Source organism: Arabidopsis lyrata, assembly GCF_000004255.2.
Source record: "Arabidopsis lyrata subsp. lyrata unplaced genomic scaffold ARALYscaffold_8, whole genome shotgun sequence".
NCBI lineage: Eukaryota > Viridiplantae > Streptophyta > Magnoliopsida > Brassicales > Brassicaceae > Arabidopsis > Arabidopsis lyrata.
Window position 1 is genome coordinate 14,154,735 of NW_003302548.1, and position 67,624 is coordinate 14,222,358.

Genomic DNA, 67,624 nt, shown 5'->3' on the forward strand with positions numbered 1-67,624 from the left:
TATGAGGAGACTTATTCTCCGGTGGTGGATGCAACTACTTTTCGATTCCTCATAAGTCTGGCCATAAGAGAAAATCTAGATTTGCGGTTAATGGATGTTGTCACCGCATATCTCTATGGGCCCCTCGACAATGAAATATACATGAGATTACCAGATGGCATAGAGCTTAAAGATAAGCATGCATCTCGAGATCAATACTGCATCAGGCTGAACAAATCCTTGTATGGACTGAAACAAAGTGGACGTATGTGGTATAACCGGTTAAGCGAATATCTCATCAGAGAAGGCTACAAAAACGATCCCATCAGTCCATGCATTTTCATCAAGAAATACTCAAACAAAGAATTTGTAATCATAGCAGTTTACGTGGATGATCTAAACATCCTCGGAACATCTGGTGAAATCTCCCAAACAGTCGACTGCTTGAAAGCAGAATTCGAAATGAAAGACCTAGGTAAAACTAAATTCTGTTTGGGTTTACAACTTGAGTACGTTAAAGGAGGAATCCTTGTGCATCAAGCGGCTTACATTGAAAAAGTACTCAAGCAATTCAATATGGACCAGGCCCACCCATTGAACAGCCCAATGGTTGTCCGGAGCCTAGGATTGGACAGTGATCCATTTGGTCCCAAGAAGGACGATGAAGAAATTCTCGGTCCAGAAAAGCCATACCTCAGTGCTGTAGGAGCGTTAATGTACTTGGCTAGTCACACTAGACCAGACATCTGTTTTGCCGTGAACCTCCTAGCTCGCTTCAGCTCATGTCCAACTCAGAGGCACTGGAATGGTATCAAACACCTCCTAAGATACCCTCAAGGTACTAAAGACTTAGGACTGTTTTACACTAACCACAACAAGGATGGACTAGTTGGTTTTGCTGATGCAGGTTATCAATCAGATCCGCACAATGCCAAGTCTCAAACTGGTTATGTGTTCACGCATGGAGGAACAGCTATCTCTTGGAGATCGATAAAGCAGACAATCACTACCACTTCATCAAACCATGCAGAACTTTTGGCCATTCACGAAGCCAGCAGAGAATGTGTTTGGCTACGATCCATGACTCAGCACATCCGATCAGATTGTGGTATGAAAGAAGATAAGGAGCCCACGGTTATGTTTGAAGACAACGCGGCTTGCATTGCTCAACTCAAGGAAGGTTATATCAAAGGAGATCGGACGAAGCACATCCTACCGAAATTCTTCTCAACCTCGGATTGGCAGAAGGATGGTACGATTAGCGTTCAACAGGTCCGATCATGCGATAACTCCGCCGACCTTTTCACCAAATCATTGCCCGCTTCAACACTCCGGAAGCTCATCCAACAAATAGGAATGCGTAGACTTAGAGATCTACGGTGATGCTCTAATCAGGGGGAGTAATGCGTGTTGTACTCTTTTTCCTTCACCATGGTTTTTCCCACTGGGTTTTCCTGGTAAGGTTTTAATGAGGCAACATTCCCCAGCGTATTATCGAGATCCCGATTGACCATCAGGTCCGGTTACTCCGTCCAAGGGGGAGTGTTATAATACATCATATTGGACTTATAACCGGGCCCAATAAGCCCATCAGGGTTATTCATTATGTACCCTAAAACCCTAGGTTTATATGCCTATATATATGTATCATTATCTTGGAATGAAATGAGAAAACAATAAGTTCACAACAATTTTCTATATATTTAAAAATAGTCGCGATGTCATCGAAATGTTTTTCGAAAAACTGTTGGTCAGAAAACAGAAAAACGATCGAAAATAGAAATTTTTTAAGTGATCATGTTATTATATCGATTGACATGCTACTTGTTATTACAAGCAAAATAACACACCAGTTAGTTACGATATTCTGCCACCATATTTTTGTTATTGTAATATTTCTAACACATTTGGTTATCTAGCCAATAACCTATTGACAATGAGTTCAAGTTTTAACTCCAAAACTGAGATTGGGAACGAACAAATCTTAATCAAAATCTTAATTCTACAAGCACCAAAATACAATGACATTTGAAAAATCTATAGTTTGATCAATTTGTTAAGACAGAGGAGTATGTCTAGTGATAAAATTATTGCTGATGTTTGTTATATAAATAAATAAGAAAGAAAATACTTGAATTTTTTTTGGCATATTTTTTTTTGGGAGACTCACAAAAATACCCCTTTTTCAATACCCCTTTTCAAAAACGCCCCATTTGACTGTCCATTTTTAAAAATACCCCTTTTTATGTACAAAATGACTAAATTACCCTTCTTTTAATAAAAGATATTACAAATATATAAGGAAATATAACAAAACTAGGTTCACAAAATACAAAATATTTTTGGCGGGAAAAGTGATCCCACAATTTTTCCCGCCAAAACACTTGTAAAAACTTGTAAAACCTTTAAAATACCTTGTAAAATTTTCCCGTAAAATTTTTTCCCGCCAAAAAAATTTTTTTGCGGGAAAAGTGATTCCGCAATTTTTTTGGCGGGAAAAATTTACAAGGTATTTTAAAGGTTTTTTACAGTGTATTTATAATGTTTTACAATGTATTTTAAAAGGTTTTACAACGTATTTATAAGGTATTTATAAGATATTATAAGATTTTACAACTATTTTATAAGGTTTTACAAGTTATAAGATTTTACAAGTTTTTTTATAAGGTTTTACAAGTTATAAATACCTTATAAAACCTTATAAGTACCTTGTAAACCTTTTAAAATACATTGTAAAACCTTACAAAACACTTGTAAATACTCTGTAAAACCTTTAAAATACCTTGTAAATGTTTCCCGCCAAAAATTTTCCCGCCAAAAAAATTGCGGAATAACTTTTCCCGCAAAAAAAATTTTTGGCGGGAAAAATTTTTACGGAAAAATTTTACAAGGTATTTTAAAGATTTTTTACAAGTGTTTTGGCGGGAAAATTGGAGGATCACTTTTCCCGCCAAAAAATATTTTGTATTTTGTGGACCTAATTTTGTTTCAAATAAGGGTAAAATGGTCATTAAAAATTAAAAGAGGGCAAACTTAAAAATGGACTCTCAAAGAGGACATTTTTTAAAAGGAGTATTGAGAAATGGGCATTTTTAACAATTTCTCTTTCTTTTTTGGATAAATCAATGATTTCAATTTTGGTTCAATATTTTCAGTCATTTACTAATATCTGCATATCGACTTTGTCAATTACCCTAAAGGTTGTTGTCACATCGTCTTTTTCTTGTGAATTATAAATCGTGAAATGTAGTAAAGAGGTTATCACATCAGTTGAGAGAACAACACGTTTACAAAGTTTTAAACATTTCATCCCGATCATCATAGCATACGGTGAAGCAAAATAATCAAAGTCTCTTGCATATTTTTAACACTTTGAAATGAGAAGATGAAACTTCGTGACACTTTAAGTTAGGCCACCTTCTTTTCATGTCCTTCAATATACAGACCGAGACCAATTTTATTATTTTGACCTTCTACTGAAAAAACTATGGAAACTATTATTAATAAGTTTTCTTAAACCAAAATTGGGGATACTTTAAAAATCTTTTAGTATTAGGAAACGTATCGTTGTTCCAAGTAGGTAGGCAATAAAATAAACATCTCACTTGAAAACTTAGTTTTGAATGACTACATATGAAGAAACTCAAATTGATCACAAGAGTTCCAACGTCAATCAGTGAGTTTCTTGGGTACGTGTGAATATGAAATAGAATGAGTGTAAAATTGATGTTGATGAGTCATCGCTTGCTTTTACTGTCGTTTACCATTTCAAGACAGTCTCTTGGTAAGTGCAGATTAAAACATCACATGACTCTATCTACTCATATAGACACAGCCCGATTGTGTTGTGCCCTATGTTCCCATGCCACTTGTCACCATGTACCGACGTTCAACTTTCTCTAGTTTTTGTTTGTATCATTCTAATTTACTTAGTAGTCTTTTGCTTGCTCCTTGAGCATTTGTGTCCTTTATTATCAATTTTTGTCATCCCATGAATAAAATGTGGACGCAATTTTGTTCGAATAGATATCTTAGTGACTTAGTGTTAGTGTAGATTGATCCCAACAAAAAAAAAGAATAAGAAAAGAATTTTTTTTTTTTTATAAAGTATAAATAAGTTAAAGATGATGATATATTTTTTTGGGTAGGAAGTTAAAGATGGTGATTGGTGAGTGCTAGAGATAGTTCGATGTAAATGATATATCACAATATTATTAAGGAATCTTATTTTTGCAACCATGCGTAGCAAAGAGAATATGCCGCTAAAACCGTAGAAAGTTTTTACTAGCAGAAATGTAATTATGTAAGATCATAAGATTTTTAATGTAAAAGAAATCGCAACCATCCAATGGTAAACATAATTATGACATGTTGAAGCATATGCATTGTAAATATCCAACTTTTTAAGAAAGTTTCTTTTGATCAAAATTAACGGTCGTTTTGTAACCCCCAAAACTTTGGAATGCTGGCTTGTTTGAGTGGTGTGCATGTAATCTTCAATCTTCTTATTTTTTTGTGCAAATGCATTTTTTTTTTTTAAATCATATAATCTTCATTCATGAGTTATTATTTTTCATGTATTACCCGATCTCACACGAGAAGTTTAATACATATGAGATTATATATTCACCATAAATTTATTCAATTTTAATTATTCTTTTCTTAAATGAGAAGTTTTTTATAAGATATTTTTTTGGTGCCCTATCTTATTTCAAGAATATATAGTATTTTACAAGAGAACAGTAGTATACTAAAAAAGTACATGCATAGCTTTTTCATGTTTTTTTGTTAAATATACATATAAATAGGCCATATAGGTTTTTATAATTCATCTAGACCATAAGATAATATTTTGAGACGTAAAGAACGTGTCAATAAAATGAACCATTGGACGACAACAAACTGTAAATTAAACGTATAATTACAAAATATGTAGTTTGTTTTATCTTTAACAAAAACATGGTGAATGGAATCAATTTTTTTTTTTTTTGTGCAAATCGGTGAATAGAATCAAATTAAGTGTTAAAATATGAACTAAAAATGTTTTAGAAATTTAGCAAAAACTTTTGAATTTGTGGAGCAATGTCAATGAAGTATGTCGCAGCACTGAGATATTTTTGGAGTCTTCAGAAATCAAAAGCATTTAATAAATAAAGTGAGTCGCAACAAAACTATATAAATAAATAAAGCAAAAGCTGAAAGCTCCCTTCGTAAGTAAATACATGAAGAGGGTACGATATAAGGAACGATCACGAACACCTGTTCTTACTTTCCCGTCGAATATTGTTATAGTTATAAGTATTTCTAATGTATATGTGTTTTTTAATTGTTTACTTTTACATCGTGCATTTTTGTAGAATACTTTTTTTTGGATTTAATCATTGTGTCCTCTAGACTAGTACATTTAGCTTTTCGGAAGTTCATCATATAATTAATCAAAATCTTGAAGGGTCCCAATCTCAATAAAGATTATACTAAATTCTTAAAAATTTTACAGTTTTTTTTTTTTTATGAAAGTAAAATTGTATCAGTTTTTACAAACTAGCAAATAAGTTCATAAGATACTGATTTCAAAGAAATATAATAACATCTAACCAATCGAAAGAGACAGAATCGTCAAGTTGAAATATAAAGTGAGTGAAAATGACTTTAAAAATAAAAACAAAACAAAGTGAGATCTCTGAAACCAATTTGCATTTGTTGTTGTTTTTCTTCTTTTTATGTAGGGTAAACCATTTGCATCTCCTTGAGTATTCCGTCTTTTGGTTGGCTCTCAATAAATAAATTGAATAATCAGAATTAAACGGGCTAATAATTAATCGCGATTTGAAAGCTAGTTAATCATTGATTTAATTGACTATTTTTCTATAGTCTTGTGGTACTTGTAAAGTCAAAAAGGAATGTTTTGCCTCCAACCAAGGTAATGCCTTATTCGACGGTCAAAATTCCTTCCCATACATCCAACCAAGCAAATGCCTTTTAGCAGAATCTGCGAGAACAACATAAAGTGGAATGATTTTTCATTTGCCATGACTATTCAATTTTTCACTAGCCATGCCTTAATTATGTAGTATGTCTTAATTATGCCTCATGTTAACGTAACTAACGTATTAATATACATATTAACATTTTAATGATTATCTTAATAAACTAGATATACATATTTACACAATTATCTTAATAAAGTAGTGATGTGTATATATGTCTTCTAAATTTTACGTCTTAGATAGGCGATTAATGATACTAATTTGGTTACACTTTTATGTATAGAAGTTCAAAGTATTGGTAAAAAATAAAGAAAACCCAAAAAGACACAAATGATGAAAAGAAAGAAACTGAAGAAGAATTTAATGTTGGTTTTGTTTAGTGTATCATACTAACAAATTCCCTTTAATTCATTGTCCGTTGAAAGTGCTTCACTGTTCTGGTGAATCTCTAAGCTTTAAGTCTTTGTCTTTTCAATTTCTCAGATTGTTTTGATGGTTGAGCTTAAGTTTTTGACTCACTTCACTTCAAAGGCTCACACTTACATTTCAAGAATATTTCAAAGTTTCACATCAATTATTAAATTTGTCATGTACTAGGAGGAGAGAAAGTCTGGCCTCTATGCCTTTTATATTCTCAACTATTAGAGAGAGCTTTTTGTTCCACTAAAAATATTTCTCTGGTTCACAACATCTTGAAAGTATCGTGTGATCAACACTTGTACAAGAAAACTTTGTTAAATCCTACTAAACTTTTTACGAATTTTGGTAGGATTGATTTCCTACAAGTTTTTTACGAAATCAATATTTCGTAGGAAACTGGAAGGAAGTTTCCGACGAAAAGTTGTAGAATTTTTTTTTACGAAAAATCTTGGAAAGTATTTGTTGTAGGAAAATTCTTTGAAATTTTATAGGAAAAGATGCGGTGGAAATTTGGTGAGAAATATTCCTTCTAATTTTCTGCGAAAACTATACCAAAAGAATTTCGTAGGAATATTTTATACCAGTTTCTTACGAAAGATATTTTGTAAGTTAGTCGTAGAAAAATCGAAGGTCTTAATTTAAGATGCAACAAACAAATATTTCCAACGAAATAATTATGATGCCCGAACAAAAAATATTCCTCCTTTTAGAGGGTCGAACATGCGATCTTAACCTCTAAGCATCTCACATTTACAAGCAGATCTAACTAATATTTTATAACAAATGCGGCCGATTTAATAAATATATCTTGGAGCAGCTTTGTGTAAAACCTAGATCTGTCAATATAACTCTAAAACGATGTCATTTACATATAGGGTTCAGACAAGTCTTCTCGAGTTTCTTCTCCTCCTGCCGATGAATATTGGTGGTGGTCTCAGACATATATCTGAAACTCGAGTTCGATCTTGTCCTCTCCACAAATCTTTGTGGTGGCATGGTGGGTTTTTCGTCTTGTCAAGTAACTGAACTATCAGAGTTATGTGAGATATATGGTAGTTTTTCTCGGTTAGTTTTTGTTTAGTCCGAATACTTCAAAAATTTTTTTAGGTATTTCAAGTAATTTATATCCAAATCAAAGAATATCCAAAAAATTTTGGTTCTAAATCGATCATTCAATCTATTACCCAAACCAAATCGAAATTTAATCAGTTCCTATATAGATCCTAAACTTTTTATCCGAACTGCCAAAAAACTTGAAAGAACCGAACCGAATACCTAACGCCCACGACTTAATTATCTCCTTAAACCCTTAACAAACAAAATAGTTACATACTTTATATATTAGCGTGACATTTGTTATACCTCCTACTTTGATAAATGTCGTACTCATCAATTAGTTCAATCCATCTAACTGTAATTTTTGTTATCCTTTTTCACTTTCCGCATTTAGGAATCAACAATTGCGTGGTCAAATCCAAAAGAAACTCTTTACGTGTCTGCATATTTAGAACCATATTACGAAACGGATTTAGTATTTTAATACATAGTTTGACCCATCTTTCTCAGTAATTTATTTAATATTTTACTGTAATCGCATAGCAAAGATTCAAGACATTTTAATGTAGTATTCAGTGTACGATTCTTATCCCATTTTCTTTTATTTGTTAAGAAAAGAATAAACTTCATTTGTAACAACTTTGAAGTTATAATAGGAAGCATTATCTTTAAATGAAATACATTTTACAATAAAGATATTTGCAATTCTAATTTACATTAAATGATATACATCGCTCTCACAACAGAGTAATGGAAAATTAGCTGAAGCTCTACAGGAATGGTTTGCAAATAGGCGCTTATAGGACTGCATATTTGAAACTCTTTTGATTTTCTGATTACAGTTTTGGTTTAGTTCAAAGTCAAATTTCAGATTTTCTTATCAAAGATGCATATAATGTAACAAATGTTTTTTGTTGAATAAAATTTTACATTCATGCAAAAAAAAAAAAAAAAAAAAATCTAATTTACATTTTTACAAATGGCAAGACAATCCTTTTGACCGCGATAATTATCCCTAGCTCCACCATTAACAACTTGATAATCGTCACTCATTTCATGAAAATTGTAGTGTGCTTGTTGTTAGCCTAGTAGAAACTACATGAGGTACGAGATATGTTAAGTTTGAGAAACTTTCCTAAGTTTTTCACTCATTTACGAAAATTTATTGACGTTAATAAAACAAACATAAGTGAAAAACATATCAAAATTACTTCATGTAATAGCTACACATATCGGATCTATATAGTTTATAGTAAACCGGCAAGAAAATGAGCTTGAACGATGTTGTGTGTGGCAGGAAAATATGATGGTCGTGTTTTAACATTTTAATTTTAAATTTCAGTTTTTCAAGAAAAGAATAAAGATGAAACAAAATAACGTTTGTACCTTTCATTAAAAGAAGATCTAAAAATAAAAAATCAGTAAATGAAGACTAATGAGCATCAGACTCGACACATTTAAGTCAAAAGCCATGCCTACCATCTAACCAAAGAAAATTGCTAGCTACTTTTGATTATATCATTTACACACGAGTACTCTATCCGAAAATCCTTTAAAATTAATAAGCTTGTCCAAGGAGTTTTAAAAGGACTGAGCTCGATCAAATCCGATTCAAGAATCAATTAATCTCTTAGTCGATTATTATGTCCAAAATTAAACTTTATCCAACTCGATTCGAAATTCATTCTCTTATGTTGAAAAAACAAAATACTGTTTGTGTCATGTGTCTTTTTTTTCTCTAACCAAAATGACGTATTTCAAGTTTCTTCTATTGCTGTTAAATTTTTTTAGATACATATATATTGGTCTTGAATGGTATGCGACTTTTTCACGCTTTGGAAACGTAATTCCACCGTGTACATACCATTTACAAAAACTTGTGTTTAATAAAAAACGTGAAAATAACAAATGTATTTTTTCAATTTATAGTGCAGATTTTAAAATTATAACTGAAATTACGAAACTTCGTTCATCTACTAAGCTTTTTGGCGTTTTAAAACAAAATCATTTATGTTAAGTTTTAAAAAGTTGGTGTTCTATCGATTCTTCAATTTCATAATTCAAGTATTCCGCTATTCAACTATTTATTTGACATTTTCTATTTGTTGAATGTTTTTTTTGGCATTTTCTTGGCGTGGAGGAAATTGTTTCCGATAGTAATATTATTAAGTAGTTACATTGTGTAAACCTTCACAAGCAAGGTTCTATGGTGTAGTGGTTAGCACTCTGGACTTTGAATCCAGCGACCTGGGTTCGACTCCCGGTAGGACCTTTATTTTTGCATCCTATTTATTTTCTCGTAGGCTAGGCCCATCTTGCCCATAATAATAATATATGGCCCATTTTCCATCCAATTTATTTATTATCCGCAGTTGCATTTAAACATAATCATTACAGAGACAAAATTTGGAATGTATTAAAATCTAATTACTGAATTTAACTAAGTAGCGAAAGAAACATTCGATTTAATCAACAAGCACTCTCTTTTCCTCTCTTTTAGTTTCTTAATTTCATCATTGCTACTAAGAATATAAATAATTACTGTTTTATCTCATCTAAGAGATGTAACTTCCTACTCTGTTATTGACTTTATTAGTTGGTTCCACTTTGGTTATTTGCGAATACAGTGAATCAGTGATAAAACACACGAATCCAAATGCCTTTTGGTTCATGCGTTTATTGGCCAACTATTATGTGACTCACGATAGCTTATTCCACAAATGTTTCATACTCTATTAATAGCCATCAATCACATAAGAATAAGGAGTCCTAAAAACACTTATCCGAGAATACTCTTGCAAGATCACTAGAGTAATAAAAAGGTTTTTAACACTTGCCAAGAGAAACACAAAAAGGATAAATTCAAATTCCAACAAGTATGATAACAAATCAACTTCATCAATCTTACTGCGACTGAAAGCGTTTCATGAGGATCATACTCATATCCATGTAGCGTTGCGCGCAATGAGTGAGGCAAGAACTCTCGCTCGAGCTGAACTTACTTCCCGGTGCGCTTGTGATGCATTTGTCCCAACACACACTTGTCATCTTCGCCACCATTTCATTCACCATTGCTCTTTCTTTCTCTTGCTGCCACACAAACACACACACACACACATATTTTATCACAACTCACCAAAACATAAACCCAAGACAAAAAAATGGTTACTTTGCATAAACCCTAGAAAACCCAATTCTTGTAAACACATATTTAGTACACTAAATCTAAATTCAACTTGATTCTAAACCACACATGAAAAAAAATCAGATCTTTAAAGTTTAAAGCATCCAAATTTACAACCTTCCGAATCTAATTTGACCCAGCAACGAAGATTCAAAATAAATGGTTTGTATAACTCCAGACAGGACCTTAAACACATCTTGTACTTATAATTTCGCTGTCTAAAAGCTCAAGTTGCCATGTGAATCGACTTAAAAGCTTTAAATTGAAAGAACAAAAACAAATCGGAGACTTACGGCGAGGAATTGAAGCAATTCTGGGTTGTTTGCCATGTTAGGATCCATGTTGGTTGAGTAGAGAGCGTCTCTGCTTGAAGAAGAAGAAGAAAATTGTTCTCAGCGACTGAAACCCTAAAAAACTCAAAAACCCCAAAAGGATACAATTAAGTTAAAGAGACGCCGCTTACTTATTATTGGGCTAAAAGCCCATTAAAAGCCCAAATGTTAAATATTTGGATCATGTTCAGATCAAATATGTAAATTTTGTTTAGATATCTTGGCCGAGTATACGGATATAGAGTAGGCCTGGACAAATAAACCGAACCGAATGTACCGAACCGAAACTGAAGTAAAAAGAGTCGAATCGAACCGAACCAAAAATTTAAAAATAACCGAATAGATACTAAATTTAATAACCTAAATAACCGTAACCGAATCGGTACCGAACCGAAATATTTTGGATAACCAAAATACCCGAAATACAATTATATTTTCAAAATAATTAGTTATTTATAGACCAAATAATCAAAAATACTTGAAAAATATATAAAAATAGTTAACATACTCGAAAATAACCGAAATATATCCAAAACTATCCGAAAATGCTCAAAAATAACCAAAATATCCAAAAATATCCTAAACAAAAACACTAAATGGATTCTAAATTTTAAAACCGAAAGAAGCGGAACCGAACCGAAACCGAACCAAAATTTCAAAATATCCGAATGGATACTAAATTTTGAATACGAAAAAACCGAAACCGAATGGACCCAACCGATAACCGAACGGATAACCGAAAACCTAGGCCTAATATAGAGGGTGGGTAGACTCAATGATTTTCAACCCGGACCAGACCGGTTTAACTGCGAACCGGTAGTTATTCCTGTCTGGACTAGTCTTGAAACCGAATTCTTAAAAACTCGGATAACACCGGGAAACTTTGGCTAAAACCCGCCAACTAGCGGTTGAACCAGCTATTTGTTGAGTAGTTAATTTTATATTTTTTTTGGCAGTGTCAAATAGTATTTTCTAAGATGATCAAAATGTTACAATCTCCTATAAGTGATTAACTTTATCTAAACTTACTTGACCAATTCAATATGCTTTAGGGTAAATTCCCGCATTGTTTAACCTGTTCAATTATAACTATTTTTTTCTACATTAGACAACCAATCAATCAATTACGTTATAAGTAAAATGTATGTAAAGTTAAGAAAAACAATTAATTACGAAGATGATACATGAACCATATCAATATCAACCATCAAATTGACAACATTAAGTTATAAAGAAATGAAACTTTTCGTCGATGTAGGTCGTTGCTTAAGCAATGTCGCTAAAATCATCAAAATTTAAACTTTAAAGTAAAAAGAAGATTGAAAACAAACAAATAAAGAAAATGGAAAGCCAACATCTTCGAGGTGAAGAAAAGTACCAAATCCAAAATTCTGCGTGGGAGGAGTAAAACATATGATTCTAAATTGACAAATTTTAAGCTTTTCTATATATCCTTTATGAATATAAAACAAATAAAGCTTTTCTATTCAAAAAAAAATATAAAACAAATAAAGCTTTGCCTAGTTCAAAGTTTAAACACATGAAAATTGTATATAGAATTTTCGGTCTAGAATTAAAGCTAGTTGTTAATAATTTAAAATATTATCAAATATATAGCTAGTGTTGCATTCGAATTCAGGTTCAGCAAAAGAAAGCTGATGAATACTCTCTTCCAAGTTAAACTAATCTCAATTCCTTAACAATGAAACAATCATCTTTTATTCATCTCATTTTCTTTTCTTAGTTTTTGATAGACAAATTATGTACCTTTATTTCTAGTGTATAAAAGATAACATTATACAAAAAGGAGTACTAAACCTAAAATGCTATTTGTAAAATTCAAAGGCTGATGCTGGAAAGTTGAAGCAAAAAATTAGAACAACTTTGGTTTGGTGGGCTTTGGGAGCTTTATTGATCCAAGGAAAAAAAGGAAGGATAAAAGGCAAAACCACCAGTCCAAAGAAAAATATATATACAATAATTTATCTAAAATAATTGAAATTAAAGAAGTGCATGAGAGTAGAAAATTGAGTCAGACCAACAATCTCATAACTTACTCGTTAAGTCAGCTTCTCAAATCTTTAAGTTGGGATCGACTTGGACTCTCTTTCAAATTCACTTTTGTTTTCTGAATATACTTTCTCTTATTTTTCTTATTTTTCTTATTTCTTAATCATTGCTTATGCATATTTACTTAGATTTCTTGTTTTAAAATTTGTATCGTACCCGACATTATTATTTCACATGCGAAATGATAAAGACAAAGAAATTTCTGCTTCCACGATGATATCCGTTTTCTTTTCCCACGTATAAATTTATACGAAGAAATGATTTTATCTACCAAGTTTTAGGTTGAACGTCCAAAACTTTTCGTTTACCAATATCTTTTATGTACATTCACTTCTTTAATACGTACTACAAAAGAACTATATGTTTTTCGATGGACAAAAATGTAGGAACCTTGCACATGTTTAGGGAACTAATATATAGGTTTGTTTTCTTTTTCTTGTATATAGTATATGCATAAAAGATTTTCATATGTTAAAATTAGTTCGGGATAAATTGTTAGAAATGTGCTTTAGTTATTGACAATGTTATTATATGGTAATGAAATAGCGTGGATCTAGGCTTTTGGAACTTAAATCTTGTTTGTTTTGGTTGAGAAAATAATAATTACCTTTGCCCGGCCAAAAGAAACGAAAGAGAGATTAATTACCTTTACCAAAAATTAAAGATATACTTAATAACGTTAACTGCATGGGTACATGCACCACAATTTATTTTGATGATCCTCGCATTTAAATAAACAAAAATAAACCAATCTAACTCCATCTCTGAATTTGCACTTATCAAATTTGTATCTATTTATCTCTTGAAATTAATAGTACTACGTAAAAAGTATCTAAAGGAAAAGTAGAATCCGCTTTTGCCAAACTAAAGGTGACACACTCTTATAACTTATAAGTATATAAACAACCTAAACCAACACACAAAGGATACTGATAAGCAAGCAATGGACATTTCTGCGCAGAGATTTGCTATGAACGGAAGAAGCATGAGACTCCCTCCCGGGTTTCGGTTTGATCCCGATGATGAAGATCTTGTGTTCGAGTATCTCGCCAAGAAGGTCCTCCACCGTCCAATGGACTTCGATCTCCCTGAGCTCCGTTCTTGCAATGTTGATCCTTGGGACTTGCTAGGTTTCCTACGAACTCTTCTCTCTTATTACTATACCATATCACATGAATATATATTGAACAATGTGGTCTATTGAATGTCTTACGTACACTTAGGAGAGAAGAACAAGGAAGTGTATTACTTCGTGAAGAAGGAAGAGCGAGAGAGGAAGGGAAGAGAGACGTTATCGGGTTATTGGGAAGAGTGTGAAGAAGAAGAAGTAATGGAGGCTGGTGATCGTGATTGTATTCATTTAGAAGGAAGGAGAAAGACATTTGCTTTCTATATTGGAAAAAAACCTCGCGGAACAATAACTCCATGGATCATGTACGAATTCCGACTTCTTTCCTCTAGAGCTACAAGGTGGTCATCGTCCCCTCTACCTCGGGTGAGCCACTCATTGGACTTTTATCTTTTTCTAAACCATATACGTTTGTTGTAAGTAATAGTATAGAGCTAACTATATCAAATTTTTGGGGTTTAAAGGGTGAGGTAGGGAAATGGAGGGCGGTGAAAGTGGTGGTTAAGGAAGAGAATGAGGAAGAGATGGTGGAGGATGAGCACGAGTCTGACGAGTCTGATGGCGAGGAAGTTATTCAAAGCCGGTGACCACCGAGGTTGATGCCATATATATATGTACTTGGTTTTGTGGTGAATCATTTGGATTTAGTTAGTAACTAAGTATTGTTAGCATATTAGGGAACATCTAAATGAAATATATATGCTTGATTTGTCTTAATTATTGTCTTCCAAGCCCTTTGGAATGGAATGTAATTGAGGATGTGGTGAAAGATGCCACAAGTTGCTTTCACTCTCCGGTCTTATTTTGTTCATGTCCAATTATATATAAAGAAATTTTCATTATTAATTAGTATTTTGTTTTGAATTCGAGATTTCTAAATATAGGATTCCTAAAGTCTATACATGGTAAACTCGTGTGGTGGTTATTGACTTGATTTGAAAAACAAGAGAGAATAGTTGTGGTCGCATTTGATTAATTTAGGTTGCAGAAACATTTTCTCAAACTTATTTAGAATTTTAGATTGTAGATTCAAATTTTTCTTTCGATAACTCGCTGCACTAGTTGTAAAAACGTTATTTTTCTTTGAATATAATTTAACATTACATTAAAAAAAATAATAATAATTTAGGCTGCAGATGAGCAATATGTATGTAATACTTTGCATATACTTTTGGTGATGTATATTGAATTATTGATAGTTTATAAGCGAAGATGATAGCTATCAAGATTAAACTCACCATAAATTCAATATAGTTTAACAATATGCTTGGACGCATACTTAATTGGATTTAATTATTACTAAGACATTTTCAGTTTGCAACCAACCAATTTCATGTTGAACAAGAAGTCTTTAGATTATCTTTAACCCTCACAAAAGACAGTCCGTTTTTTGGGGTTTTTTTTTGACTAAACAAATAATCTTGCAGATGTTGATGTTACGAGTCTTATGACCAATACAGTTACATAGACATCAAAGCTATTTGCAAATTCAAGAGAGACAAACTGTTAGTCAAACATGACAATAAGAATGAAGATGTCACTTAGATAAGAACCAACTCATGTATTTGCCTAAATAAATCACTATTTACCAAATTTAGCAAATAAATTGTAACTAACCAATCACCCATCACACAATCTCAACCCTTTAATAATCTCACATTCTCTCCCTTCTTCTTCTCGTATTCCTAATTATTATCATTCATTCATCATCCTCCCAATTAATTGGCTCTCTTCTCTCCTCTCCTTTGCCTATTTTTTACAATCTTCTCAGGCCACCCACCCGCCGCCGTATGATCTTTTTGGTGGCGGCGATTACACCATCAATTTGTTAGTTTCTTTTATTAATATGGGTTGCGGTGGCTCGAGACTTGGGGGTGTGGCGGCAACTAGGGCGGAAGAAGCCGGTGTTGTGCCACTTCCAGCTGGAATACGTCCGCTTCTCCGGCGAAGGTTAGAGGAGATGAAGAAACGGAGCCATGCAGGCGTCTTGAAAGGGAGCCAGACGTTGTCTAAGAAAGAGCTTCTTCGGCATAACTCTTCCGAGGACGGAGAAGACACGGAGGAGAACGAAGGTAGCTTGAAGTCGTCGGCTAAGGTGGCTCCGGCTCCTGATCATCACGTGGAAGAGAAGAAAGAGGTTATTTATGAAAAGATTCCATCCAAAGATGATTTTAAAGAGGTGAAGGAAGAAGTGGTTGTGAAGAAACAAGAAGAGGAAAATCATCATCAAGATGTTGTGAAGAAACAAGATGAGGAAAATAAAGAGGTTGTGGAGAAACAAGATGAGGAAAATCAACATGATGATGTGGCCATCAATGTTAAGAAAGAAGAAGATGTTGTTAAGAATCATGATGATAATGAAGGGAGTATGAACAACTTTGATGAGAGAATGATAGGTCCTGGATCTCCAAGCTTTAGGGTTTATTGCGTCGATGTTCCTTCTGATGATGATGATGAAGGTAAATCATACGTTCTTTAACAAATACACGCACACATATTTATATGGATGCATGCACGTATGTATATGTTTGTTAGAGACATATTTCTATGTGAAATGCTAGTTATATATATTATGTGCATGGTTACGTTATTGAAACAATATATCCATTCACTATTGTAGAAAAAGATGGAGAAGACACGAGAAAGTCGATGGAAACCGAAAGCGTCATGACAGAGATAAAAGAGGTGATCAATCACATTAATTCACATTATTGATTTGATCTATACTATGGAGCTCTCTAACAATGATATGTTTGTATTTCTATAGGACGAAAGCATCGTCAAAAAGGATAAAAGGGAAAGAAGAGGAAGGAGGTTCGGAATGGGATTGCCGAGGAAGTATTTAGCCAATGTGACTGCGCCATGCTATGCCGGTGGAGGATGCATGGGGAACACTCATTCTCGTTTGGTGCAAGAGAAATCGAACCAGTGATATGTTTGCCATCTTTGCATGGACTGATTTGTTGAAGTAAGAATGGTGTGGTGTACGTACGGGAATGATGATGATTGATCAAAACCACCACACCATGGAAACGATTTTAGACCTTTGATTTGTTTTAAGAGACGCTTGTTTCAGAATTTGTACAACCTCTTCTTCACCTTTGCTTTCTTTGATCAGGATAATTAAGTTAGTGTTTGACGAATTTACTTTTTTCCACGTGGAAAGATGTAAGTAATTTGAACTTGTGCAATAAAAAAAAAAAAGTGTTGTCTAACTCTGATCGATTGTTCAACCAAAATGTTTATATACATTATCCGATGGAAATAAAAATTAGAGCAACATATAGGAAACTGGAACTTATCACTAGAATTTAGAGTTTGTGATTGCCTCTATACAATATGAACGGCAATAATCTTGCGTGAGGAGAAAATTAGTGTATAAGATTGAATAGCAGTATCAAAACAGACTAACTTGTTTTAGTAGGCTAATTAATTTCCTGAGTTTTGGTATATCAACCTATTTTAAAATGTGGTTTTTTTTTTGTCATCTAAAATTTGATAAATTTGTTATGAATTACCAAAATAGGATACAACTCCTAAAAAGCGAAGCTAAACCGGCAGACGACATAAATATCTCCGAAGTTATAGCCAAAAGAAAACGTGATTTTTTCCAATATCTAGCCCATATATATGAAAAGAAAACTAATGACACTAAAAACACAACAAAGATTTTTAAGCTAAAACGAAAGAAGATTAACCCATCAACTAAAAGCAGATTAAACGCTTTTCTTTTAATAAATCTAATGTTAAATTATATTTAAAGAAAAAACCAACGTGTATACAAATTAGTGCAAACTGTTTTTAAAGACAAAATTAAAAGAAATACACTAGTTTTGAAAAGCAACAAAACTTTTTTTTTAAGAAACATCTATAGATGAGATTTACCAAAAATACGAACGGCCAACCCAAAAATATCATCTAACTGTGGTTTTAAAAACATCATTCTAACTTGCTCTGCTGTAAATTGTGGTACTGGAAACATCAACCCTAATCATCCATACTTTATAACCGGTGATTTTGTTTTTTTTTTAAATAACTTTTTTGTTTGTTTAGTTTTATAAAAAAGAAAAAAAAATCAAACTGAATTTGTTTATGATCATGTTTGTTAGGGTTAATCCCATTTGAGATCTTCTGCAAGACCATTTCTTTTAAGCATATAAAAGTGTAAACCTACCTATTCCAACCCATAACTGAAGATGTCCAAAACTTATATGCTTTTGGTCCGAATTGACATTCTGTGTGTGTGTATCCAACTGAAACATCAATAAGATTGTTAGAATTTATCAAACTTGAATAACAACACCATTCATTTGGGGACATGTCTTTAGTCAAGTGGTTAAGTCCATTTGACTTTGCTTTCCCATCGGAGTTTGACTCTAGTAAGTTGCGTTATCCCGCGTAGTAGAAATTGGCTATGGATCGGACCTTGTCGATCCAAAAATGTCAAAAAAAAAAAAAAATATGAATAACACCATTCATTTTTGATCATTATTTGGAACATATATTTTAAATATTTTTGATGAAGAAACCAATAATAATAGTAAAAGTTTGTTGGAGTATTGAATAACATTAAATTTCCGACAAAAAAATCAGAATAACATTTAATTTAGTTAAAATTGAGTAACCCTAAATTTTAGTCAAAATTAAAATTTACAAGTACTCTACTTGTTGCCCAAATCAAACTCTTACCTTAAAGGTTTTGCTCAATTCCATCACAATTGTTAGATATTTAGGTTTTCTTCAATCTCACCGGATTCTTAATTGGCTTCAGATCCAGTCTCAAAAATGGAGTCACCGCACTCGAATCTGCTCCCTGAAGTCGATTCTTTACCCGATGGATTCGTCGACGGCGCAACAGACCCGCCTCTCAATTCACCGAAAACCCAGGAAGAAAATTGTATCACAACAACAATAAACCATGAAACTGTTGCGATCGAAAAAGCAGAGAAGCCGAGAACTTTTCCAGTTCCTTTGTGTGAAACAGATGGTAATGAAGATGACGAAGTAGATGACCTAATTCGAGACTCAGAGAAGCTTAGCTTAGAGGCAGAGTTAGAGCAGAAACAAGAAGAAACATCTACTCCTGTTTCTCAAACATGTAAGAGATGATTATATGAAACTTGATTTCTTTATGAGAATTTGCTTCTTTTTAACCTAAAGTTTGATTCTTTGCTTTTTGTTTGAGTTAGTATCAGAAGGGTCAAGTCAAAATTCAACCTTGTCTAAGGAAATGGATTCACTCAAACCCAAAAAACAAGTTAGTATTTTGATGAGTTCTTCAATCTTGTTGCTTTGAGAAGAATATATGTTGAAGATGATGTATCTGATCTTTGTGCTGATATTGAAAGCAGGAGGTGGTTGAGAGCAAGCGTAAGGGTTCAAAGAATATGTTTAAATCAGAGAAAGAGTTTTTGGAATTTATGCTCAAGTATCAGCAAGTTCTTTCTGAAAGAGATTCTGGTAATAGGAAATCAGTGAAACCGAATCAGTTTTGTGTTACCTTCATTGTTCTATGGTTTATAGTCTGTTCTCATCATTATTGTTTTTTTTTCTCTTTGTTACTGTAGCTATTACTGTTCGTGACAAGCTTGAATCACTTTGTAGAGAATTACAACGTCAAAACAAAATGTTGATGGTATGTTCTTTCTTTCTTTTCGCTTACTCTACTTGGTGTGTTTTGTTTTGAGGAGCTAACCTGTTAGTGTGTAAACTGAATGGTCATTTGTATAACAGGAAGAATGCAAGCGGGTGTCAACTGAGGGACAGACTTTAAGATCGGATTTATCGACAAAGTTCCAGGATGCAATTAAGGTAAGTCGAACACATTTTATTTTTACCAGGGTTTCGATCTTTGCTGACTATAGAAATTTGAGTCATTTTGCTGTCGGTATTGACTGTTCTAAAGAGGAACATCATTTAAGCAAATCTTTGTTTAGTCTTCCAAGTAAGCAAATCTTAAATGCACATCATTCTTGATCCTTGTTCTATTACCTTAGGAGATTACCTCCTTTAATCTTCCGTGTTATATGCTTTAAAAAGTCATGGAAATCTCTTTTTCTTCTTTGTGAAACTCTCTACACTAATATTGGCATGTTAGTATCGAAATCGGACATACCTATTTAGTTCTTGGAAATGATTGGAACTCACTTTATATAAAGTAGAAAGTTGTCCATATTCGTTGCAAGTTATAGATTGATAGAAATAAGTTTGATGAATTGCTTGTAGGCTTTATTTAATTGATTTTTCTTATACTCTCTACCTTCCTAATCCTCTTTGGTTAATAGGATGTAAGCATTAAGTTGGACGAGCAAAAGGATGAAAGCCTCACACAACTAAAAGAAAACGAGATGTAAGCCGAAAGAACTCAATGACAACGTTTTCACTCGTAGAGTAGGAATATTCTAGTATGTTTATTATTTATGTATAGGTTTGTTGCAAATTAAGTTAAAAAATCATTATGAATATGCTCATTTTTAAAACGGCTTTGCTTGTATCAGCTCGGTAACATATTGTAAAGGTCCACTCTAATTACAGTGGATTTGTTTCTTAATCTCCAGGTTGAGGACGAAGTTGAAGCACCTGGCTGATCAATTTATGCTTTCAGAACAACAACATGAACAAAGAGTAATTACAGATTCGTTTTTTCAACTATATATGAAGCATTATTTAACCACAGTAATTGGCTTCACTGTGATGTATACTTGACAACATCTCATTTTCGGAACAGTTGAAGCAGAAAACACTTGAGCTACAGATCTCTGCTTTAAAAATTAAACAGCACGAGGAGAAACTCATCCATGAACAATCTCAGATGAAAGTTTACGCAGATCAAGTTTCTCAGCTTTTATCTACTGAGAAAAATTTGCGGTTGCAGCTAACTGCTGATGGAGATAAATTCCAGCAGTTCCAGGTCTGCTCTCTTTCCCTTTTACACTTCCTAAATAAGTCTTTTTATCGTCTTCTCGATTCATTATGTTCACCAATAATAAGATTGCTTGATTTTGGGTGGGTGTGATGCTATACTCTTTTAAGATTTGTTTTTTGCTGATATTATATGAAAAGACTGTAATGTGAAAGACTGTTGGTTATGCAGGACGCGTTGGTGAAGAGCAATGAGGTGTTCGAAACATTCAAACAAGAAATCGATAAGGTAACAACAGTTTCATACCTTCGAGGTTCTTTGAAAGATCATAATTGCCATTTATGTAATCTTATTAACTTGATCCTGTCTCTATCGGTGTTTTGTGTAGATGTCAAAAGCAATCAAAGAACTTAGGAAAGAAAACGCATTCTTGAAGAGCAAAACTGAGAAGTCGGATATCACTCTCATAGAACTCGTTGAAGAGGTAAAACTAAACCGCCTGTTGTCATCATTTTTAAGCGTTTGTAGAATTTGGTTATGAAACCAGTGAAATCACTCCTTTGGTTGACCTTGAACAGCGTGAAAGATTGAAAAAGCTGTTGGAGAAGACAAAGAAACAAAAAGACAAGCTTGAATCTCTTTGCAGATCCCTTCAAGCTGAAAGAAAGCAGAAAGAAACTAACAGTGCCGATTCTGCACTTCAACCATGAACCAGAGAGAGACTATGAATTCAATTTTTTTGCTTTTTTTGTTTGTTTTTCAGAGTTTTTGAACTAATTAGCACTTGAGATTACAAAACTACAATTAGACCTCAAATTCACTTTTAAAATGTAGAGACATCACATCATATTGATTCTGCTCTTTGTGAGCAAAGTCCATTTTATCTCACAAAATGCAAATTGAGAATAGTTAATTTAGCTGCAGGTTCGCAGAGAATGATTCTGCATTCACTAAGATCACAACCGATTAGAAGAATGTCGCAACCCGGAAAAGCTTCTCCATTATAAACGAAACCGAACCATATGAACCGAAGAAAAGTTAAACCGCATAGAATTTGTACATGGATTATGATTCGGTTTGCATCTTTATGGATTCGGTTCGTTAAAAAATGCGAATCTCTCTGAATTAAAAATAAGTATAACGTAAATTGGGTCACATCCACATTATAAACTTCAACAACAACAACAACAAATGGAATAATAATATTGGAAAAGAAAAAGTATATAACGAAATGTCAACCATTGATCATGACCAGCAAATATTAATCGGACGGCTCCTGTAAAATTGGATGAAGAAGAGAAAGACCTACTCTCTCATATAATTCATCTAGTTGAAATCATTTCGCTGTGTTTTAGAACAACAACAAAAAAAACAGTGCCCTTTCGCTCACGCTTTGAGTCGTATCTTCTTCTCTCTCGCTTTTTTCGCCGGCGTGGTTAGATCGTACCAAAGCTCAGGTAATCATTTCCTCTCTCCGGTACCGATCTACTCTGTTTCTTCGGATTCATGATTTTCCGATGATTGTTAGATCTACGGGGCTTTTGATCTTTTGGTTACTATTGATTTTTGTTTGTTAATCAGAGAGAATGTTAGGAATCTTGAGGCAAAGAGCCATCGACGGAGGCTTGGCTGCTTCGGTATGAGGCTTCTTTACTCCTTTTATTTGTTTCAGTGCGATTACGATTTGAGATTTTTAGGATCGGATTTTGTTTTGTGATTTTCGAAATTTGGATTTTGATCAGACTCTTAGAAGGACGCGATTCGCATTGGTTTCTGCTAGGAGCTATGCAGCTGGTGCAAAAGAGGTAGATGTCTTTTCTCGAATTTTCGGATGGTTTAAGAGCGTTATTGTACAGGTTTGGTTATGTCTCGTCAATTTTGTATGAGCTATGGAAGATAATTTGGTCAATTTATTACCTTTTATTTTTTCTTGTTCATTGAAAGATCGAGTTTAGTGAGCTATATTGGATGTCTGTGAGCATCTGAGAAACGCAAGGATTGATAATCATCGCGTAGACGTTAAGCCTTTTGGCTTTCTCTTCTAAGTTCTGACATTGAAAATGGTAGATTGATAGCTGACTCACATAAGTAGAGTAGTAACATTTTAGAATCCCAACAACTGTAGCTTTGGTTACGTTTTTGAGATCCCATAATTTTTTTCGTATATGAGCTGAGTAATAAAATTTAGCTGATAAAGCTGACAACCGACAAGGCCTTCATTCTTTGTTAATATTTCGGAAACATGTTTCTCCTTGTATATGGACTTTCCCAAAATATTGTTATATTGCTTACATTTTTTTGTGTGCAAATCATTGTTTAGATGACAGTCAGAGATGCTCTAAATTCTGCAATTGATGAGGAAATGTCTGCAGATCCTAAAGTATTTGTTATGGGTGAAGAGGTTAGTTGCAGCTAAACATGTGTGATTTATTCATCTGGCGTTTCTAATCAGATATCTATATCTCATCTTTTATCTTGTTATTGTAGGTTGGCCAATATCAAGGAGCCTACAAGGTTAGAATTATTTGACCCGATGAAAATAGATTTTTCCAGTTATTTCTCTTGTTTTGACCCTGATCTGATTCTGGAGGTCTATCATGTACTCATAGATCACTAAAGGTCTTTTGGAGAAGTATGGTCCTGAGAGAGTTTACGATACCCCTATTACCGAGGTTTGGAATTCTTTACTATTTTCTTGTATTGCAGTCACAATCCTTATGTCCATGGTTCTAGATTGAGAAGATTTCTGACAGTCATCGTTTTACCATGTTTTAGGCTGGATTTACTGGAATTGGAGTTGGTGCCGCCTATGCTGGCTTAAAGCCTGTTGTAGAATTTATGACGTTTAACTTCTCTATGCAGGTGAGCGTTGGTTTTTGTTCTATTCTTTGAATACTACATTTTGCCTCTTTCCTTGACTTGATTATGCATAATTGTTGCAGTACGCATCATGCATTCCGGTGCAATATGTTTTCAGGCATCATAGACTTTATTTTCTTTCGGATCTTGTTACCATCGACATTGAAGTGCACAAAAGTTCTATTTATTTCCCAATGTGTATCCTAATATCTATTGGACTTCTTTCAGGCAATTGATCATATCATCAATTCCGCTGCAAAGTCAAATTACATGTCTGCTGGACAGATAAATGTACCCATCGTCTTTAGAGGACCCAATGGTGCTGCTGCTGGTGTTGGGGCTCAACATTCTCAGGTAAACGCTAACAAAATCTCTGTACAAAAACCTTTTCTTCACTCAAAAGAATATGAATAATTTGTTGCTTTGCATTCTTCCTTCAGCTACTGTGAAACTGATAATGATATTCAAATAGGACGAAGGAACTGGCTTTTGCTTTAACGTAGATCAAATTTCCCCTAAATAATTGAGACATTCGACTGATTAATTATGATCAAGGTTCTTAGCACAGTGGCATGCACCTGTTTTCGTTTAAGTGTGGTAAAACGCACATGAAACTATGAATATGTGGGGTGTAGTTTGTTTCACCATATGACTAATATGATCAAAAGAATTCAGGAGTTGTCTGTGTTTACGGCTTTTTGTGACCTCATATATGTATCTCTGGATGTTAAATGGAGCTATACTGTTCTACATCTTGCAGTGCTATGCAGCGTGGTACGCCTCAGTTCCTGGTTTGAAAGTCCTCACTCCGTATTCAGCTGAAGATGCTCGTGGACTTCTTAAAGCTGCTATTAGAGACCCTGACCCTGTTGTCTTCCTTGAAAACGAGCTACTGTAAGTAGTATGCCTAATTTGAATTCTGGCATGTAATTAGAGCCTACATATCAATACCTCCTCAAATTGATTCCGTCATGCAGATATGGTGAATCGTTCCCTATTTCAGAAGAAGCACTTGATTCAAGTTTCTGTCTTCCCATAGGCAAAGCCAAGGTACTGTCACTTGGTATCTATCGCCTTCTTTTTATGTGTGTCTCTTTCATTTTTCTTCTATCTAGCAGTTGGATGCTTTAATGCTGTCTTTGCCTATAACAGATTGAACGAGAAGGAAAGGATGTCACGATAGTAACTTTCTCGAAGATGGTCGGTTTCGCCCTCAAGGTTTGCCATTTCCTCCCACTTTCATTTTAGTAATTAAAAACGTTTTTGCTCGTTTTATGGCTATAGCTCAAATATTCCTTTTGGATGGTGTTTGCCTCTCTTTGTTCCGTCTCTGAATTATTATTTAATGTACCTGATTATAGGCAGCTGAGAAGCTCGCAGAAGAGGGAATAAGTGCTGAGGTATTTCAGATTTCAGATTTCTCTCTTGTGATTCTCCTTAAAACCAATACGTGAACTCTGAACTTTTTTATTTATGAAAATGCTTAGGTAATAAATCTTCGTTCAATCCGTCCGCTTGACAGAGCCACCATCAATGCTTCAGTGAGAAAAACGAGTAGATTGGTAACAGTTGAAGAAGGTTTCCCTCAACATGGAGTCTGTGCAGAAATCTGGTTAACTTCATATCCTTGGCTCAGTAGAGATCTTACAGTCACCTGGATTGTATAGTATTTTTAAACGCGGGTTAATTTTTTTGGTTATGGATCAGTGCGTCGGTTGTAGAAGAGAGCTTTTCATACTTGGATGCACCGGTGGAGAGGATTGCAGGAGCTGATGTTCCAATGCCTTATGCAGCTAACCTAGAGAGATTGGCTCTTCCTCAGGTTTGTTTTGTCCCTTATCTGCGTAGAAACTTGTTCATATGAATATATCGTTCTTTATTGATGAATTTGAGATTTTAATGATGCAGATAGAGGATATCGTTCGAGCATCAAAGAGAGCTTGTTACAGATCGAAATAAAATCGTCAACAGCAACACATTTCTTCTTTGATCTTTAAAGGGAAAGGAAAATAAGAAAAAAAGGAGAAAAATGATCTCTCTCTCTCTCTCTCTCTCTCTTTTGCTATAAAAACCACCATTCCTCGTGATTTAATTTCATCTTTTTGCTATTATTCTTGGCTGCAGCGGTTTTCGTTTTTCTTTTTGTCCTTCCCAAATTGATAATTCTAATCTTTGGGGTTAACTGATAAAAAAATTGATCGAGAACGCTAGTAAGGAGTTGACAACACCTGTTTTTCCAGCAAATAATGAATGAGGTGTGCCTAATTCATGTTTTCTATATTCTGGTATTGTTGTTTAAGAAGTGTACGACGGAATTAAAATCGAATGAAATTTAGCACATACTATATAATATGGAGATAATGATTTGATTGTTATTTGATTTAAACGCCATTGATCAATTCATATAAAAAACTATACAGTTTTGAATTGTTCAAACGTTTTGAAATCTGCTTCAAATATGTTATTTTGGTTTTATTGAACTCGTTTGGTTTTTAGAGGAATCTAAATGGATATTTTTTGCTCTGCTTCACAATCACATCCAGAGACTTTGATATGCTTGTGTTGCACAGCAAGAAGACAAATTTAAACAAGACCCAATATTTAAAGCAGCAATGAAAATGTTTGCACATCTATTCACGACAATTTTTTGCAACACACTTATCACAAGACTAATCTTTGAAGCCTCAAAATCCATTTCAACAAGACAACAACTATACAATTTAAAAGTAGGATTCTAAAGCTACCTGAATTATGTTTTTACATCAGAGTCAAAACCACATTTTCCATTTGTGCACTCTCTCTCTATTCTGCTACAAAGAATTTGAACTCCTTCAACCAATCTCACTCGAAACGGAAGCAATCTCTTATTTTGATGCACTAATATAACTCCAACTCATTTTTCAATCATCTATCCTATCTCCGGATACCAAAAACTTCTGATCTGCTCCTGAAAAGTAAGTCCATCGATAGCCCGAGCGCTGGAGGAGGTTTAAGTCCCCATATGTACTTTCTAGAAGAAGCCCCACGAGCCCCGTCTTTGTTTGAAATCTTTCTCATTGATGTCCCTTCCCCAGACTTTAATGATCTTGATAACCCCAAAGAAGTCTCAGCCTTTGCACCAAATACTGAGCTTTTCTTTGACCGATCTTCCAATGGGTACCCAACTGCACCGTCCTGGTGAGGAGGCGGAAACTTCTCACTCTTGCTCTTTCCATTTGTTTGTGATATCGCTCTCCATCTCTGCAAACACACATTAGCAAGGGAAAACAATTACAGAATCTTCTGCAAATTCTCCCATTGAAACGAAAAAGCACCATGCTAGATATTTGATATGTATAGCTGATCCAAAAGTCTATGCATATGCATGTATTCTCAATAACTTGATGCAAGCAGTGTGACTAAAACTAGTGAATGCGTTGAGAGGAATAGCATATATAGCATATATATATATATATGCTCATATGAAGATTGTGTGTTTATGTGCGTGTCCATGAGTGTAAATGGGATAAGATGAGGATTTTCTCACATCTAAGTTTGCTTGGCTCTCGGCATTAGCTTCTGGGGCTGGAATAGCTCGCCCAGTGCGATCCCCACGATACCTTATTCTTCTAGCTCCATCAATACCACTACCTTTTCCAGCAAGACCCTTTTGCCTAGAATTACAATAAACGCAGCCACGAGATGAGACCAATTACAAATCAATCTAACTGATAGCATGAGCATCAAGAAAACACATAAAGATGTAAAATTAAGTACCTTCTAGCCTCTTCGTCCCTCAGCTTTACATTCAGTTCTTTGGAAGGTGGATACTTTGGTAAACTTGAAGGATCACAAGGTAACGGTTCAGTAGTAAAGAACTGCAAATGCAAACCAAATAATATAGCACTTTAATAAGGAGCTTTTGGTTGCATAACATTTGATCACATACTAACCAATTTTTTTCTGTTCATAACCAAAAAGAATGCAAAATTTCAAAATTTGAATTTTCATATGTCAAACAATTGAAAGATCGGAGGGAAAGGATTACTCACTTCACTACTCAATGCCGAGGTAGAAGTTCCTCGATCAGCAGGGTCTATAGCAAGAAGTGTCTCGACTAGATGCACAGAGGATGGAGTGAAACCATTGAAGGCTTCAGCCACACAACGTTTGTACGGATGTTGCGGCTTAAAAAGAGTTGCGTTTGGCAGTTTGTACTTCTTCCAGTACGAATCTGAAGGGGAGCCACATAATTTGAATATCTTATGAAGTTGTTCGACCTACAAAGAACAAGTTAGGTAGGAAAAACGGTAAACAACAATCTTATTAATTTTCGATTGTACATTTATGTGTGGTCCAAGATCATACAGTTGGTTTTCAAAGATAAATCAATTCACCAAGAAGTATTCATTGCTCTCAATAATGCAACTCAAATAAGAGGGCCTACACATTTGAATCTAATAGAAACTAAAAAGTCCTAAGCAGACTAACTAAATGAAGATAAACACGGTTTTGTTTACCTCGGTTCTTCCTGGCATAACGGGCTTACCAGCAAGTAGCTCTGCCATAATACAACCGGCACTCCAAAGATCAACACCAGTTCCATAATTGGTAGCTCCAAGAAGAAGCTCGGGAGGACGGTACCACAGCGTGACAACACGACTAGTCATTGTTTGCTTTTGCTTCGGGTCATAAAACGTGGCCAACCCAAAATCAGCAATCTTTAGTATTCCGTCATTATCTATAAGAAGATTAGAACCTTTGATATCCCGATGTAAGACTCCTCGACTATGGCAATGCTCCAATCCAGATAGTAGCTGCTTCATAAAGCATTTAACCTGAAGAACCAGGAAAATGAAAACTCCATTAAGAATGATCTTAGATATAATTATAATATACAGGATAAGAAGATCATGTTTACTTTTTACACCTCATTTTTTTTATTCAACATGTACTTTCTATACTAATCTAATCACTCAACTTAACATTAAGTAAAGATATCAATATGCAGAGATAATAAAAGAACCAAATCCAATGAACGGCAATTCATAAAGGACGTTGAAAATTCACCAGAATCAGAAAACATAATGCAAATTGGGTCCACCGACAAATAATTCTAGCAGCGACCAAAAGCACACTAGAAACAAAACCAATCAGATGATAACATTACCATATGTGACCAAAAAAAAAGTACCCTAAGGAAAAAATAGAAAAAACAAAACATAATAAAAGAAAGAATCAAAGTAATTGCTTCTTGAAAAAAAAACTGAAACCATTAAAATCACAAGAATCATATCTACTACATTACACATTAACTTCTTCCTTATCTGCTTATCACAAATTTCCATGCTACTTAATCATCTTTTACTGATAATGCATTAATAACATTAATCATACCTGAGGAAGATCAAACTTGAGAGCCTGAGTAGCAGCAAGACCAGAAAGATCATGCTCCATATACTCAAAAACAAGGTAGAGACTACACGAAACCCGCGAAGTAACCAAACCTTCAAGCTTAATAACATTAGGATGATTAAGCCGTCGCAACACAAGAATCTCTCTAGCCATAAATTTAACACTCTCTGCTTCCAAATTATCAAACCTAACTTTCTTCAAAGCTACAATCTTCCCAGTCAATAGATCTTTCGCCTTGTACACATTACTATAAGTTCCTTGTCCAATCTGTAACAATCAAAAACATTACATCATTAAATTAAACCAAACATAAAACTAATCAAAACAAAACAAAAACACTTTCTAATTATACCAAACCTTGTAATAATTATACTTAAATTTAATGATTAGTGTTTTGTTACCTTCTCGAGCTTTTCGTATGTGGTAGCTCTGCGAGGTGTTAAGTCTTTGATCGAATCGCCGCAAGCAGAAATTAGCCACGGTGGCCATCCTTCCGGCGTACGGAGACTCATCCCCGGCCGGCGAGAAGAGCCGGCGGAGAAGTCGCCAGTGTGCCATGTTCGCGGTGGCTGAATCTGAATCGAATCTAAACCCTTCTTCTTCTCTCCGATTTCGACTACCTCCGGTACAGAAACAACGGCGGTGGTGGTGGTTGAAGAAGAAGAAGGTAAATCCTCTGCTTTACGGAGGTCTGACGGAGGAGGTTCATCGGGATTATTATGTTTCCGTTTGTCTCCGGTGGATTCTTTGCATAAAACGCATCCCATCGGCTGAATCGGTGAAAGCTCTCTGTCTTTAGCTTAACATTATCGACGAAAGAGCTCAAAGATTGATTTTTTCTCTTTGAGAGAGTGAGAATCGGATTTTGTGTAAAACGACGGCGTTTTTGAGTGGAGTCGAGTCTTTTGCACGTAGGAGTGAAAAATGGCGGTTTTCCGTTAATAGTTTTTAAGCAAACCAGTGGTTTCACTTTACCTCTCTCTCTGTAACTTAAAAGGTAAAAGGAATTTTGGTATTTGTAAGAAAAGTGGTTAAAAAGTTAAAAGCCCTTTTTATCATCTGTAAAAAATGAAGCCCAAAAGTTATTCTACCTTTTTTTTTTTGTTCAAATTAATTTTTGACTTTGTAGTTTCTTCTTTATGCTTTTATATTTCCTTTTATGTTATTTATTTATATAATAATATGTTTTACTCTCAGTAGGCCTTTTGTCAACGAAATAAATTAATTTGAAAATGAAATAAAATATATGTTGTATTTTATATATTTGTTACAAGTCAGCTTATACAAACTCCTCTGTTTGCTCTTTGAGCAGATTAAAAGAGATTAGTAAGTACATTTTTTGTTGTTAAATTATGTCAGTTGAAATAAGTTAACCAAATTTATTCGATTTCATAATAGCATAAGAATTTTTTCATTTATCATTTTTATCTACTCCCTCTGTTTCAAAATATAAAAGGTTTAAAGTAAATGCACACATATTTAAATAATTTTTTTAAAAGACATTATTTATATTTAGTTAATAAGTTCAACCAATAATAAAAAAGACTACTGAATATAATAAATTATCAAATGCATTTAAATTTACATTGACACTTGTAAAATATCTTTTAATATGAAACAAAATAAAATCTTTAAAATATCTAATATAATAAAAAAGAGGGAGTAGTATTTTTAGCCCTTCCAATAATACAACTCAACCCACTTAGTCAATATGTAATGAAGAAAAAAAAGAAGAAAAACAATTCTCATAGTTAAACAAATCTCATTAAAGAAAAACTGTAGTAAATATTTATTCGATCACACTATAGTTAACCAAACATCTCGTAAAAAAAAAAAAAACAAGATTATACTTTAGTACTATCAATTAATTTGAAACAGAGCATCCTAGTTTCGGTGCGCATACCAAAAACAAAAACATTAATATGTTACACTATCAATCAATTTTAGTCCTTCAAATTCCATAGAATATAATCAGCAATGACAGTTTTTGTAAGATTGACACGTGGACTATTTACGGAGACCAATTTAAACTTTTTTGGCCCTAACATCAACCCGTTAAAAGCATATTTTTGGCAAGTTCAGTGTCCACCTAAGATAAGCCATTTCATATGGCAAATCTTAACGGTATGTGTACCGGTTACGGAAAATTTACGGAAAAGAGGAATTGATTGTGACACGGGATGTGCCAGATGTGGCGCATCAGAGGAAACGATCAATCATACACTCTTTCAGTGCCACCCGGCACGGCAGATTTGGGCGCTTTCACAGATTCCTACGGCTATGGGGATTTTTCCTACGAAATCTAATTTTACTAATTTGGATCACTTATTTTGGAGAATACCTACGGAAGTTGATTCATCAGCTTTCCCATGGATTATTTGGTATATTTGGAAAGCGAGGAACGAAAAGATCTTTGAAAACATAGACACAGACCCTTTAGAAGTATTATGATTAGCGGAAAAAGAGGCACAATTGTGGCAGTCCGCTCAAATTGAGCTCTATATTGAAAATCATGGTTCTGTGCACTTGGTAGATCGAATTCGAGTGAGGGATGTTTCACTTGAGGCGGAGTATTCGGGATACCGTTGTTTTGTAGATGGATCATGGAAAGAAAGTGATAAGTTCTCCGGTACAGGCTGGTTCTGTACATCCTCAAATGGAGAGCCGCCAACCATGGGAGCTGCGAACTTCCGTAGAAGTCTATCTCCACTACATGCCGAATTCGAGGCCCTTCTCTGGGCGATGAAGTGTATGATTGGTGCAGATAATCAAGAGGTATCGTTCCTTACAGACTGTTCAGACCTGGTGAAGATGGTGTCTTCTCCAACCGAATGGCCGGCGTTTTCAGTGTATTTGGAGGAATTTCAGAGCGACAAGGAGGAGTTTTCATCTTTTTCTTTATCTTTAATTTCTCGTAGGGCTAATGTTAAGGCGGATAATCTGGCACGAAAAGTTCGTACAGAACCGCTTCATATCACTTATGTAAATAACATTCCTCAGGAATGGCTCTTTTGAGCTTTAATTAATTTTGGATGACAAAAAAAAAAAAAAAGACACGTGGACTAAACCAATCCACAATTGAATATATGTGTAATAATAGTCTAAATAGATATGGACGAAGTCATCAAAACATTCGTCCCCGACAAACTCTCCCAAAACCTAGCCGCCGTTCATCCACTTTTCAGATTTTCGCTTGCCCTCTCTGGTGATCGGCGCTCCTCGCCGCAGCCGTGAGAGGGCCCATTAGCTTATTTGTCTTTCTTTTATTTGTGTTTCGCTTCTTCTTGCCTTGGTGTTTCGGTAGAAAAGGGTTTCGTTCGTCTCAGATGGTGTCTCTTCGTGGCGAGGCTTCGGGTTTGGCCGGCGGTCAGCTCCTCCTGAGAGAGGTGTTTTGTTTCGGGTTCCGAGATCTGTCCATTGATGGATGGCTCTGTCTTTGTAAGCCTTTGCAAAGGCTCGAGTCTTCTTCTGATTCCTGATTCTGGTTTATACGGATATGTGGCAGTGGTCTCTCTGCGTTTCTCCATCATGGTCGTTCTCCTCCTTCTCCGAGTTACTAGGGTAAGCTTTTAAGTCTTGATTGCAGATTTTTGGGCCTTCGTTTGGGGAATCAATTGGTTTGCTGCGAGTGTTGATTTTGTGTGTTGCGGATGCGGTCTCTTAGTAGTATGGTTGGTTAGAGGGTAGAAGCCTTAGTTTCAAGTTTAGGGATGGCATTATTGACTCCTAGTTCTGCCTCCGGTTACTTTCTGCCCGGTTATTGGGGTTATGAGTTTGTGAAGGTTTCGTTTTGTGGGTTCTTCATTTGGATGGTAGTCTCCTGCAAAGGCATCTACTAGCTCTCTTCCTTTTCCTTGTTTGGATTTAGGGTTTGAGTTCAAGACGATGTGGTAGGCTCGGTCTCTATTCCTTCTCTTGCGTGGCGTAACCAGTTCTTAGGCTGTAGATGGTTTTGGCTGGGTCTACGAATGTCCGCGTGTAAGGTTTGTTGGCCCTCTTTGGCGTTTTCCCCTTCGGATCTCAAGGCTTCTCCTTGTCCCTTCTCCTGCTTGTCTTCTCTGTTTCTGGTGTGGTAGTGATGCTTAGGATCTGTGCTCTGATCCTCTTTTATCTGTGCTCGTTTCTGCTCGGGATGTGGTTGTGTGAGCTTGGTTTTGTATCCTTCTCGGGCCTTTAATGTAAATGCAATCTAATGATGGGTCCTCTTGTTGCTCATGTTTGTAACCACTTTCCAGCGTCCAAAATGTTCTATGGAAATGTTCGTCGGATTCTTTTCGTGAAGAGTTTGCAGTTGTTTTGCTTGAGTCTTAGATATTAGCCTTTCCCTATACTTTAAGGTTTTCCTTTTTTTAGGTCTGTTTTTTTTGGCCTTTGTCTCTGGGAGTTTCCATGTACCCGCCGGCTTAGTTTTCCGGGGGTTAGAGTCCCGCCGGCGTTAATATTTCACCATGTATCCCAACTTTGTATTTCTCCCTTGGTTATATTTCATGAATTATTCAGATGAAAAAAAAAAAAAAAGATATGGACGAAGTGTTGGCCTCTAACCTAAAAGCTACCTCTAGATTCCTTCCTCATTGCTTCACACTCCACTTCACTTATTACCAATGATATTACTTTTTTTTGGTCCAATAACAATAATTATATTGTTATTGAATTCGAGAATTTATTGAAAATAAACATTAAAAGCAACTTCATAATCATCAAGTAATGTTCTTGATTTTATGCAACCAAAAGTCACTCAACTTTTTTGACAATGGACTACAACATGTTGAAGTTTAAGTCTACGCTAAAGACTCATTCAAATTCAAGCAATTAAAGCGCCAAAAAAAAAAAAGCGTTAGAGCACTTCCATCAGTGAAAAATTCAACTGGATATCTCTGAGAAGTAAAATAATATTAATTTTTTAATTATTTAATTATTTTTATTTATCTGAACCAATCAACATGAAACAGCTATAGAGATGGATGTCTTAGAGTTTCTCAAACCATAAACGTTTCGGTTCTCTCTTCTCCTTTTTCTCTTTCTTTTGGTTATATTAATGGGGACCATCTCACCTAAATACTCCCAATGAAAATGCTCTTATAAGACCAATAAAAAGTGGGAAATTTGAAAAGGCAGAAAGATGTAATTGAAATAGTCAACATTGGAATTTTGGGTAGTTGAGTCATGAGTGGCAAACCAATTGAGACGTTTGGCTTTCTTCTTCACTAAATGCAATGCCTTGAATGGTCCAACCTATCTCTCTCTCAATCTCTGCACACTTGCACTTGACAGATTCACATATGGTTTGGATTCTATCACTACCCAAAAAGACTAGAGGTTGCTCAATCAGAATTTCAGTGTACTTTTACTTCAAGTTTAGTTCATTTTTGGATTTAGAATTTTAAACTATAGTTACCCCAGTAAAAACCTAGTGTAGTATGAATGATTTGGTAAGATTTTGGTTCTGACTTGAGTTTAATCATCCACCAAATAAATTACGACATTTATACTTCAAAATGAGTTTATTTTCTTCTTATTATTCAGAGAGGATTTGTTTGGTTTATCTGGATTGAACATACTTACAGAAAACCATCGGTTCTATGACGAAAACCGATCTAAACCAACCAATTATATCAACCAAAAGACATTGAACAATCATGAATAAACCTAACACACACTCCATGCTCAATGATCTACTAGATAAGATCTTTATGGATATAGCATTGCATTTAATAATTTTTTTAAAAGCAGTTTCACTCTTATCAGCAGGCAAGAGAAGAAACGTAGCACATAAAAGTTATAATCCAAATTAATATCATATCTAGCGACAATGAGACCTTGTTTGATAGATCCTACCCAGAACAGAGCTTTTCCAGAGCCAGATTCTCATCTCCACCACTTGATTCAATTGCACTCCTAACCTGAGCATCTCCAAAACCCATCTCCACGAGTTTCCTTACCTGCGGACAAATCAATCCAACACAAACCTTTTAATACACAAACCCTACTACCACATTTAACCTTAGAAAGTCATTCAGCAACTCACTTTTTCCTCTAAAGAAGAGTTCTTGGCGAAAGTTTCGGTCCAGTAACGAGCTGTTGATACAAACACTTGGTAGTTCTTCATGTACTGTAAACATCAGAGATAATGGATTGCTTCAAAATGACTAAGGAAAAGGGGGAAAGAAACGAAGATGATTAAGATGATGTAGAAGAAGAACCTGTTCAGCTACAACAGCATCTTGAGGGTCTTTGGGCTCTGGCGCAGAGAGTAAAGCCTGGATTGAAACAAGAGCAGTCTTCAGAGTAAGAGCTGGACTCCACTGGTCTTTCAAGATATCCAAGCATATTGCTCCGCTTTGGCTACTAATATTCGGGTGCCTTTGGTTTTGATCAGATCAATCAACAGAAAAATACTCCTTATTAGCACACAATGCAGTTCCAAAGATATTCTTACGATTTAATAGAGAATTGATATACTATCATAACCAAGTTATAAATGGTAAAATGTCTGTCAAGACTCGAGAGAAACGTAAAACAACTCAAACGAAGATTAAAACTTCTCCACATATTAGGAAACAAATACCCACAACCAAAACATATATCCGATGAAATAGTAGTACAAAACAATGATTTAAGCTCCATAATAGACGCATAACCAGTTCTTATGTTCTGGTAATACTAGGTTTAAGTTCTTTCACATTAACAATCTCGAAAACTACAGATACATAAGTTTGCAGTGATTAACATAAGAATCAGAGTCATCATCTCCCTTACCAAACTTTAGTTGAAAACTGCATCTTTGGAGGCTCAAATGGATACCCTTCTGCAATCGAAAAAACGGTTAAAATCATGAGCACAACACAATACGAATCCAACACCAATAAGCCCTAAAAATATGAACTCCTACACCGATTCACATTCAGTCAAGTGAACTAGTCTAAGGATAACACAACAGAAATCAAGAATTCAAACATCAATCGAAGCAAAATCAAGTGAAGTCCCTAATTTCACTCAACACCATAATCCCCAAAAACAAAGTTCTGGGTCTTCGAATTTGACAATCAAAGAAGTGAAAAGTAGACGAATTTGGTTCGGACCTGGCATAGTGATATCGATCTGAAAAGTCCCGCCTTCGTAAGGAGTACCGATTGGACCAGGGATGGTTCCGGTGAGTCGGGTGAGGTTATCGGCTTTCGGGCAGACCCGGATACCCGAAGAATCCTGGTTTCTCTCGCAATCTTGAAGCTCTTTCTGGACTCGACTGAAATCTATCATCTTTTTAGAGATCCGATTGAAATCCTCCCAAACCCTAAAGAAAAAAGATTGAAACTTTATTATTTGGTGAACAAATTGAGCTTCTTTTCTTGCATCTTAAGCGAGTTATCGAACAGCCACTTTTTTCTTTCCTTCCTTTTTTTTTTTGTGGTATTTTTTCTGTTTTTCACAATTTTTTTTTATATTCTTCGTATTCAATTGAGGAAGTTAAAGTGAAACCGGAATAAACCGAAATTAAATTCGATTTCGATAGTGGTTATCAGTTTAAATCTGACTTCAATTTACAGACCAACCCCAACACGAGCCACCGAATCACACAATGACACAATAAATAAGAAATTAAATTAAAACCGATCATAACATACGCTACGCACATGCATGGCATACGTAACAAAGTTGGCATGACTATATATTTTTTTTATAATAATATGATTAACAATCAAGAATTTCAAAACATTATCCAAATATCCAATGCACGTGTTATCGTGATTCGTGAATTATAAATTATAATAAAATCCAAAACTAATCAAATAATCCTCTAAATTTGATTGGTATCAAGAGTCTCCGTTAGAGTTGGTCATCACGAGACTTCTTGACTCATCTCCTCCTGTGTTTTTAGATTTTTCTTTTTGTATTGTAAAGGACGTAATTGACTTTCTTCGACTAAACATACATCCACAAGTTCCATACTGATTGAGTACCATAGTTGATATTGTGAATCTTTTCTTTTTCTTTTGCTTTGCGAATTGGCTTTGTTTGTTCATCATCTTTTCGTAATTGGGTATACGATGTGTTCTCGAGCTTCAGCATGAAAGTTTCCTCAGCCATTTTCTCAAGGAGCTAAATCGGAAATTGAACAAGGCTTTCAAAAACAATATGAGAAAGAGAGAGAAGTCACTCAGATTGTCCCAAAGATTGAATACAATGACGAGTGTGGAGAGTCTGGAGATACCAATGTAGAGACAGAGAGAATAAGAGAAGCAAGAAACGAAATCAGGGTAAGCATGATGAGGCTCTGATTGGTAACACCGCATAATTTTTTGCGTTATTCCACTGTTATACGTTTTACAAATCGGAGCCTTAAGTTGAATAAAATAATTTACATATCACATCATTCTCTTCTTCTTTTTTAAATCAATTAAAAAATTATTATTATATCTGATGATATATATATAGATCACTTGAATGTTTATGCAGATGACAATTAGAGAGTAACTCACAAATTTGTTTTGTTGTTCTGTAGCAAATCTACGAGGAATACTTCAATTTGGATCATAGTTCAATGTGTTTTAGTACTTCCATTTTAATCTGGAGCATCTGATAGTAAACTTAATTAAGAATTGATATATACCACAACCACACCGTTGGTCTAATTGATAATTTGATGAATTTCATCTTTAGACCTTTAGTTTCTAGCGTTTCATAAAAAAAAAAAAGAGGTATATATACGCTAATCACATGCATATTTCGATCACCTTGTGCTTGCTTATAGAGTTGTTTTCCATACAACTGATCAAATTCGATAATTTGGGCTTGCTGATAAAATGTTGTGACGGTTGACTGAGGCTAGCTTAGGTTAATTGACCCATACTAAAATACATATAAGGGGTTTTCAATGATTGGGCTCAAATACTTTTAAATCGATCCAAAAGGCCCAAGGTTTATTGACCGTATAAATTTGGGTGAAGTGCAAGAATATCACTTTTTCAATAAAATATTAAGGAAGTAATACCATGATACATCAAATGTAGTAAGTAACCATACTAATGAGTGGAAAGACAAAACTATCCTCCGGAACTTGAGACGCGCAAAACATAAATAGTATGGCAGCAAAATAGAATAGTATACAAATCTCCCATTTCAACAATTTAACTAATCGAGGATCTCCCCTGGAATTTTCTGAATTTTCAAAAGATAAATGTCTAATCCTTTCTTTTAAGTCTCACTTCGGTAAAACCAATTGCTCATCGGCGTCGAGATTGAGAACTTCGGCGTGTGGTTGATGTGAGAGAGTGAGAAGGATGAACTCTCTCTTCTCCATTGACGACGATTTCTTCATTGTGAATTGGTGGAGAATCGTTGGGTAGTAAAGGGAACGGTGTGATAAAGAGCTGAAATCGTTCAGGTCCGTCAATCTCTCTTAATCATATCTAGAATCGGGATTAAGGTTAGGGTTTGGCCAAGGAAAAAAGATGGTGGCCATGGCAGAAAAAATCTGAAGGAATCGTGAGATAGAAAAGGGGAGAATGGTTGTAGAAAACTAGAAAATAAAGAAGAGGATGAAAATACAGAGAATATCACATGCTTTTTTTTTTTCGTCAGCTACTTAATTATTAAATTTTTGTTTGTTATTTTTCCCAATTTCTCTATAAATTTTACATTCATTAAAAAAAAAACAGACAATGATACCATCATAATCACTATATCATCAATTCATCATGATAATCATCATCATCATCTTATTATCATAACATCTACACAATTATTATTTGGACTAAAAATCGTCACCAAAAATCTACGAATTACTTCGTACGTAATTTAGTTTAAATACATCGTTCCACATGTAAATTAATGGATCGTGTAAAGCCACGTACGTCGTAGTTTTATTACTTGGTCATTTCGATCAAATTTAGAGATTTTTGAGCCCTATCTTCAAGAATCAATCGGATGAGTCCAATTTATTTTTATGTATAATCTAATATTAGCAGATTCTAATTCAAATTTTTAGAAAAAGAAAACAATATACTAATTAAACAAAGTTAACGAGTAAGGAATACTGAAAGGTGAAAGCTTAACACTCTCAGACGCGCTTACTCTACACCGTGGACTAATTAAATTTTCTACCTGTTTTACCCCTGAAACCAAATCATCACACGCCTTAAGTTTGAGGGTAAATATGGTATTTGAATAGAAACCGACAACAAAAAGGAGATGACCGTTTGATAGATCCGCAAATCTCAGGCGTTTCAAATCATTAATTTCCAAATTAATCACAAATCCTTCAAAAACCTTCAACTTTTTTCTTTTTTTTTTTTTGTTTCCACTTTAAACGATTGAATCCGATTCTCAAGTGAACGAATTCGAAAAACCTCCACTTGCATTATTCCAAAGCAATTTCCAGAAAAAAACCACTAAGAGAGAGTTCTCTGATTCTTCTCTAGTTGCGTAGAACTGTAGAAAAAAAAAACCCTAAAACAGAGAAGGGTTTTGATGGCGGCGAATCGTGTGGCGATGGAAGAAGATATTACTGAATCTGTGACTTTAATGGTGGATTCCGTTGCTTCTTCTCCGATGACTCCGAAGACGGTGGTGGTTAAGGAAGATGAAACTCATCATCCTTACGCGTTTCATGTTTCCGGTCCGAGAAATGTTGCTTCTCCTAATTGGAGAGATCTCATCAGCTCCAGTTGGTAAGTGCTCTGTTTTTTTTTCTCCTAATGAAATTAGTTTCTAATTTTAGGTTTCTTCGTTGGTTTTTAAGACAATTTGGGATCTGAAGGGATCGAAAGATTGGTTTTTGTTTTGTTTTGTTTAGCTTAAGCTGTTGTTTAGTCATATTTTCTTAATTACAGAGATCTTTTCCTTTTATTGTAATCTCCGACATTTGTTGTTTTTAGGAGAAAGTTAGATTTTTTCACTTGAGAATCCATAAGTTTCCAAGTTTGGCCATGTTATATTCTGCTCATAACTTATGTGATCTACTTAGGCTTATTATGTTTCTTACATGATTAAGAACCATTTAGAAACCAAGGAACAAGCTAAACTTTGCAAAGCATTGTGATTAATTAACCTCATATGGTGTATGAAGCTAATTGTGTAATGTGAGAGAAGAATGAATACTTTCGTTTTTGCTCTGTTGACGAATCTGTTTGATATGAAATGCTTATTAGTCTTAACAAGTTTTAACTTTTGGGTTGGTATTTCTGTATATGTAGGAAGGATCCTAACTACAAGAGAACAGTAATGGCCTGTTTTATTCAAGCAGCTTACTTGCTTGAACTCGACAGACAGGAGAATCGAAACGAGCAAAACGCTCTCGCACCAAAATGGTGGATTCCTTTCAAGTACAAGTTATCGCAAACGCTGATTGACGAGAGAGATGGATCCATATTTGGCGCTGTTCTTGAATGGGACAGAGCAGCTGCAATGGCAGACTTGGTTGTCATCAGACCAAGTGGGGCACCAAAGGCAGTTCTGGCGTTGCGTGGAACGATACTAAAGAGTCTTACAATGAGGCGTGATATAGAAGATGATCTCCGGTTTTTAGCTTGGGAGAGTCTTAAAGGTTCTGTGAGGTTTAACGTTGCTCTAGAGGCACTGCAATCAGTAGCAACGAGATATGGGAGCAGTAATGTCTGTGTAGTGGGTCATTCGTTAGGAGCTGGTTTTGCTTTACAAGTTGGTAAAGCCTTGGCAAAAGAAGGGCTATTTGTGGATGCTCATTTGTTCAACCCACCTTCTATATCTGTCGCTATGAGCTTGAGAAACATCAGTGAAAAAGCTGGTGTTGCTTGGAAAAGACTCATGTCAATGCTTCCTCCCAAGAACGAGCCTCTGATACCGAATAGTAACGAAGGACAGGTTTCTCTTGGCAATGTTTCTTCAGGGTTCAGGAACTGGGTACCGAGTTTCTATGGGTCGAATCAGAAATCTACGGTGGATTTGAGAAAATGGGTGCCTCATTTATATGTGAACGATAGCGACTATATCTGTTGCCACTACACTGACCAGGATGGAGTAACAGAGAAGAGAGAAATGAACAACAAAGAGAACAATGGTCCTATTGTAAACGCTAATTCTCAAGCAGCAGCAAAGCTTTTCGTGATGTCGAAAGGGAAACAGAATTTTCACGAGGCGCACGGGCTAGAACAATGGTGGTCAGATAATCTAGAGCTTCAATCAGCTATTCACAGCAGCAGGTTGATCAGTCAGCAACTCAAGTCATTATACAGTATCAAGTAAACATCTCCATCGTTCAATAAACACATTTGTTCTCTCTCTCTCTCTTTATGTCTAAGAACACTTTTTCAGGAAATGTAACAACATAAATGTAGTAGTAACTGATCTGCAACATTTTGTAGGAAAAAAATGAAGATAACTATTTTTTAAGAATCTTGAATCTATAAAGAGTGATGTGTTGTGTCCCCACCATTGAAGCGTTATGAAGAGCAAATGTTAATACAAAACAGTCGTTAGAGAGGAACCAACGGGAACAGATCCATGTGCAGATTTTAGATTGGTGATTCACTAATTGAATTGTGCCAAAGAAGTTAACGGCTGTAACAATCATATGGGGCCACCAATAAACAAAACTAATGCCATGTGCTTTCGACCAACATTATCATCAGATAGGACATACCATCACAGTCCAACTCATATTATGCAACAAAAACAGTTTCAAATTGCAGACATTGAAGGGTCATTACACTGTTCCTAGATTAAGATAAACACTTGTGGAAGGATACAATTTTTTTAGGATTTCAGAGGACAAGAAAAAAAGTTGAAAGGATCAAATCAAACTCTGATATGATTAGCTCACCAAGCAAATTAAAAAAGATGATTACAAACTCTACAAAGATATTATTATTGTCTACAGACTAATCAGCAATTACTCTCCCTAACTTCAATCAGCCAAGCCTTATGAACAATCAAATCATCAAACAACATCAAACGTAAAAACAAGAATCGCCGTTCGGGAAATATATGATTCTTACATACAGGTTTAAAACGTGTCCGCGCAGTCTCTTATGGCCTTGTAAAGACCCCCCAAATCTTACTCCGGGCTAGATTCTCCGTCAATTTCTTAGCTCCTTCGATATCCATCTCCACAAGCTTTTGCAAATGCAAGCAAGCACCAGCAGCAACGACTTGTTTTCTGCATTTCTTTGAAGTTACAAGCTGTTCCAACGCAGAGACTGTGTATATCTTATCCAATTTCTTAATCTTTGGGTCCAAGAGCTGAACAAGACTGACTACACCCTTCTCACTCTTCTTAAAAATCTTTCTGTTGCTCGTGCACACCAATAAGGTTGATAGAGCTTTAGAAGCTGCTTCTTTCTCTTCAACGGCTTTACCATCTAACATATCAATCAACGGACCAATGCATCCACTTTCACCTAATTCTTTTCGGCTTTTCGAGCTGAAACCTAGCGAAGAAACAGCTTCCGCAGCTGCGATTCTCACACCGAGAACCCCACAACTCAACACCGGAACCAAACGAGGGATAAATCCTTCAGAGATAACAACTTCTCTCACAATAGGACACAACGCTAAAATCTTCAGAAGCACAACTCCAACCTCAAGACTCTTAACATTAGAAACAGAATCCCAAAAACTCTTCAAACACTGAATCCCTCCTTCTCTAACAACAGATATCATCAAATCCTCATCCCCACTCGTTAAATTAGCCAAACATCCAACCGCATTCTCTTGAGCCAAAGAAGTACCTGAAGAAACCATACTAATAAGCACAAAAATCGCGTTTTCCTCAACGAAATTCTCTTTAGTCTCTACAAACGACGCTAAATTCCTCAACACACCAGCAGCAAAAGCCTGAGAACCAGGACTCCCAGCTTGACATATCTCCAATAAAGACGAGATTCCACCTCTACAACCAATCGCTCTCGCGTTCTCCTTCGACAAACTCAACGCCTGTAAAGCAATACAAGCCTTCTCTTTAGCAAAACCACTTCCTGACTCCAATACACGAAGGAGATGATTCAATAAAGACAATCCTTCAGCTATTAACACATGTTTACTACTCTCAACCATAGAGATTCTAGATATCACAGTAACAGTCTTCTCCTTCATCACTAAAGAACACGAATCAAGTAACCTAACCAAAACAGGAACAACTCCTTGAGCAACACAAATCATCACGTTCTTATCATCTTCCTGAAGTAATTCAATCAACGAATCAATCGCTGAATTCTTCGATTCAACTCCACCGATCTGCAATCGAATCACTAAATTCCTCGCTTCTAATCGAACAGCTTCCTTCTTCGACGAAATCGAAAAGCCCGAGACGACGATTCCGTTATCAATCAGAAGACCACTCTTAATCAAAACCTCAGCATCTTTCACATGACGATCAAGTCTCGCCATGACTGAATCAACCTCACTCTGCGTTTTAAGCTTTCCTTCAGCTAAATCAGGTCCTTCACACCTCGCCGCAACGGCAACGGCGTCGTTTAGCGTCTCGCGAACTGAAACGAGAAGATCTAGAGCGAGTTTGTTTGAAGAAGAGCCGGCGAAATCGGAGAAATCGGAGAGCTGAGTTTTGAGATCGGCGAGTTTGGCGCGAATTGAAGACCATTTGGACTTGAAGCTAAGAAGGTTAGGGATAGAGTCAAGGAGAGAGGTGATAACCTCCGTTAGACTCCGGTCACCGTCGTCGGAATTAGGTACCGGCATCGGAATTAGGGTTTGACTGAGCGAGAGGAGAGAGAGAGAGAGAGTGGAAGAGAAAGAGAGGTGTGAATTAATGGGAAGTGTGATGGTGCCAGTTGGGAAAATGCGAAATACAGGGAGGGAAATGAGAGTAGACGCGCTTTGAAGCGCGTGAGTTTCACTGTTTTGTAGTAAGACTTAACTTCGTCAACCCCAATGATCAGAATCTTCATGCAAGTTACGTGGACAAACCAATATCTGTGTTTATTTTAAATTATTAAAAAGTTTATTAGTACTACTTTTTTATTTGGACTTTATTTGGGGGCTAATATTTGGACTTTTTAATAGGAATATAGTAAATAAAGGTTGATTTTGATGTACGACTCTTTTTCTTTTGTAGATTTGTCGAATTTTATGTGGAAGTATTTTGCAAAGACAACTAATTTGCTTATGTTATAAATAATTACTTTATTTTATGGTGTATATAAATATAAATAATGGAGAAAGAATTTATACCCGCAGAAGGATCGGGATACTGAAAATAAAGAGACGAAAGAAGGAGAGAGATTTCGTATAACTTCTTATTGTTGAAGTATGAATTGTGATTTTACATCGAACGAATTCGTTCGTTTATATAGGCGTAAAAAAGTAAATTACTATGCGTGCATAGTGACGGTGGGCTCCACATAAATTAACAAACAACGAAACGTTTTAACCCATGTGCGCATCTTTTTGCGACTTTACGATTCCTCCTTTTCACGACTTTTATAACACTCCCCCTTGGAGACCAGTGTCACTATGTCTCTTGCGTAATGTCTTCTGTTGCCTCGTTAAAAACATTTCTAAGAAAATCCGGTGGGAAAAACCATAGTAGGTTAAAAGAGTGCAACCGCGCAAGCTCCCCCTCGAATGATCAGGATCATAACTTACAAGTCTTGTTGACGACGCATTCCAATGTTATGAACATGTTTCCTGAACAGAGAGGTGGGCAATGATTTTGTGAAGAGATCCACAGAATTCTCGGATGATCGGACATATCTTACTTCAATGTCTTTATTCTTCACGAGCTCTTGGGTGTATGAAAAGAACTTTGGAGGAATATGTTTGGTTCTATCGCTTTTGATATATCCTTCCTTTGGCTGAACAACACATGCAGCATTGTCTTCATACAAGATAGTTGGCTCCGTATTCAGACGAATTCCACTACTCGTTTGAATGTGTCGACTTATTGTTCGTAGCCACACGCATTCTCTACTCGCTTCATGGAGTGCGATGATTTCAGCATGATTTGAAGAAGTAGCTACAAGCGTCTGCTTCTGAGAACGCCATGATATAGCAGTACCTCCAATCGTGAATACGTATCCTGTTTGGGATCGAGCTTTGTGTGGATCTGATAAATATCCTGCATCTGCAAAACCAATCATTTGACCATTTATATTTTAGGATAAAATAACCCTAAATCAATAGTCCCTTGAAGATAACGAAAGACATGTTTAATCCCATTCCAATGTCTTCGTGTAGGAGATGAACTAAATCTAGCCAGAAGATTGACTGAAAATGATATATCAGGTCGGGTGCAATTTGCAAGATACATAAGGACTCCAATTGCACTTAGATACGGTACTTCAGGACTGAGTATCTCTTCATTCTCTTCAGGTGGTCTGAATGGATCACTCTCAACATTAAGTGATCTAACGACCATTGAAGTACTGAGAGGAGTTGCCTTATCCATATTAAAGCATTTTAACACTCTTTTAGTGTATGTGGATTGATGTACAAATATACCCTTTTGAGTATGTTTAATTTGTAGGCCAAGACAAAATTTTGTTTGTCCGAGATCTTTCATCTCAAATTCTCCTTTTAAATAGTTTGTTGGTTTCTATATTTCTGCTTGAGTCTCGATTATGTTTAGATCATCAACATATACCGCGATTATCACAAATCCGGAATTTGTTTTCTTTATGAAAACACATGGGCATATAGGATCGTTCACATATCCTTCCTTCGTTAAGTGCTCACTGAGACGATTATACCACATTCGTCCAGATTGCTTTAACCCATATAATGATCTCTGCAACTTTATTGCACACAACTCTTTGGGTTTAGATTTTAATGTTTTTGGCATATTAAACCCATCGGGAACTCTCATATAGATATCTGTATCTAATAATCCATATAAATATGCTGTAACTACATCCATGAGACGCATCTCTAGATTTTCGCCAGCTGCTAGACTCATCAGAAATCTAAACGTTATAGCATCCATAACAGGGGAATATGTTTCCTCATAATCAATCCCGGGTCTTTGAGAAAATCCTTGAGCTACGAGACGAGCCTTGTATCTCGTAATTTCATTTTTCTCATTTTGTTTTCTAACGAAAACCCATTTGTATCCAACCGGTCTCACATCTTCAGGTGTGAGTACAATAGGTCCGAATACATTTCGCTTATTGAGCGAATCAAGTTCGACTTGTATTGCATCTTTCCATTTTATCCAGTCATGTCTCTTTTGACATTCATATACAGACTTTGGTTCTGGATCCTCGTTTTCCTCATCAATTTTCTTTGACAAAAGGTATGAGAAAACGTCATTAACATCATCCATTTTATTTCGATCCCAGATCTTTCCATTATGTATATAGTTGATAGAAATCTCATGATTTCCTTCAGGCTCATGATGCTCATCATTGTCATTAGACTCATGATTCGTTTCTTCCAAAATGCTTTCTGCTATTTTGGGAATATCATGCTTTTCAACTTCCTTTCGTTTTCTAGGATTTTTATCCTTAGCACCAACTGGTCTACCACGTTTCAAGCGTGTTTTAGACTCACGTGTATCATCTGCTCCTCCACGTTCTTGTGGGATTTCAATTCGAGCAGGTACATTTGTAGGCGGTATATATGATTTAGTTACCGTTTTGGTATCTGCAAAAGCATCGGGAAGTTGATTTGCTATACTTTGCAAATGCACAATTCGTCGAACTTCTATTTCTGACTGTTTTGTAGGAGGATCAAGGTGTAACAGGGATGGTACACAAAATTTGATTTCTTTTCCTACTTGCTTATTTTCTCCCCCTAGAACCGGAAATACTTTCTCATCAAAGTGACAATCGGCAAATCGTGCCGTAAAGACATCACCAGTCTGCGGTTCTAGGTATCTTATAATTGATGGAGAATCACAGCCAATATATATTCCCAACCTTCTTTGTGGTCCATCTTTATATGTTGTGGTGGTGCTATAGGCACATACACCGCACAACCAAAAATTCTTAGATGAGATATATTTGGTTCTCGACCAAATGCTAACTGTAGTGGGGAGTATTTATGGTATGCACTTGGTCTTATCCGAATAAGTGCTTCTGCATGCAAAATGGCATGTCCCCATACAGAGGTTGGAAGTTTTGATATCATGATCAATGGTCTTGCAATCAATTGCAGACGTTTAATTAATGATTCCGCCAAGCCATTTTGTGTATGAACATGAGCTACATGATGTTCAACTTCAATTCCTGTTACCATACAATAATCATTGAATGTTTGGGATGTGAATTCACCAGTGTTGTCTAGTCTAACCCTCTTAATGGAATAATCAGAGAACTGAGCTCTTAATTTGATTATCTGAGTTATAAATCTCGCAAATGCCAAATTTCGAGATGACAATAGACAAACATGTGACCATCTGCTAGATGCGTCAATCATTACCATAAAATAGTGGAATGGTCCACATGGTGGATGTATCGGTCCACAAATATCGCCTTGAATTCGTTTAAGGAACTTTGGTGATTCTTTATCAATTTTGGCTGGCGATGGCCTTATGATCAACTTTCCAAGAGAACACGCTGCACATGTCATTTTATTTCCATGTTTCAACTCATGATTTTTCAATGAGTGACCATGTGAGCTCTTTATGATTTTTCGCATCATTGTGGTGCCTGGGTGACCAAGGTGATCATGCCATAGTACGAAATCTTCTGGATTTCTTTTGATCACAAGGTTTGACTCTATGGCATCTATATAGGTATGATGCAAACCAGAAGGAAGATTTAGAAATCTTTCCAAGACATGTCTTTTTCCATATTTATTAGAAGTTATATACATATACTTCTTTCCATCCTCAGTTGCAGACTGAGTTTCATATCCTTGAAGGTATATGTCTTTGAAACTCAACAAATTCCTCTTAGAGTTCGGAGAATATAAGGCATTATTTATGGAAAACTTTGTTCCATTAGGCAATTTAAATTTTCCTTTGCCACTTCCTTCAATCAAATCCGTAGGACCCGATATTGTATTGACAATAATTTTTGTCGGTTTTAATTCAGAGGAAAATCTCTGATGTCTCAGAATAGTGTGCGTTGTTCCACTATCTGGTATACAAATTTCTTTGATATTTTCCCTTGCTATCGTTTTGTTTGAATCTTGATCCATTTCTCTGTAATCAATATAGACGTTAATAAATATAAGCAAATATCATTGATATTGAAAATATAGAATAATCATACACTAGCTCATTTTCAGAAACAATTTCATTTTCAAACAACAGGAATACATAAAACTTATATAATGGCATTATTGGAGACTAGCAATATCACTACAAGTATTTTAGTTATCCGCATGAGCGGTCTCATTAATCTTTTCCGCTATTAGGAGTGCCACAAATAAATCCGAAAATTTGGTATACCCGCATGACATATACAGTTTTTGCTGGGTAATGTGGTTTTCATGAAACGTGGTATACGTTTTCTCAAGCATCTGAGAATCAGTGATAATATCACCATAATATTTTAGTTTAACCACAATTTCCATCATAGCGGAATTATAATCCATCACTTTATCAAAGTCTTTGAACTTTAGACTTTGCCATTCATCCCGAACAAGTGGGAGATTTATTTCCTTTCGATTATCAAATCGAGCTTTCAGGGATTCCCAGATCTCTTTGGGATCTTTTATGTGTGATCACATATGATACTTTCATCAAGGTGTCTTAAAATAAAGATCACCGATTTTTCCCTTTCTTGAACCGTCGAAATATTATTCTCTTTTACGGTGTTTATTAAGCCAAAAGATTGTAAATGTAGTTCGACGTTGGCAATCCAAAATATATAATTGGCCAAAATGATGTGTAGAGCTGAAAACATAAGCTTCCGATTGCCATTAGATATCTAAACACAAAATTGAATAAATATTATTAGTAAAATAATATTATTTATTTCATATTGAACCATTTATATTAATGATGCAAGCGATTACAAAGAACACAACTGCATAGAAAAGTAAACTGATACTTATGATAAATTCTTCGGAAGTAAATTCTCCAACGAAAAGACCATAAGCACATGCAACAATTGCGATTAAGCAAAAAATTAAAAACAAGCGAATCATTTTCCAAAATGAAAACTTAAACAAATTTCTTAGAAAAATATATGAGGAGAGATATGATTTTTGAGTGAATGAATGAGTGAAAATGAGTGTATTTATAGATTGAAAATTACTGTTCATAGCCGTTTGAAAAGTGATAAATTTTTGAAATTTTTCTTCATGACCGTTGGTGAAAAGAATTAAACAGAAAATCAATGTGTAAATTTTAATAGCCAATCAGTTAAATTTACCAAATTCAGATAATAGGTTTTTATACAGGTGGCCGAACCTCCTTATATATTAACCAAAATATAAGTATAACAGAAATAAATTTTAACGGCAATATTGTGGTGACAGAGTCATCCACGTTATAACAGTAAATAAATTATGGTGACGGAGTCATCCACATTATAGGCGGCTTAGCCGTCCATTGCTATGGTGTATAAAACATCCATTATAACGATTACTTATAGGGGCGACATTCCTCCCACTATAGTAACGAGTAAATAACGGTGTCCGAACAGCCACTAGAAAATAATATACATATACATATATCTATATAAATATTTTTATTCTTTTTTTTCTTTTCTTTTTCTTTTCATTTCTTTTCTTTTTCTTTTACTCATATTTTTTTTTTTTAACGAGGCGACATACCGCCTGATATAATACCGTTTTTTTTTTTTAGCGATCATAGAGTGATCGTGCTGATAACGTGTTATAAATAATTACTTTATTTTATGGTGTATATAAATATAAATAATGGAGAAATAATTTATACCTGCATAAGTATCGGGATACTGAAAATAAAGAGACGAGAGAAGGAGAGATATTTCGTATAACTTCTTATTGTTGAAGTATGAATTGTGATTTTACATCGAACGGATTCGTTCGTTTATATAGGCGTAAAAAAGTAAATTACTATGCGTGCATAGTGATGGTGGGCTCCACATAAATTAATAAACAACGAAACGTTTAACCCATGTGCGCATCTTTTTGCGACTTTACGATTCCTCCTTTTCATGACCTTTATAACAGCTTAGCAATTAAGAGTCTTTTAGACGATTTTTAGCCAAGTAGTTTTAGTTTAATGGAAAATTGTTATTTGGGTAAATAAATATTGCTTTTTGTATTTCAAAAACACTTAAAACTAGCTGAAACACTAACTAGTGTTGCTTATTGTATTTCAAAAAGTCAATATTAAATCTTTCTACAATTACTTTTGGAATTACATATGAACAAAGGAATTTGCTAGATTTCAAATAATATATAAGGGATATTATGGATCAAAGGTGCTAATTGGGCTTCAGAAGAAAAAGTTGGCCTGTAAAAGACTTGATAGTCGATAGTAAAAGTTACTATAAGAAAATGTCTTAATGTTTAACCAAAAAAAAAGAGAAAAGGAAAAGAAAATGTGTTAATAATGCAAAGTCAAAAAGCTAAATTTAAAGCTAAGGGTTGGTATGAGTTAACCAATGACTAAACCCGGATTAGATTTTAAATTAGGTGCATGCAACTTGGAGTTTTTTATGATATAAAGTCGACCCTAACATTCTAGTTATATACATGGGGTTCAATACATTACTAAACAGAAATATTAGAACAACAAATTATTTTTAAACAATTAGGGTTCATAACCAATGAGAAGTCCTTGATGGCCTAGTGGTTTCAATGTGATTTCTCACACACAACTGCTAGAGGTCACGAGTTCGACTCTCTGTCGGCGGGGTGGAACTGAAACCTCTCCAAATAAAATTCTGTTGTAGATGGCCCACGGGTTTCTATGACGCATATAGGATTTTCCTGGATATGGGGTCTTTCGGGGTAGGGTCGGTCACTATAAAAAGTTTACCCTAACAGTTTTTGCCCAAGCATCCGTGGTCTAGTGGCAGAGCAAGCTTTGGGAAAGGGTGAAACTCCCAAACCTGAGTTCGATTCTCCCTGGAAACAAAAACACATTTGTTTGGGAAGTCTGTCAGTTGGGTCAAGGCCCAATTGGTTTATCTGGTAGCCAGAAATGCAAGCGGCCTGACTACTGATAGCCCGTAAGGGCCTAACCGTTAACACGGTGGACCAGTCCACTATATAGCACCTCGGTGCGTACCTACCGGGGCCGACCGGATAGCCGATAGGGTTTATCAAAAAAAAGAAAAAAAAAATCTTTAATTATATCTAGTTATTCCCCACTATGAAATGAATTTAATACACTTGACTCAGACACTCAGTACTAAAACAAATATGACAAAGTTAGTACTATATTTTATAGCACCACGGGTGTGAATATAGGTTTACGAAATCAAGTTTCTTATGAACTTTTTCTAAAAATAAACATAAAAATACCAATTCATTTTCAAAAGTGTTGATGTAAAATATTTGTTAAAATCGATCCGGTGTTATAGCAATCGGTCGAACCATTACATATACGGACGGATCTACCACAACAATCTAATTGTCTTTAACACAATAAGAGTAGTTAAGGTTTGTTTAGTACTCAAATTCTTTAACCGGCCTGATGGGCCCATAAACGTTGTTGTTAGTGGGCTTTCTAAAGTGGTTGTTTGGTCTACAAGTTAGTTATTTGTTCTTGCTAACCCAACTGATAAAGACTGAACCAATAGCTGGATTAATATACTGATAGAAATTAATAATCTTAAAGCTTATGAACTACTATCAGTGTTTCCTCAACTTTCAAAACTTTTGATGATATTATTTCGTATAATAAGGTTGTATTTTTTCTAAAATTACTACCCAATTATCTTTTTTATGTATTTACATTTTCATGTTAAAATGGTGGGTTGTTCCTTATAAGATATTTACTTGAACACAAAGAAAATGTATTTGTGGTTAGTTAACTTTTTGACCACCAAAAAAAATATCATAATCTCACATTTTTAGACTTTTCCAAAGGAGTTGAGAAGTCTGGCCAACACCGCTTGGGAATGGGAAGGGTTTAATCCCGACGGAAAGACATAAGATCTAACTCTTCGAATCTACTTTACCGGCCATAACCAATTTGTTTTCTTTCTAACATAAACACATTCACCTTAATTCTGAATTGTCAACTATCATCAACATTATTACGTACAAGTTGAACATATATATGTTCGCAATATATGATCCTATATAGTTTACTGTTCACTTACCATTCACTATTTTGAGAGAGATAGAAGAATGGCAATTTCACCAGCCATCTTGGCTACTATCTTTATATTTTGTAATAGAAGAATGATTCATGTACAAGTGGAAATGAAGTTAGGTACATGCAAACAAACAAAGAAAAAAAGTGTAATAAAAGAGATGGGACTAGACATATAGACCTCAAAATCTATGGACGACTAACGGCCGGACTGCTCATTTAATCATGCCTTCGAATTGTTGCTTTTAAATTTACAATTTTTTGGCTTTATTCGTTGTATAATACTCCTTTCGTATAAAAAAAAATGATGTTTACGTTTTATTCTTGTATCAAAAAGATTGATTTTCTGTTGTATATTTAATGTATTTTTCTTTCAAGATCAATTGATTGGAGTAAATGGGATAAAAAGTATCTTGAAATTAACTTTTTAAAATATTTAACACAAAAGTAAGTAATAAATATACATCATTTATTGTTTTCTTAATATTGGTGAAAATCTTAGAAAATCAATCTTTCTAATACGGAGGGAGTAATAATGTACACCATTTTTTCATGAAAATCAGACTTTGCGAGGAAAAATATGCATTTTCGATAAATACCATATTCATGATAAAATTCCTTTTTGACCTTATTCATCTAGCAACATATCATAATTATACTAATATTTTATAGAAGGCCAAAAAAGTGAATTTATTGAACCATATAACAATTTAAATCTTAGAAGAAATAATATTAATTAAAATTTACTTAGCTAACAGATATCTCAAATTGTTGATTTGTGGAGGGTAATTTCACAAATCATATAAATTTTGACATATACATCAAGAAATGAAAGATACAAAAATTTCTCTATTCTTAAATTTTTATATACATTAAGTTGACGATGGATTTCTAGGTTCATTAATAAAAAGATGTTATTAACGTCTATGTAATTTAATAAGTGCATATTTTTATATATGTGCATACAAATAAATCCTGCAATTTAGCATTGAATAAGATAAAGGATACATTACCACCTCTTGAAAATGTTAGACTACCAACAAATCATATTTACAAGTAGTAGAGTATCAAATATCTCTTTCAATAATTTTGGTATATATATGAGACATGCATTAAACTAAAATAAAACTTAGAACATATGTATTGTGAAAAGACAGAGGAATGGGAGTTATCAATGTGTGACAAGTGAGAGCAGAAAAGCATGACCAAACTATTCAACAGGTACATTAAAGTGTTCTCAGGAAGGGAAATCTAATATTTTCTTCTGACATTATTTTGTAACCAAATAAATTGACAGGAAACGAATCATTTAGATTTATATACATGCGTAAGTATTTATCTTCCGAATATTTACATTTATATTTATTTATAGGAAATATAAGATGAGTGTGTGGATTGGAGGACAAATGAAAGTTTGGCGCAAGAAATAATAAAAAAAAAAAACACAAGTGGTTCTTCGTTTAAAAAAAACACAAGTGGTTCTTCGTTTATATGTCTTTCTTTCCTCCATCGAATTTGCTCTGCCCCCATATGCCGCTCTCTTTTATGAATGATTATGAGCTTTTTATCTCTGATATACTTTTTATTTTATTTTTATCTCTAATATAGTACTTTATTTTCTTTTAACTCTCTAGAAAGAACAAATAAGTACGTCCACTTTTACGACCCCTGGTTTACGTAGATTTTATTCCCTCCGTGCATATGGGAGGAAATGAAATCAACCTACATCCAATAACAATAGCAATAATTACGACACCACAACAAGCTTTTTCACAATTATGAAAAATGTTTAAAATAATAATTAGGTAGTTGAAGAGACAAGACCAGAAGAAACTCACGAAAGCAGGCTTTTGTGTTTGTGTCGACATGTAATTTATCAAGGGAAAGAACAGAAGTTGTTGTTGTTGAACCCACTTCTGTCTACAAACTTCTCTCTTCCTTCTCCCTCTTCCTAAATTAAGCAACACATCACTATCTATTAATAATAATTGATTCTTATCTATCTTGATTCTCCTTAATATATTACTATTATCTGAAAATTATCACTTTTGTATAGAATAAAAGAAAAAAACCTGAACTATAGCATTATCCAATAGTGAAGGAAAGATAGAAGTAGTTGTTGGCATTGTATTGGTAAAAGACGTTCCTACTTCTGGAGATCCCATCTGTTCATCAAGAAGATATTTTATTGATATCGATAACCAGCTTTTCGAGATACATGAAATGATTTTGTCGTTAACCGGATAGAGCTGGTGTGTAGATGAAGTACCTCAGATCTAAGTACGAGGCCATCAAGGTCGGAACCAAAGTCATAGACGACCGGACTTATAGAAGTTAGCTTCATCGAGAGAAACTAATGAAACAGAAAAAAGATATGAATTATAAATATTATTTTAACACTTTTACCACAAAAAAATATATTATTTTTAACCTAAAATGTTACAAGAAAAAATATATTAAAAATTAAATGCACCTCAACTTGATTTTGCAAGGTCTGGACGTAATTTATAATTTCATCCAACATGAGGGCCTTCCCTGTTACCTATTAGTTTTTAAGTCACATTTGTTTAAAAACATTTTCTAGAAACATTATAAAATTAAAACATCATCAATTTCTTTAAAAGATTGTCTCTAGCTAACCTTATCACAGCCCGGAACAAGGTTTTGCAGAGTTCTCATCCTCTCACTTATCTTTTCCCTTCTCACCTGTACACATATATAAGTTTAATCAAATATTAATTACATTGTATTTTATGAAAATGATTAACGAAATCCAAAAGTAGGTTAGAAAATGACTAAAATACCCTCTCAGCAAGGCTGTGGCTATCAGTAGCTTGGCCTCTTCTAGCTCGAACGTGAATATAATCTTTTGGAGGCTCTTCTTTACTTCCTCTCTTCTGTTTTTTGCTTTTTGTTCCCTCTACTCCTTCCTAATTCACCAAACCACCCCAACATGTATGTTTCTGACTATCACAACCCCATCCCATTGATGATAGATGATACATTAACATTACAAGTTGGTTTAACATACCTTGGAGTTAGAAACATTTCTGGCCTTCCTCCCACGCTTTTTTCCGATGGTGGTGATGGCTGATGATCCGTGGTCGCAGGATGAAGAACGGGTGGTTGCGGTTTTGGTTGTGTTAGCCTGTTTCTCTAAGCCAGAGTTTTCGGGTCTGTCAACATTATATTCATCAAGAAATGGGTTAAAGGAAATGTCTTCAACTGTGGAAATGTTTGGTAGTGGATGGAGATGATTTTGATCGATGAAACCAGTGAGATTAATGGAGGGGTGAGGTGTAGGGAAGAGAAGAGGATCAAGAAGGGAATGAGGGTAGTTTTGGAAATAAGAGAAAGTTGCCATTTTAAGAGTAGAAGCTTCTGAGTTCTCTTATCTTTGTCGATAGGGAGAGTGTTTTTTCGTTTGTGAGAGATTAAGGACTTGATATGGTTTATATAGGCAATTGCTTTTGTATTCACTATTCAAAGAGACAAGGAGAAACAGAAGAAAGAGTATTTTAGGGACCACTTGTATATTGAAAATACCTTTTTATTTGAGAAGAGATTACCACCATATTTCGGCGGGTAATTTGTGTTAGATGATATTTATGTTTTTCATATAATATCGAGATTGTATATCTAAGTAATTGCATTTAGTAACCATGGAAGAGTAAAAATGAACATTTAAGTAAATAACGATGAATTTCAAAAATTAGGTGAGTAAATGATCTTTCATCATTCTTAGATATGTTCTCACTTTTTCTTCAAATGCAAACTCATGGAATATATACTTGTCTATTTATTTCATTAAAAGAATTTGTTTCAAATTAAATGATTTTCTCATTATTTTATGTAAACACTTAAAGACAGATAATGATCAATCATTTGATTAGACTTTTTTTATATATAAGAATAAGCTCAATAGCTCATAACGTGAAAACAATAAATGAATAAAAGTACCATTAAAAAGTTAATCAACTAAACCCATTAAATGAAAGAAAGAGCGACCAACGTGGGTAGTCGAACTCGAGGAAAATGTTCTCTAAAATCAATTGATGTATTTGTGTTGACCATCAACTACACTTCAAGCAAGCATTCAATATCGTGGCCCTAAAAGAACTATATTTAGAAGTGGCTTAAAGCAATGGCTTGTTTTACCTTATAAGAGGGTCGGACCTATAATACATATATCAAAAAGTTAAAGTACAACAGAAAGCAATATTTATCATTTATCACTCATATAATTTTGATTTTACTCAGATTGCTAAACCTACTGCCACAGCTAATATATAGATCGAAGCTATATATGCACAGTTTAACCAGTCGGACATAAAGACTAGAGAGATTAATATTACACTATCCAAAGTACTGTACATTTACAAATAAATATGTAATACCGCGTGATTTTCTCAATAATGATCTCTGTGGATTCCATAATACTACAATTTTTTTTGTCCATTTTTGTTAGAGAAAATAAAAACTTTTGTTCGTTTCCCACGTTGGATCGACATAGGAAATTTCCTTTTCAGAAAAAGACAAAAGAAAAAAATGTGAATACGGTGTGAAGTCCAATCCCATGATACCGTTGGGTATGCATAGAAGACAAATAATCATAAATCCACCATTTTGTTTTGATAGAATCGGGTACTCTTATAGAAAAATAATAATCGGAAACTTTTACGATAAAGAAAAAAGCGAGTACGTACGTACTTCACCCTTAAAAATTTATCGCAATCTATGTCCTTGATTATTTTGACTATTATTATTCTTTTTAACGTTTTCTTTTATTTATTATTATGACACATAGTTTACAAAAACATTATAAGAACCTACGATCAATTATTTATTATCAATTGTATACGATCCATGGACTTTATATATATATATATATTATGATTTCTTTTTTGAGATCAGTTTAGAGCAGAAAGAAAACATGTTATTTAGGAACTAAGAAAACATTATGATTGTATTTTGACATGTTTTTCGTATCAAAGGTCAGCAAGAGAGACTTGTAATTAGTTATCATAATCCAAAGATGATAGACATTTTTTCATCCGGATGAGGAATTAAGCATTTATTGGCATCATACTTTCTTCACCAATATATCTCTTTTGTTCTTTTCTAATCAAGTACTTGCACAAAAACCTTTATTCTTTATCTAACGCATTTAATTAGCGGCTGATCTATTATTCATTTATTTGTACTATGTTTTGTATATTCAAGATCACATTTAAAGAAAAGAATAGATGCACGAGACCAATTACGAAAGGATGCATGGTATGAAAATGAATCGTGAATTACGAGATATATTAGGTAGATTACTTCACTCTAAGAAATCGACTCAAAGTCTTTTCCTAGCATCCGATATCCCAAAACATTACACTTACAAATGCAAAGAGACAAATTTCCATTTTGTGTCGTTTTCAGACAAGTCTAATGAAATATGTGACGATTGTAAAATATATGAAGTATCTAACATATAATACTTATAAGTTATGTTGATAATTGTTATAGATCTCTAACAAATACTTCTTTTATTTAGCTTAATCTCAGCATAGCTAGTTGTTATTCAAATAATGTTGCATCTCTATGTTTTCTTCACTGTTATATCAAAACCGTTTTATGTCCTTATATATTAGTGCCATATTATTTCCATTTTGTTCAGAGAAGTATTGATTTTCTCTACTAAGAAGAATACAAATAAATCAACCTAGAAATAGATTAATGTATGGTTCCATCTACGATATATATATTCTTAGAAGTCTCTATCCACATGATAAGGGAGATAACCTTTTACTCACAACCAAATATCATCGCCTACAATGCAATAAAATAACAAAGAGAAATTTGTTCAAATAAAAAAATTGATGAGTTTTGTAATGGTACGACTCTCCTTTTGTTTTGTTTTGTTTTGTTTTGTTTCTTGCATTCAATTTACGAATCTATGCAAAATCTCCCAAGAAGATTTAATAGTACCTGTGCAACTGGCACTAGCTATGTTCCAATATGTGACATCGCTTTCTTCTACACTAATACCAAATTCAACATGAAACGTTTTATCTTAATCCTATGTTATATCAATTTCAGTAGTTTTCCCTTTAGCATGGATTTTATTGAATTGTGACTTTACATAATTGTTGCTGTAATAATCTAATTAAATGTATGTTAACGTAAATAATTTGAGTTCCTCTTTCGACAGCAACTATAATGAGCAATGGCCCAATTACAAGATAACGCCAAAATGGTTGGCAGAAACCATAATTTTTAACTTTTTAATAAGTGTTGAAGTCTCAGTAGATTTTGCAAATCCCATGTAATTTTTCAGTTTAATTACTACACCAAACCACGACGGCTTTTTCATTTGTAGGTTACAAACAAATGGACATATTGTTTAAAATTTTCTAAAATACAACTATTATTAAAACGAAAATATCACACGTCCTTTTGCGAGGTATGACTACATTCTCCTCCGATTGTGTTTCCAAGCTACCATATATTATATATGGCGCGAACGGAATGAGAGAAGGCACAACAAGATATATCGTACACATTCTCAACTAGCCCGCACTATTGAGAGAGTAATCCGTTCGAGAATCGTATCGGTGAGATATTTTGAAAACATGAAGCTCCGAGGTTTGATCCAAAGGTGGTTTAGCTATACACAAAACCAATAGAAGCGTTGTGCTCTGTTTTTTATTTCAATACTTTGTTCTCGTTTGCTATCATTGTTCATTAGTTGTAAATAACTCTACTTTACATCACTTAATTTCACATTTCATCAAAAAAAAAATTATATCATAAATACGGATTTCTCAATTCTTATAAAGCATGTTACAAAAAATATTTCTATTTTAACAAGTTTTTGTAACGCATGTTATACAATGTTTAATTGAATTTTTTTTTTTTATAAGATTTTATAAGGTTTATAAAGTTTTGAAAGTGATATTTTTGAACAACGTTTTTCCTAATTCTAGTAGTTTTTAAAAGTAGTATCATATTTTTCAAAATTCCTCTTGATTCACGGATAATCTAATGATGTGCAAATTAGGTTTAAAATATGGACAATATATGAAGAAAATCAAACATGAGAGCTTTTGTTAGTTTAGGATCTGGTAGTAGTCGGTTCCATTTGCTTCAAGCTCTTGATAGCTTTTCTTGGTTTTCTTCATTCTCTTATTGCTTCACGGCATAAATTTGACCATGTTATGTTTGATTTTGATTCCATGGGTATTATCTTTGTTTTCAACTATAGTCCTAAACTCTTTTGACGTTGAAACCCAATATTAAAAATAAAAAACTCTTCGCATGGCACCAAAGCAAAGTCCTTAAAAAGCATGGAAGAAGAGAAGAAGCTACACAATGTCATCTATACATTACATTTTTTTCATATATTTAGAAAATGTATATTAAGAAAGCCCCCAAATATCTCAATTCATAACCTTCTCTTGCCATACTTCATTTAGGGGCCAAAGCAAAAGAAGAGAAACGCACTTTGCCTTTTTTTTATTCAAGCAACGGGGAGAGAATCTTCCTGCTCTTCCAAGGAAGTAGTTGGAGTGCCACTTCCACCATTTAGCACTGTGACGTTGCCTTCAGCGTCAACGTCCACAATCACCGAGTCTCCTTCTTTAATCTCTCTCGCAAGCATTTTCTCTGCCATACTATCCTCTAAAAGCCTCATGATGGCTCTTCTCAACGGTCTTGCTCCGTAGCTCGGGTTATAACCTTCGTCTACTACTCTCTCTTTGAACCTCTCAGTCACCTGGAGCTCGATCTCCTTCTTCTTTAACCTCTCGAACACTTCCTTCAACAGTATGTCAGCAATTTCTTTCACTTCCAGTTTTGTTAGCTGTCTGAATACAATCATTTCGTCTAGCCTGTTCAAGAACTCTGGTCTGAAGTACTGTTTCAGCTCCTCGGTCACAAGGCTCTTGATTCTGTTGTAACTGCTGTCTTTCTCGTCGTAGTCTAAGTCGAACCCGATACGTCTTCCTCCTTTTTCGATCACGCTGCTTCCGACGTTTGATGTCATGATAAGAAGTGTGTTTTTGAAGTCAACTGTTCTTCCTTTGCTGTCTGTTAATCTACCGTCTTCAAGGATCTGAAGCATCATGTTGAAAACATCTGGATGGGCTTTTTCGATCTCATCGAATAGAACGACGGTGTAAGGGCGACGCCTAACTGCTTCTGTTAGCTGACCTCCTTCGGTGTACCCGACGTATCCAGGAGGTGAACCGATGAGTTTGGAGACGGTGTGCCTTTCCATGAACTCACTCATATCTAGACGAATCATGGCTTCTTCAGATCCGAAGTAGTAAGCTGCCAAAGCTTTGGCAAGCTCGGATTTCCCAACACCGGTTGGACCCGAGAATATGAAACTAGCTATTGGACGGTTAGGGTTCTTGAGTCCAACACGTGCACGGCGAATGGCTCGGCTTATGGCTTTCACAGCTTCGTCTTGGCCTATGATACGTTTGTGGAGGGTTTCTTCCATCTTGAGGAGGCGATCAGACTCATCAGTTGATACTTTCTCTACGGGAATACCAGTCCATGAAGATACAATGTGTTGGATGTCTGACTCCGTGACCATAGGACCTTCCTCACCAGTCTCACTCTCTGCTTTGCTCATCTCCTTGCCTTTCGCTTGGATAGCAGATACCTCAGCTCTGAGTTCAATTTCTCTATCCCGAAGTGTCCCAGCCTGAAATAAAATTTACATCTTATAAGACATCTTATTGTCCCCTAGATTGACAAAAAATTACGAATGGAATATATACAAACGGTATGTACCTTCTCAAAGTCTTGGCCACGGACAGCTTCATTCTTCTCCTTTGTTATCTGCCTAAGCTCCTTCTCAAGCTCCCTAGCTTCCTCAGGGACCTGCATAAATGAGCAAGCTAATCAATGATCAAAATATGAAAATGGTAAACTAACAGAAACCTGGCATGTGATTCCACCATACCTGTGCATGACGAAGTCGAACCCGAGAACCAGCTTCATCGATCAAGTCAATTGCCTTGTCAGGAAGGAAACGATCACTGGAATCAAAGGACAATCAGATGTAAGTAATGTTTATGACACCCTTACTTAAACTATTAACAAGTAATCTGAGAGATCAGCCACCTAATATACTGGTATGACAACTGTGCAGCTGCTACTAAAGAATCGTCAGTGTAACGAAGCTTATGGTGAATTTCATATCTCTCTCGCAGACCCTTAAGAATCTGAATAGTTTCATCCACGGTAGGTTCAGGTACTTTCACCGGCTGGAATCTTCTTTCCAACGCAGGATCTTTCTCAATGTGCTTTCGGTATTCATCTAATGTTGTCGCTCCAATGCACTATCATGATTATTCAATGATTAAATTACTGATAATAAATAACACAACTGTAAGAGTATTGTCTATGTAAACCAGATCAAAAAGAATAATTACCTGTAATTCACCTCTAGCGAGAGCAGGTTTTAAAATGTTAGCTGCATCAATTGCACCTTCCGCTGCTCCAGCCCCAATCAAAGTATGCACTTCATCGATAAATAAGATTATCTCGTCGCTCTGTCTTATTTCCTCCATAAGCTTCTTTAATCTCTCTTCAAACTCTCCACGATATTTTGTTCCAGCAACTAGAAGACCCATGTCAAGTGTTATAACCTGAAGTCAAACAGAAAAGGAAAACGCAAGAACCATCAGATCGCTGTTGCACTACCCAGCATAATCACAGGAAATTAAGGGTGATGTGAATCTAAACTGTTAAGTATGTTGTTCATATTATCACGATAACAAAAACAAATCAGCATGGGCATTCTTTCACAAAAACAAGTGCCAGAAATTTAATCTACACAAACCAGAATGTACAAAGACCATATTATTCACTGGATACATTCTCTACATAAATTCTTTCTTTCACAACTTTTGCAGAAACATCATTTTGTATTGAACCTTTTGCCATGGAAAAAATCACAACTAAGGCAGTAAATTGGAACCTGTGACTCATGAAATGTGTGCCTACATGTAATAAACCAGTATGCAGTAAATGGAAGATTTAAAGTAAAGAGATAAGACTGGATCTCATACTCATTCATAACTATTAATTTATTTAAACGCAAACTTCTCAACAAGTCTGAAAAACAGACAAACATAATGCTTACCTTCTTCCCTTCAATGGTTTCAGGAACATCTCCACTGGCTATACGCTGTGCAAGTCCTTCAGCAATAGCTGTCTTACCAACACCAGGTTCTCCAATAAGACAAGGGTTGTTCTTGGTTCTCCTGCCAAGAATTTGTACCACACGTTCTATCTGTGGCTGCCTTCCAACAACTGGGTCCAATTTACCCTAAGGTCAAAAGAAAAGAATATGATTAAGTCTCAATTGATCTTACCTCTTCAAGGGAATCTCATATGGTCAGTTCAACAAATAACTACCTCCTCAGCCAGTTTCGTCAAGTTTGTCCCGTACTCTTCAAGAGTTGGCATCTTATTGCTGCTGCTTCCTCCCCCAACATTAGCAGTTACCTCATTGTTCTCACCCACCATGCGTATCACCTAGCCATCCAATACAATTAAGTTATACTTTGTAATATAAATTACACAACAATATATCAAGAAAACTGAAAAAAATCAGTTTACCACATAAGCAACTACTTTACCTGAGTGCGAATATTACTAGGATCTGCACCTAAATTTTCCAGGACACGAGCTGCAACACCTTCACCTTCACGTAGCAATCCAAGAAGAAGGTGCTCGGATCCAATGTAATTGTGACCTGATGATATTCACACAAGTAATGAACACAATCAACACAGTGGATAATACACTTCACAATAAATCAATATAGAGATTGCAGATACAGAGGCAAAAAAGATGAAAGCAAAAGACTTGCTATAGGGAAGGGATTTACCAAGTTGGCGAGCTTCTTCCAGTGAGAGTTCAAGAACACGCTTTGCACGAGGAGTGAATGGGATCTCAACAGCAACAAAGCCACTGCCCCTTCCAATAATCTTCTCCACCTCCACACGTGCATCTTTTAGGTTAATCCCCATGGATTTCAAAACTTTAGCAGCAATTCCAGTACCCTCACCAATGAGACCTAGAAGAATTTGTTCGGTTCCCACAAAATTGTGGCCTAGTCTTCTAGCTTCCTCCTGAGCAAGCATAATAACTTTGATAGCTTTCTCAGTAAATCTTTCAAACATTGCTTTCACCGTAAACCGGCTAGCTTTCCCCTTGGGCACATTCATCGCCTGCCGCACCTTCGAATGGAAATCTTGACGGTTTTTCCCTAGAGTGTCTAAAGCATTGTTCCCACGTAATCCCAAAAATCCTTGCATCCTTAATCCAGAAACTTGTAACTGACTACACATCATTTTCACCGATCTTCTCGATCTTCCAGATCCACGGGAGGGAACATTCCTCTGGTAACAAGCCAAAGATGGTGGAGTAGATTGAGCCAGCACCCTTGTGGCCATAGCCATGACTTCCTACAATTGGAACAAGGAGTTAGACTTCGAAGGAACAATTCGGAGAAAATATCAAATCGAAAAGCAAATAGAGCAAGAATTCAAACAAAGAACCATCAGCTGACAAGATAAGATTGGATTCGATTTACAAAAGCTGAAACACTGAGAACGAACTTTGGATAAGTGAAGCCCCAAACCAAAAACTAGCTCAGAAAGTTGAATTCCACTAAGCTCAGATCAATAGAAGCTACAAAATCAGCTACTAATGAAGATGAGAGAAATCGAACCAAAACAGTAACAGAAATGAGCAAATGGAATTGACTTTTTTTACAAAAACTAAAGAGAATCTCCATCTCCATCAATATTCACGATCTGAAGCATCATAAATCGCACAAATTCGAACTAAACCACACAAACAAGTAAAAATAAAACCCTAGCTTTGAACAAAAAACGAAGCCATAAGCTTCAAGGACAAACAGCAGAAACAAACCAAGAATCCGAATACAGAAATTAAGTGAAAAAACCCTCACCGAGTTCGATTGAAGCGTAACAGAGGATCAAATGGAGGAAAAAACGAATCGAAGAAGAAGAAGAGAGAGACAAATGAAAAGAAAAAAAAAAACAGATGGATATGGTGGTGTGTGCTTATTTTGTTTCACCCTCCCTTATCTCTCTCTCTCTCGGGTCTGATTCTTTATTTTTTTCTTTATACGGTGCGGGTCTATAACACTTGTTCGGTGCACCATCGTGCACGCTAGCAATACTTCCAAACTCTAGCTATGAAAATATCACGTGGTAAACCGACCTACTTACCGACTCAATTTTACGTAATCTACCGGCCGGTTTACACCAACCGACCCACAAACTTCAGTAGTTGGTGAAGTTTTCATGAAATTTCTGCATTTTATTGTTTTAATAGAGGATAAAGTACAATTTTACTATTCAAGTCAATTTTAAAACATGTTTCACTACCGGTTTACAGAACTAAACCAATTTGGTATAATAGCCAAAAGAGCTACGGTAAGGAACTTGACAACCTCACCACCGTCCGTTATAGAGAGTCTAAGATCGTTACACGTGACATTTCATGATTGGTTATGGAGGGAATGACTATTCTACCCTGAGGATATTGGTCTCTCGCTACGTATCTGGACAGAGGACTTAATGGTCAATTTGTTTGGTGTTAGAGGTTCCGTGTACGAGACCAATTTCTCGATTTTTATTTTTGTTTTTTGATTACTACTTTTACTTCTCGCGGACGAATCTTTCTAGACGTTGCCACTTATGTTACTTCGACCTCTTATTTTTTCTCGACGACGAGAGCGTGACATGGTTTATGTTCAACCTCTTATTTTATGGGAAATATCTTCTCTTTAGGCATTATAAAATTAAGGTGCTTTTGTTAATTAACCTAGAGAGTAATGATGTAAATGAATTATATTGCTAAAAAAAATCTTAATTTAATTTGTCTTCTTGTCCTCTCTGTTCATTACTTGCATTCAGGGACGGACCCATTCAGGGGAAAGGAGGGTCAAGTGACCTGGGTAAAATAATTATACTTGTGTTTATGCATTAGAGTTCTTAAAAAGCAAGCAGAAGTTTTGGTAATTTTATGCTTATTGACACCCCATAACCCATGTTTGATTCCCTAGTTTGACACTTTTTGATAAATTTATCTCCTTTCTTTTGTTTTATATAGGTTTTTGTTGGTCGAAAAGTAGTGATAACCACAATATTTTTTCGAGATCCATTGTACTTGAATAATATTATTATGCAATATACTAAATAATATAGTTTCATATTTAAATGATCCGGGTAAATAATTTTTCTGGGTCCGCCATTGCATTGCATTGCATACCAATACCATATCTTGGCTAAAATCGCTTGTTGATTGTGATAAGGCGACTTTGTATAATCTTTTTAAGAATATGTAGAAATATCTTTTCGCATTAAGACATGTACTTTTCATTATAAAGAAAGAAAGAAAACTATATTAAAGTTGTTTAGACACATCTTCGACGAATTCTATATATCCTATATAACATTTAAGTTTTTTCCAGCGGACAAAAATTCGTTATTTTCAAAACCAAATATTCCAAGTTTCCAACCCTATATATTATATCATTTGAAGTAAAGTGATGTTTTAGTATAAAAGTTGGTAAGTTTTGTTTTAAACTATATGATTTTTCATTTCTTTTGTTAATACAAATAAATTAAACAGCATGGGAGCGCCAAAGACACCAAATTTATAAACGAAAATAAAGTTTGTTCATTCTGAATCCTTTCGTGGCTCTATAATGTTCTAAGCTTCCGTTAGGTTCGTTGAGATACCATACAGACTTTGACCCATACAATTCATGAAAAAAATTGAGCTTGGGTAAAAAAAAAAAGCCAAATTAATCATGCGGAGCATAAAGGTATAATGAAATTGTCGACGAATCTAGTAGTCCAAGATTAACCTTTTTTTATCATGGCTTACAAACAAGATATACTTTAGATTAATGATGGTTATTGGACCAGAATAAAGCATTAGAATTTAGAAAGACTGTTAGTTTTCCCTAAACACCTCTTCGAGAGTTGAAAAGCATATAGCCAAAAGCTTGTACTATTATAGATGACGGATAAGGAACATATTTAATCAAGAATCAAGACGACTTTTCTGACCATGTTGATAAGAACTTCATAAACATGTCTAACCTTTCTTGAGCTAAACGAAACACTCAAATATTTAAACTGGTAGGCGCGTAATAGAGAGTTCTAGATTTTCTTAAATGAAAGGTATAACTACCCATTAATTTAGCTTTATTTTATGCATCCGCCTTGTCTCTCTCAAACATAGCTAGAATCTTGAAAAGTTTTGATAAGGATCTTGTCATTGACTTTGTAAACACAATAATATCATCAGCAAAACATAAATGTTGGTTATGGTAATCGATATTTTAGTTCTGTAACTTAGCAAAATGCTAAAAAAGTAAAAATGTTAATCGATTACCATTCTCCATATAACGCTGCGTTTTGGAGTTGGAGGAGATACTTAAAACGCTGCGTTTTATATTTTGGTTTCCCGCGTATATTTCTCCCTTTATTATCGGATAGCCCAACACAGGCGAAGAAAACCTAGCTCTTGCTTCGCCATGGACGTCGGAGGAGAAGACATAAGCGATCTCCAGGTAGACCAAATCGTTGAAGAAGATTCCATGGATGATCTCATTAGAGACCGATTCAGACTATCCGCGATCTCTATCGCCGAAGCCGAGGGTTAGACTCTCTCCCTCCCTCTCCTTCCATTTCATTCGATTTCTCAAAATTTCCGGCGAATCAACGGTGGTTTATGAATCTATTCGATGAAACATCTTCTGGATTTCGATTTGATTTTGAAATTTGTTCTGATTTGATTGAGGATTCAATTTTCATCTTCACTTATTCCTTCGCCCGAGAATCTATTTGGCTTCCGATTAGTGTCTTCTGGTGGACGAAGAACATAGCTTAAATGTTTTCATTGCCATTCTTTGTTTTCGAATTAGATTTGGCGATTTTCAATCTCTAGAATTGGTGAATCAACATAGTAACGAAGAAGATTCTTCCTGGAGAAGATTTGAATTTGATTGATTTGAGTTTTGGTTTGAGCAGCGAAGAAAAATGGAATGGAAATAGGCGGACCTGTTGTGGCATGTGTGGCGGATTTAGCCTTTAAATATGCAGGTGAGATCAGTTTTCTATGCATTGGAACAATAATTCTGCAACTCTCTTTTCTTATGG

At 35.0% G+C, this 67,624-nt stretch overlaps 12 protein-coding genes and 1 non-coding gene across 15 annotated transcripts in view; 7 read left to right on the top strand and 6 right to left on the bottom strand.

Annotated features, from left to right (window-relative positions):
* The first annotated feature begins 9,642 nt into the window (after window positions 1-9,642).
* TRNAQ-UUG lies at window positions 9,643-9,714 on the top strand. The gene has a single exon. It is a non-coding gene; the product is annotated as a tRNA-Gln (tRNA).
* A 437-nt stretch (window positions 9,715-10,151) lies between these two features.
* Window positions 10,152-11,058, bottom strand: LOC9301899 (mitochondrial import inner membrane translocase subunit TIM8). Its single transcript, XM_002865779.2, has 2 exons — window positions 10,920-11,058; window positions 10,152-10,532 (listed from the first exon to the last, which is right to left on the bottom strand). The coding sequence occupies exons 1-2, from the start codon at window positions 10,965-10,967 to the stop codon at window positions 10,347-10,349; spliced, it is 234 nt and encodes a 77-aa protein (XP_002865825.1). The 5' UTR covers window positions 10,968-11,058; the 3' UTR covers window positions 10,152-10,346.
* A 2,396-nt stretch (window positions 11,059-13,454) lies between these two features.
* On the top strand, window positions 13,455-15,006 carry LOC9301900 (NAC domain-containing protein 83). The gene is made up of 3 exons (XM_002864031.2): window positions 13,455-14,158; window positions 14,252-14,523; window positions 14,622-15,006. Exons 1-3 carry the CDS (start codon window positions 13,972-13,974, stop codon window positions 14,742-14,744), a joined length of 582 nt encoding a protein of 193 aa, XP_002864077.1. The 5' UTR covers window positions 13,455-13,971; the 3' UTR covers window positions 14,745-15,006.
* Window positions 15,007-15,758: 752 nt separating this feature from the next.
* Window positions 15,759-17,428, top strand: LOC9300154 (uncharacterized protein DDB_G0279979). Its single transcript, XM_021024479.1, has 3 exons — window positions 15,759-16,616; window positions 16,778-16,842; window positions 16,925-17,428. Exons 1-3 carry the CDS (start codon window positions 16,004-16,006, stop codon window positions 17,087-17,089), a joined length of 843 nt encoding a protein of 280 aa, XP_020880138.1. The 5' UTR covers window positions 15,759-16,003; the 3' UTR covers window positions 17,090-17,428.
* A 1,400-nt stretch (window positions 17,429-18,828) lies between these two features.
* On the top strand, window positions 18,829-21,902 carry LOC9300155 (alpha-taxilin). 2 transcript variants are annotated; one of them, XM_021023750.1, is made up of 11 exons: window positions 18,829-19,255; window positions 19,347-19,414; window positions 19,506-19,617; window positions 19,725-19,792; window positions 19,891-19,968; window positions 20,442-20,506; window positions 20,715-20,781; window positions 20,885-21,067; window positions 21,251-21,307; window positions 21,408-21,503; window positions 21,598-21,902. In XM_021023750.1, exons 1-11 carry the CDS (start codon window positions 18,943-18,945, stop codon window positions 21,727-21,729), a joined length of 1,239 nt encoding a protein of 412 aa, XP_020879409.1. In that variant the 5' UTR covers window positions 18,829-18,942; the 3' UTR covers window positions 21,730-21,902. The 2 variants fall into 2 exon arrangements, with proteins under 2 accessions (XP_020879409.1, XP_020879415.1); XM_021023756.1 differs by having other exon boundaries at window positions 18,830-19,255; window positions 19,509-19,617.
* Window positions 21,903-22,203: 301 nt separating this feature from the next.
* On the top strand, window positions 22,204-26,156 carry LOC9300156 (pyruvate dehydrogenase E1 component subunit beta-1, mitochondrial). The gene is made up of 15 exons (XM_002864034.2): window positions 22,204-22,476; window positions 22,601-22,656; window positions 22,762-22,824; window positions 23,340-23,420; window positions 23,507-23,533; window positions 23,629-23,691; window positions 23,795-23,881; window positions 24,107-24,232; window positions 24,639-24,772; window positions 24,856-24,928; window positions 25,031-25,096; window positions 25,240-25,278; window positions 25,366-25,490; window positions 25,586-25,700; window positions 25,787-26,156. Exons 2-15 carry the CDS (start codon window positions 22,606-22,608, stop codon window positions 25,835-25,837), a joined length of 1,101 nt encoding a protein of 366 aa, XP_002864080.1. The 5' UTR covers window positions 22,204-22,476; window positions 22,601-22,605; the 3' UTR covers window positions 25,838-26,156.
* Window positions 26,157-26,511: 355 nt separating this feature from the next.
* LOC9300157 (probable serine/threonine-protein kinase At1g54610) lies at window positions 26,512-30,275 on the bottom strand. The gene is made up of 7 exons (XM_002865780.2): window positions 29,674-30,275; window positions 29,255-29,539; window positions 28,378-28,695; window positions 27,910-28,137; window positions 27,635-27,735; window positions 27,405-27,531; window positions 26,512-27,118 (listed from the first exon to the last, which is right to left on the bottom strand). The coding sequence occupies exons 1-7, from the start codon at window positions 30,037-30,039 to the stop codon at window positions 26,792-26,794; spliced, it is 1,752 nt and encodes a 583-aa protein (XP_002865826.1). The 5' UTR covers window positions 30,040-30,275; the 3' UTR covers window positions 26,512-26,791.
* Window positions 30,276-34,855: 4,580 nt separating this feature from the next.
* LOC9300158 (ubiquitin-conjugating enzyme E2 27) lies at window positions 34,856-36,678 on the bottom strand. Its single transcript, XM_002865781.2, has 5 exons — window positions 36,355-36,678; window positions 36,032-36,080; window positions 35,476-35,635; window positions 35,301-35,384; window positions 34,856-35,214 (listed from the first exon to the last, which is right to left on the bottom strand). The coding sequence occupies exons 1-5, from the start codon at window positions 36,530-36,532 to the stop codon at window positions 35,107-35,109; spliced, it is 579 nt and encodes a 192-aa protein (XP_002865827.1). The 5' UTR covers window positions 36,533-36,678; the 3' UTR covers window positions 34,856-35,106.
* Window positions 36,679-39,482: 2,804 nt separating this feature from the next.
* On the top strand, window positions 39,483-41,678 carry LOC9301903 (GDSL esterase/lipase At4g10955). The gene is made up of 2 exons (XM_002864036.2): window positions 39,483-39,942; window positions 40,468-41,678. Exons 1-2 carry the CDS (start codon window positions 39,743-39,745, stop codon window positions 41,492-41,494), a joined length of 1,227 nt encoding a protein of 408 aa, XP_002864082.1. The 5' UTR covers window positions 39,483-39,742; the 3' UTR covers window positions 41,495-41,678.
* Window positions 41,679-42,032: 354 nt separating this feature from the next.
* Window positions 42,033-44,143, bottom strand: LOC9300159. The gene has a single exon (XM_002865783.2). It carries the CDS (start codon window positions 43,943-43,945, stop codon window positions 42,278-42,280), a length of 1,668 nt encoding a protein of 555 aa, XP_002865829.1. The 5' UTR covers window positions 43,946-44,143; the 3' UTR covers window positions 42,033-42,277.
* A 9,827-nt stretch (window positions 44,144-53,970) lies between these two features.
* On the bottom strand, window positions 53,971-55,900 carry LOC9301904 (transcription factor bHLH137). 2 transcript variants are annotated; one of them, XM_021016338.1, is made up of 8 exons: window positions 55,441-55,900; window positions 55,214-55,339; window positions 55,050-55,115; window positions 54,883-54,951; window positions 54,679-54,762; window positions 54,482-54,574; window positions 54,248-54,360; window positions 53,971-54,131 (listed from the first exon to the last, which is right to left on the bottom strand). In XM_021016338.1, exons 1-7 carry the CDS (start codon window positions 55,771-55,773, stop codon window positions 54,286-54,288), a joined length of 846 nt encoding a protein of 281 aa, XP_020871997.1. In that variant the 5' UTR covers window positions 55,774-55,900; the 3' UTR covers window positions 53,971-54,131; window positions 54,248-54,285. The 2 variants fall into 2 exon arrangements, with proteins under 2 accessions (XP_020871997.1, XP_020871999.1); XM_021016340.1 differs by lacking the exon at window positions 54,883-54,951 and having other exon boundaries at window positions 55,441-55,848.
* A 3,797-nt stretch (window positions 55,901-59,697) lies between these two features.
* On the bottom strand, window positions 59,698-64,774 carry LOC9301905 (chaperone protein ClpC1, chloroplastic). The gene is made up of 10 exons (XM_021015511.1): window positions 64,396-64,774; window positions 63,307-63,886; window positions 63,056-63,171; window positions 62,832-62,951; window positions 62,557-62,742; window positions 61,844-62,059; window positions 61,533-61,750; window positions 61,372-61,447; window positions 61,200-61,289; window positions 59,698-61,110 (listed from the first exon to the last, which is right to left on the bottom strand). Exons 2-10 carry the CDS (start codon window positions 63,878-63,880, stop codon window positions 59,917-59,919), a joined length of 2,790 nt encoding a protein of 929 aa, XP_020871170.1. The 5' UTR covers window positions 63,881-63,886; window positions 64,396-64,774; the 3' UTR covers window positions 59,698-59,916.
* A 2,165-nt stretch (window positions 64,775-66,939) lies between these two features.
* LOC9301906 (centromere protein S) overlaps window positions 66,940-67,624 on the top strand; it is a 1,855-nt gene continuing 1,170 nt past the window's right edge. Inside the window, exons 1-2 of the mRNA XM_021015513.1 lie at window positions 66,940-67,123; window positions 67,496-67,567. Of these exons, the coding sequence (XP_020871172.1) occupies window positions 67,000-67,123; window positions 67,496-67,567 (196 nt within the window). The 5' untranslated portion in view covers window positions 66,940-66,999. The remainder of the gene's footprint in view (window positions 67,124-67,495; window positions 67,568-67,624) is intronic.

Bases quoted from the DNA above. Each gene is read 5' to 3' on its own strand.
- LOC9301903 (XM_002864036.2), top strand. From the start codon at position 39,743: ATGGCGGCGAATCGTGTGGCGATGGAAGAAGATATTACTGAATCTGTG. The intron at 39,943-40,467 runs GTAAGTGCTCTG...CTGTATATGTAG, and splicing joins GATCTCATCAGCTCCAGTTG to GAAGGATCCTAACTACAAGA.
- LOC9300154 (XM_021024479.1), top strand. From the start codon at position 16,004: ATGGGTTGCGGTGGCTCGAGACTTGGGGGTGTGGCGGCAACTAGGGCG. The intron at 16,617-16,777 runs GTAAATCATACG...TCACTATTGTAG, and splicing joins TTCTGATGATGATGATGAAG to AAAAAGATGGAGAAGACACG. The intron at 16,843-16,924 runs GTGATCAATCAC...GTATTTCTATAG, and splicing joins TCATGACAGAGATAAAAGAG to GACGAAAGCATCGTCAAAAA.
- LOC9300156 (XM_002864034.2), top strand. From the start codon at position 22,606: ATGTTAGGAATCTTGAGGCAAAGAGCCATCGACGGAGGCTTGGCTGCT. The intron at 22,825-23,339 runs GTAGATGTCTTT...ATCATTGTTTAG, and splicing joins ATGCAGCTGGTGCAAAAGAG to ATGACAGTCAGAGATGCTCT. The intron at 25,701-25,786 runs GTTTGTTTTGTC...TTAATGATGCAG, and splicing joins AGAGATTGGCTCTTCCTCAG to ATAGAGGATATCGTTCGAGC.
- LOC9301905 (XM_021015511.1), bottom strand. From the start codon at position 63,880: ATGGCTATGGCCACAAGGGTGCTGGCTCAATCTACTCCACCATCTTTG. The intron at 61,751-61,843 runs GTAATTATTCTT...TAATCATGATAG, and splicing joins TCGCTAGAGGTGAATTACAG to TGCATTGGAGCGACAACATT. The intron at 61,290-61,371 runs GTATGGTGGAAT...TCATTTATGCAG, and splicing joins TTCGACTTCGTCATGCACAG to GTCCCTGAGGAAGCTAGGGA.
- LOC9300159 (XM_002865783.2), bottom strand. From the start codon at position 43,945: ATGCCGGTACCTAATTCCGACGACGGTGACCGGAGTCTAACGGAGGTT.
- LOC9300157 (XM_002865780.2), bottom strand. From the start codon at position 30,039: ATGGGATGCGTTTTATGCAAAGAATCCACCGGAGACAAACGGAAACAT. The intron at 28,696-29,254 runs GTATGATTAATG...CTGGTTCTTCAG, and splicing joins TCAAGTTTGATCTTCCTCAG to GTTAAATGCTTTATGAAGCA. The intron at 27,119-27,404 runs GTGAGAAAATCC...GTGTGTTTGCAG, and splicing joins AGAGCCAAGCAAACTTAGAT to AGATGGAGAGCGATATCACA.
- LOC9301904 (XM_021016338.1), bottom strand. From the start codon at position 55,773: ATGGCAACTTTCTCTTATTTCCAAAACTACCCTCATTCCCTTCTTGAT. The intron at 55,340-55,440 runs GTATGTTAAACC...TTGGTGAATTAG, and splicing joins GAAATGTTTCTAACTCCAAG to GAAGGAGTAGAGGGAACAAA. The intron at 54,575-54,678 runs GTACTTCATCTA...CTTGATGAACAG, and splicing joins GCCTCGTACTTAGATCTGAG to ATGGGATCTCCAGAAGTAGG.
- LOC9301900 (XM_002864031.2), top strand. From the start codon at position 13,972: ATGGACATTTCTGCGCAGAGATTTGCTATGAACGGAAGAAGCATGAGA. The intron at 14,159-14,251 runs GTTTCCTACGAA...ACGTACACTTAG, and splicing joins TGATCCTTGGGACTTGCTAG to GAGAGAAGAACAAGGAAGTG. The intron at 14,524-14,621 runs GTGAGCCACTCA...TGGGGTTTAAAG, and splicing joins CATCGTCCCCTCTACCTCGG to GGTGAGGTAGGGAAATGGAG.
- LOC9300155 (XM_021023750.1), top strand. From the start codon at position 18,943: ATGGAGTCACCGCACTCGAATCTGCTCCCTGAAGTCGATTCTTTACCC. The intron at 19,415-19,505 runs GTTAGTATTTTG...TGATATTGAAAG, and splicing joins CACTCAAACCCAAAAAACAA to CAGGAGGTGGTTGAGAGCAA. The intron at 21,308-21,407 runs GTAACAACAGTT...TGTTTTGTGTAG, and splicing joins TCAAACAAGAAATCGATAAG to ATGTCAAAAGCAATCAAAGA.
- LOC9301899 (XM_002865779.2), bottom strand. From the start codon at position 10,967: ATGGATCCTAACATGGCAAACAACCCAGAATTGCTTCAATTCCTCGCC. The intron at 10,533-10,919 runs GTAAGTCTCCGA...TTTGTGTGGCAG, and splicing joins AATTGCTTCAATTCCTCGCC to CAAGAGAAAGAAAGAGCAAT.
- LOC9300158 (XM_002865781.2), bottom strand. From the start codon at position 36,532: ATGATAGATTTCAGTCGAGTCCAGAAAGAGCTTCAAGATTGCGAGAGA. The intron at 35,636-36,031 runs GTAAGGGAGATG...TCAAAACCAAAG, and splicing joins CAGTTTTCAACTAAAGTTTG to GCACCCGAATATTAGTAGCC. The intron at 35,215-35,300 runs GTGAGTTGCTGA...ATTTGTCCGCAG, and splicing joins ACTCTTCTTTAGAGGAAAAA to GTAAGGAAACTCGTGGAGAT.